Source organism: Ovis canadensis, chromosome 9 (genome assembly GCF_042477335.2).
Source record: "Ovis canadensis isolate MfBH-ARS-UI-01 breed Bighorn chromosome 9, ARS-UI_OviCan_v2, whole genome shotgun sequence".
Taxonomy (NCBI): Eukaryota; Metazoa; Chordata; class Mammalia; order Artiodactyla; family Bovidae; genus Ovis; species Ovis canadensis.
The window spans coordinates 47,645,372-47,712,126 of NC_091253.1; the positions used below are offsets into that span (position 1 = coordinate 47,645,372).

At 42.2% G+C, this 66,755-nt stretch overlaps 1 protein-coding gene across 1 annotated transcript; it reads left to right on the plus strand.

The window, feature by feature from the left end:
* Positions 1–11,265: 11,265 nt before the first annotated feature.
* On the plus strand, positions 11,266–40,835 carry UBXN2B (UBX domain protein 2B). Its single transcript, XM_069600079.1, has 8 exons — positions 11,266–11,396; positions 18,085–18,188; positions 26,201–26,351; positions 27,135–27,218; positions 28,517–28,626; positions 30,927–31,064; positions 35,419–35,580; positions 36,702–40,835. Exons 1-8 carry the CDS (start codon positions 11,313–11,315, stop codon positions 36,862–36,864), a joined length of 996 nt encoding a protein of 331 aa, XP_069456180.1. The 5' UTR covers positions 11,266–11,312; the 3' UTR covers positions 36,865–40,835.
* The last annotated feature ends 25,920 nt before the right edge of the window (positions 40,836–66,755 follow it).

The window sequence follows — 66,755 nt, forward strand, 5'->3', positions numbered from 1 at the left end:
AGAATGCTGGGAGCGAGGCAGGGAGTGCATTCTCCCTGTGAATGCAGGGACAATGGAAGGAACCACCCCGGGGACACTGATGTCAGACTAACACTGATGTCAGACTTCCAGCCTCCAGAATGATGAGAATATATTTCTGTTATTGTAAGCCACTCCATTTGCAGAAACTTGTCATGACAACCCTGGGCGTGGATGTACATGGACGCCCACTCAGCACCCCCACTGGGGTGGGATGGCGCCTGGCCAGGCTGCTCCCAGCTCTCTGCACTCAGGGGGTGATGGGATGCAGAGCGGCAGCCTGGATGAGAGAGAGCTGGACTCCCCACGGGCTGGGGCTGCGGAGCAGGAAGCTCCCTTTCCTTGAGGTGAACCAAGACTGCAAACCATGATGAAAGGTCTATGGGACCTGGTTGTGACTCAGCACCACACAACCCTGAGCGGATCCACCGACACCACACCAGGAGTTCAGAAGACACGCTGCCACAACACTGGAAATCAACCACACTCCAGTAACATGCATAAATAATAAATAAGTAAACAGGGGAAAGAGAAAGCACCATGTGAGTGAACACCGTCAGGATCACCGAGGAAAACAAGGTCAGCCCTTCATTCCAGCTACAGGTGGGTAAAACGTCTTAGACTCAAGAGGGAAGAAAACAATCAGGCCTTTTCAGAGAAATCAGTATCTTCAACAGAGAAACGTGTGAATTTCAAGAAAATGTTAAACACAGTGCATTTGAAGAATGGACATATTTGAAAAATACCTTCAAGAGTATCAGTGCATGAGAATCTCAGTCACTTGAAACTGGGTCAGGCTGCGGTCTCCATTTGTGTGAGAATCTTCCCCAGTGAGGAGTAATTCATGAAGAATTGGAGATGCTGGTACATCATGAGTTGCAGTCAGGTATTCTGAGAAAATAAGAAACTCTGCCTTTCCTACCTGATAGACTCTTTCAGGTTACATGATAAACTGCTACATTATAGCAGAAATGAAGATGGAGTTATAGGTGCTTAACTCATAATTTTTTCTCCAGAAGACCTTTGACAAAGACAATTTGATTTAAAGATACTTATATATTTTATGGAACTTCCCTGGCAGTCCGGTGGTTAAGACTTCACTTTCAAATGCGAGGGGCATAGGTTTGATCCCTGGTTGGGGAGCTAAGAACTGGCATGACTCATAGTCAAAAAACCAAAACATAAAACAACAGAAGTAATATTATAACAAATTCAATGAAGACTTTTGAAATGGTCCACATCAAAAAAGATCTAAAAAATAAAGATACTTACAGATTTTAAATGGAAGATATAAACCTGGGGCTTAGAGAACAGTATCAGTTTAGGGTACTCTTATATAACTAGGTTATAAAGTGAAATTTTGGTATTTGGGGTCAATTTGAAAGTGAAGTGAAACTGGTAGTCACTCAGTTTTGTTTCACTTTTTGTGAGGCCATGGACTGTAGCCCACCAGGCTCCTCTGTCCATGGAATTCTCCAGACAAGAATACTGGAGTGGGTAGCCATTCCCTTCTCCAGGGGATCTTCCCAACCCAGGGATCAAACCCAGGTCTCCTGCATTGTAGGCAGACTTTACCAGCTTGTCTCCCTCAAAATTGATACAGAAATATTTTGTAGGGGGAAATTATGTGCTAAAAAATAATTTGGAAAATTCTGGAAGTCAGTTTTCATAGATTGCTTTGTTCTTGCGATAAAAAGTTGTATGTTAAAATGTTTAAAAATAGTCCAATCTGGTAAATATCTAAACCTAAACTGGTCCACACATGTCTGCCTTGCTCCTATTTCCATCTGGATGGTTTAGCAGGTAAATAAACTCCTCTGTCCAAAATTAGAGTAGTGGTAGAAGAAGTAGTAGTAACAGTAATAGTAATCTACATGAAGACTAAAGGTGGGGCCACAGCACCAGCCAGAGGCCTCCCCCACCCCTGCTCCCCACGCTGCTGTCTTGCATCACCTCCTTTAGAAACAACTGCTGCAAATTTCACATCAGCAGTTCTCCTTTTCTTTCACTAAATTCAATTTTACATTCTACATAAAAAGTAACCACAAAACTATGTTTAACCCTGTCTCTGTGTGTGTTGTCTGTAACACTGCATTCCTGAGAATTTCTCCTTTTGTTCAACAAAGATGGAGAGGAAGCTGGAGTCAGAAATCTCAACTTAGAGGGGAAATCTGTGGGCTGGTGCTCCCTCTGATGGACATTTTTCACATTACACATGCTTTTTTATTGTTGTTTTGGGGTGTTTTTGTTGTTTGTTTTGTTTTTAAATGCAGGAGCACTTCATTCACAGGAAAGAAACATCTCGCAAAGCCAAGAACAATCAGGAAAGCCATCTCAAATGACCTCCTCTGAATGATCCAAAAACGCATGAGTCTTATTTAGCTTATTGTTGTCACCAGAATTCTTGTCAGGGAACTTGTTTAAAAAAGGTGGCCTGGGACTTTCCCTCCCAATTTAAGGGACATGGATTCGATATCTGGTTGAGGAAGTAAGATCCCACATGTTGCTTGGTTGGGCCAAAAAATAAACAGAGTTTAAAAGATGCAGTGGCTTGATAACAGCTCAGAGTGGCAGCTACAACTGCAAAGGACTGATCAGCAATAACTGATTTTTTATTTTTTAATGTTTGTCCTGATTGATTAAGGATGAGGAGTTTGCCTTTGGGAATTGGGAACAAATAAGTTTCACCCACATCCTTGGGACAGGGTAGCATGGAAGAACAGAGGCCACAGAAAATACCTGCTAAATAAAGAGAGTTCACTTTGAACAACCTAAGATGCTAAGTCCTTCCCTGAACCCTTCAAATCTTCAGCATAGAGGAAACTGTCAGTCTCTTGTGGAAAACAGTAAAGAAGCTGAATTCCGTGACTTGGGTGATCTGGGGGGATTGAGGAGGGAAGAGGGCTTCGAAACACAGACGCAGAGTCTGAAGGGACAGCTGAATGCAGAAGCCCAGTATTACCAGGAGAGGCACCATGGCCCTTCACTGGAGCGATGTGTCAACTCGTAAAGCCGGACACCTCTGAGTCAACACCACAGCACATGGTTGAAAAGAGACCAAAGCAGAGCTATAGGCCAGCACCTCCCAGCCAGGCGAGCATGGAAGTGATGACATGGATGCTGCTTGCTGAGGGGCCAGGCCAGGGTGCCAGACCTTGTGCTGCTTCCCACGACCTCAGAGGTATCAGCATCTCCGCGCCTGTGCAGCCTCCTGAGGGCACACAGGGAAGGTGTGCTGTAGGGAGACTGCCTACGGGCCAACGGAGCAACCAGGACCCGCCCATCAGCACGAGTGGCAACTACCCCCAAACAAGGCCGAGGTCTCAGGCCTGCACTTGGTCTTTCACCAAAGCTAAAATCGATCCCTCCAGTCCTGCTATCCGGTGTCATCAGGTCATACTGGAATCTGGTCCTTTATTGAACACTCCCTGGCTGGCCTCCACAGAGCTGCTAAATTCTGTGCATTTACTCAGCCGCCCCATTTTCAGGCACAGGTGAACAGAGCTTCACTGCTGCAGTCCCAGTGGCTTTTACTCTTCCTTTATTCTTCTCCTTGCTCTACCTGGTGATGCTTTCTCGTCTGAATACTTCACTAACAAACAGTTACACACAATACAGCTGAGAACCGGGAAGGAAGCATGAAGGGGGAAATGCCTGTGGAGAGCGGAGTTCGTGTGTAAGAGCGATGCCATGGCCTCATAATTCTCTTCTATTATTTTGGTTGCACTGCGCAACATGCAGGATCTCAGTTCCCTGACCAGGGGCCCACGCGCCCTGCAGTGAAAGCTCAGAGTCTTAACCACTGGACCTGCAGGGGGTCCTTGTGTCATGCGTGCATGTTTAGTGGCTCAGTCATGTCTTTGCAAGTCCATGGACTATAGCCCACCAGGCTCCTCAGTCCATGGAATTCTCCAGGCAAGAATACTGCAGTGGGTTGCCTTTCCTCCTCCAGGCGATCTTCTTGATCCAAGGATCCAACCCAAATCTCTTGGGTCTCCTGCATTGGTGGGCAGATTCTTGACCACTGCGCCACCTGAGAAGCCTCGTATAATTCTGAAGCCACTATCTGAGAACAATTCTAACTTTTCTAACAGCGATGACAGAGGGAAAACCTCGGTAGCTGCAGATATTAAAAGAGCAGCTTTCTGGGTATCCTGTAGTGATTATTACAACAGTACCTTAGTTACAGCTCCTAGTTCACTGTACAGTATCTCTGTCACAATTTCAGAACAAGATGCAAGGGACTGTTTACTCCAGGACCAGTGATTTGGAACCAGTGCAGGAAAGACTTGAATGCTCCCTGCTCTTAACCTGTGAATCACACTGAAATAGTCATTACTGCTGTCCCATCTCCAGCTCCCCTCCTCAGACCACATGGTGGGACTGCAGTCGCTCAAGTCCTGGACAGTCAGGCGGGACCACTGGATTCATTTTGGCCAAGGACATATGAGTGGGAACATCACATACCAGATCTAGGCAACAGCTTTAAGATCTGAGCATGATTTGCTGAATTTTCTGCCCCCCTGTGTGACAGCAGAGATTGTTCCAGAGGGTGGAAGTGGTGACGTCAGTCCAGGTCTCTAAGCGAGGCTACCATGAGACAGAGACCATCACCACTGACTCATCCTCACCCCATCGTCTATAAGCACCACGGAGATCTGTGGACTATTTGTTACCAGAATATCACCTTTCCTGACTGGCGTGTTCAGTTCAGTTCAGTCTCAGTAGTGTCCGACTCTTTGCGACCCCATGAATCGCAGCACGCCAGGCCTCCCTGTCCATCACCAACTCCCGGAGTTCACTCAAACTCACGTCCATTGAGCCAGTGATGCCATCCAGCCATCTCATCCTCTGTCGTCCCCTTCTCCTCCTGCCCCCAATCCCTCCCAGCATCAGAGTCTTTTCCAATGAGTCAACTCTTCGCATGAGGTGGCCAAAGTACTGGAGTTTCAGCTTTAGCATCATTCCTTCAAAAGAAATCCCAGGGTTGATCTCCTTCAGAATGGACTGGTTGGATCTCCTTGCAGTCCAAGGGACTCACAAGAGTCTTCTCCAACACCACAGTTCAAAAGCATCAATTCTTTGGCGCTCAGCTTTCTTCACAGTCCAACTCTCACATCCATACATGACCACAGGAAAAACCATAGCCTTGACTAGATGGACCTTAGTCAGCAAAGTAATGTCTCTGCTTTTGAATATACTATCTAGGTTGGTCATAACTTTTCTTCCAAGGAGTAAGCGTCTTTTAATTTCATGGCTGCAGTCACCATCTGCAGTGATTTTGGAGCCCCAAAAAATAAACTCTGACACTGTTTCCACTGTTTCCCCATCCATTTGCCATGAAATGATGGGACCAGATGCCTTGATCTTTGTTTTCTGAATGTTGAGCCTTAAGCCAACTTTTTCACTCTCCACTTTCACTTTCATCAAGAGGCTTTTTAGCTCCTCTTCACTTTCTGCCATAAGGGTGATGTCATCTGCATACCTGAGGTTATTGATATTTCTCCCAGCAATCTTGATTCCAGCTTGTGTTTCTTCCAGTCCAGCGTTTCTCATGATGTACTCTGCAAAGAAGTTAAATAAGCAGGGTGACAATATACAGCCTTGACGTACTCCTTTTCCTATTTGGAACCAGTCTGTTGTTCCATGTCCAGTTCTAATGGTTGCTTCCTGACCTGCATACAGATTTCTCAAGAGGCAGGTCAGGTGGTCTGGTATTCTCATCTCTTTCAGAATTTTCCACAGTTTATTGTGATCCACACAGTCAAAGGCTTTGGCATAGTCAATAAAGCAGAAATAGATGTTTTTTCTGGAACTCTCTTGCTTTTTCCATGATCCAGTGGATGTTGGCAATTTGATCTCTGATAGATAGAGAGAATACAGCTGACCCTTGAACAACATGGGCTTGACCTGCACAGGACTGAACTTAGTCGTGAATTTTTTTCAACAAATACATACTACAGTTGACTACATGACCTATGGATTGATGCTCAGATCCAGAATCACCGATACAGACAGCTGACTGTAATGTTATAGCACATTTTTGACTATGCAGACTATACCCCCACGTTGTTCAAGCATCAGTTACACACATCAACCAGGAAAAGCAGAGAGGAGGCAATGATGCAATCAGGAGTTATTATCAGTGGTCAGAATTCGGGGCTGGGAATTAAGAGGAAACCTAGCAAGTATTAGTCACTCAGTTGTGTCCAACTCTTTGCGGCCCCAGGGACTATAGCCCACCAGGCTCCTCTAACCATGGGATTTTCCAGGCAGGAATACAGGAGTGGGTTGCCATTCCCTTCTCCAGGGGATCTTCTCAACCTAGAAATCGAACACAGGTCTCCCACATTGAGGGTAGATTCTTTACTGTCTGAGCCCCCAGGAAGCCCAATCCTAGCAAAGCGGTTGCCAAAGAAAGGGAACCCCAAGTCGTCTGCAAAACTCCTCTACAATCCCTCACCTGCGCCTTAGCTGTGGGGACCTATGGAAAAGTCCAAGAAACTGAGCAGAAGGACGGAAAGTAGTCTGAACGAGCTGTTCACATACTGAAAGAAATGTCTCTCTCTTTTTTTAATCCCCTGTGCTATTCACAGTTACAGACACAGCACAATTTAAGTCTTAACTCCCTTGTAAACATTTTCTCCACTATATTCTTAAATTTAAACAATGAACAAAACAATAAATCAATGTCTGATGTGTGGCATTTGTCAACTTCTGAGATGTAAATACTCCCACCTTGGTGAGTTTCAAGCTACCAACATGCTGCCACCACAGCAGACCATTATATGGTATTTCATCATGTAGATGTATGGATAATAACAAAGTGTATTTAAATAATTTGGAAATAATCTCGAGTATTGATTACGTTGCTTTTTAATATGATTTCATTGTAAGTTATGTAATTGACTTGTTTTCTTTGCTCAATTGAAGCATAGTTGATTTACAAGGTTGTGTTAGTTTCAGGTGTACAGCAAAGTGATTCAGTTATACATATGTACATTTATATATCTTTTTTCTAGTCTTTTCCATAGGTTATTACAAGATATTGAATATGGTTCCCTATGCTATACTATAAAATTCCTGTTGTTTATCTACTGTATATATGGCAGTGTGTATCTGAGGCTTCTGTGGTGGTGCTAGTGGTAAAGAATCCGTCTGCCCATGCAGAAGACACAAGAGAAGCAGGTTCAATCCCTGGATCGGAAGATTCCCTGGAGAAGGGAATGGCAACCCACTCCAGTTTTGTTGTCTGAGAAATCCCATGGACAGGTGAGCTTGGCAGGCTACAGTATCTGTTAGTTCCCATACTCCTGATTTATCCCTCCCCCTTTGTCCTTAATTTTTAATAATGGCTGTGTTTTAACAACTGGTTTTAAAATTCCTGAAAAGTTAACCACAGGCTCTCCTGAACCAGGATAAGCCACCTCCTGCACATCCCTGACTTTAAGCACCTCGAAAACACAGCTTCACTGTCCTGGCTGTCATTCTCAAACTGCTAAAATGTGGGTTTTCCTCTCTATGAAATTCATAGTGACCTTGGTACTGCAGCCTCTTCTCTTAATCCAGTGGACACGTTCCAATTTTTTTTTTTTTTTTTGCCTTACTGCGAGACTCGTGGTATCTTAATTATCCAATCCAGGATGGAACTTGGGCCAAGGCCAAGTGAAAGCGCCAAATCCTAACCACTAGCCCACCAGGGAACTGCTCCAATCCTAATCTTGATTATCTGTAGGAAATGGCACTGTTAGTCTCCTCGAAATTGCCTTCTCACTGGTCTGTCCAGCCTCTTGTCTTCATCCTTCCTCTCTGACTACTTCCAGCGTCTCCTCTGAATATTCTCCTTTTACCCGCTGAGGCTTTCAGGGTTGTTTTTTTCCAGTATTCTTGTTCCTCGAACTTTATCACATCTCACGCTTTTCCAAAAGCCTCAGCTACCCTGTTATCACTCACGGGCAGTCAACACCAATTCTCTATCTTCAGACCAGAATCCTCTCCTCGCCTCCTAGTATCTAGACCCACATTTGCAGTTGCTCCGTGAAGTATTTTCCTCGTGCCCCACAAAAATTTCACGTTCAAAATGTCCATAATACTCTCTTCCCTTGTGATTTTATGACTATGTTTAGTGTGATGTTTGGAGTCCTCCTTCTTTGTGTGTGTATCTATTACAAATTTTAGGTCCCATGAGGTTTACATACAGGCACCTATTATATAAATTAGAAGGGATGATTTTAAGCTGATGATCTCCAAAGTGACCTTTCCTATTTTATTTTATATCTATGCAATTTGATAGATGTTCACTAAACCTACTGGGGTAAACATTCCATGATGTACATAAGTCAAATCATTATGCTATACCCCTTAAAGTTACACAGCACTAGGTGTCAGTCATATCTCAATAAAACTAGAAGAAAACAAAGCAAAACAAAGCCATAACGTGTCCATAACAAACTTGTTTCTTTCTTTTGAAGTCTGCCTCTCCTTTTCAACTAAAAAATTTGGCTGTGTAGCTTGTGTGATCTTAGTTCCCTGATCAGGGAGCTAAGCTACATAGCCAAAAAAATAATGTTCTTTAATCTTGCTCATCCCTCACTCTTGTAATAACATGCTAATTTTGTGATTCTTATTCATCTTGCACACTGAGGCATCTGTTATCTTTTTAAATCACAAATCACTTAATGGCTCCCAATTGCCTAAGACCAGTGGTTCTTAACCATGGCTGTGCAACAGAATCATCTGGGGTGTGGGGTTCAACCAATTGTATAAATGTATGATTTACATATAATAAATTACACTCATTTTAAGTATATAGTTCAATATGTTTTTGACAAATACACACACATGTATGTAACTATCACTACCAATAAAGATATAAAACATTTTCATCACCTCAAACAGTTCCCACATATCCTTTGTGGGTCAAATTCCCCAAGTTTATCATTTCCCAAAGAGTTGGCCCCAAGCAATTTACTGCCAGCTTTCCATCAGTAAAGATAAGTTTTCCCTGCTCTAGAATCTCATACACATTGAAATAGACAATATTTACTTTTTTGCATCTGACTTCTTTTACTCAAGATCATGGCTTTGAGATTCAGTCATGGTGTGTGAATCAGTAATTTCTTCCTTTTTACTGTTGAGTAGTAGTCTGTGCTATGAAATTTCTCAAAATGTTATTCGTTCATTTGTTGATGGACATTTGGATAGTTTCCAGTTTGGAGCTATTATGAGTAAAGCTTCTATGAATATTTAGATACAAATATTTTCATCAACATATGTTTTCATTCCTCTTGGGTCAATACTTGGGAGGGTCAATGCTGGGTCTTAAGATAAGTGAATACTTAACTTTAGAAGAAACTATTTTCCAAAGTAGCTGCACCATTCTCCATTTCACAGCATTGTAGGAGAGTTCCAGGCAGAAAGCCAGGACAAACATAGCTCATCTCGCTTGTTTCCCTTCTCTGGCACAGCACAGATCTGTACTGCCTGTAGTTCGGTGTCTGAAAATAATAGTTTCATTTATTTTGTCTAGTGTTTTCATTGTTGGGAGGGGGAGGCAAATCCAGTATCAGGAACACTGTCATGGCCAGAGACAAAGTCCACATGGGGAGCATCTTAAAAAATATGCCTGACTGGGCTCCCATACTAATTAAATCTGAGTTCCTGCATTGCAAATGGGAGGGGAGTTCTCTGTGCATGAGCCTTGAGAATCATTGGCCCAGTGCATAATATTTGATCTTTTCACTAAGGCAAGACCCCTCAGCACCTGTCCTGCATCTCCAGACTAGATGGCAATCACATGCTCCAACCCCAACCATCTTTTATCATTTCTCCTAAGGTTCAGCCATGTGGTATTTTACCAGCATAAACATGGTATTTCAAACCCATGTCTTTCCCTGTGACCCTTTTAGGTTCAAAGTTTATCAGGAGCACTTATCCTTCAAGACTGGGGCAAAATGCCATTGGCTTTATGGGATATAAGGAAGATCCAGGGATTTCTAGGGCAGAATGTTGTACTAATTGAAAAAGATGGTTGTACTTATTGGACAAGATGTTGGACGAGATGGTTGGATGGCATCACCAACTCAACGGACATGAGTTTGAGCAAACTCCTGGAGACAGTCAAGGACAGGGAAGCCTGGCATACTGCAGTCCGTGGGGTTGCAGAGTGCGACACGACAGAGCGGCTGAACAACAAATATTGTACTAAAGAGAACATTGGGATAACCAACAAATGCAAGGCTTATCCGCTACCACCATTCACAACAGGGTGAATTTAGTGGTTACTTGTCATCAGTTTTCCTCGGGTATAACACGGAATAACAATACTCACCTAGAGCAGTAGACAAGAGAACACAAAGAACGCACCCAGCAGCAGGTGCGAACAGAATATTTCGCTTCACACCCATATTCCACTCCTAACATTTCCTGCAAAGTTTCACTGCAAATGGCATTTACTCTGTTTATATCTCTTTTCCTCCGCTAGACTGTGAGGTTTATAATGACCAGGACTACTTCCTTTTCACTTTTGTGTCTGGGGTCATAGAAAAAACCTGGGATAAGACAGGAGTCTGAACAAATATCAGATGAATAAAGAGAATTTAGGAGTCTCTAGCTGTAATCGCCGGAGAAGGCAATGGCACCCCCCTCCAGTACTCTTGCCTGGAAAATCCCATGGGCGGAGGAGCCTGGTGGGCTGCAGTCCATGGGGTCGCGAAGATTCGGACAAGACTGAGCGACTTGAGTTTCACTTTTCACTTTCATGCATTGGAGAAGGAAATGGCAACCCATTCGTGTTCTTGCCCGGAGAATCCCAGGGACGGGGGAGCCTGGTTGGCTGCGGTCTATGGGGTCGCACAGAGTCGGACACGACTGACTCGACTTAGCAGCAGCAGCAGCTCAATCGCAAAGAGAGTTTACGGGGTTCTTTCTCAACAACACTTCACGCTTTGGGGACGACGAGCCACCCAATCCTTGGCAGGGAAACGAGAGAATATGACCGAGATTGGAAAAGTAAGGTGACACTTTCCATCAGATGAACTCTCCAGAAGTCATTGCCACCACTGGGTAAAGAAACCCGCAAGTCCGTGCTGCCCTTCTCAGAAGGGAAAACTCTGAGCCAACTTCCTTTAAGGAAAGGAGCAGTACCGGACAGGTGGGCGGGCGCCGGAAGAGGGGCGCGCGAGGGGGCGGGGGAGGCGGGGGCTCACAGGGACCGCCCCGCCCCGCCGTTGCCAGGCAACCGGCCCCGGAAGTCGCGGGAGGCGCGTCGGCGGCGGCGCCGGGAGCGGTGAAAGATGGCGGAGGGCGGCGGCGGAGAGGCGGGCGAGGAGGCGCCGAGGGCGGCGGGGCCGCGGCCCCCAAGCGCGCGGGACTTGCAGGTGCGGCGGGCGGTGCGGCTGGGGAATGTGTGGGGCCGTTCCGGTCGCGGTCGAGCTTCCTCAGACCCGCCCGGGGACCGAACTCGGACTCCGTGGGTCTCCCCCGGGCAGCACGCCGGGCAGGGGCGTCGGGAGAAACGAGTGTCGGCGCCCCGCGCTCTCAGGTGTCCCGGCGGCGTTCCCCTCCACCCCTCTTGCCGTTTAAGAAGCAGCTGTTGATTCCGAATGGCTTCTTTGAAGGGTCAGTTGAATTCTTCACTGGTTGACGCTCCGGTCAGACTTCTGCTGAAAGAAACTCCGAGGTGGCCGTGGGGAAGTCGAGTCACAGGGAAGCCGGTTTGGTCTTGTTTCTCTAGGATGCTGTTTCTGGCTTATTTAAATGTAAAAATGGTTCCTTTTTAATCAGAGATTTTCCCTTTCAAAGTGAACTAAAAAGGTATTTCATCCTACGGCTCGCACCCTGGTCGGCTCGCACCCTGGTCGTAACTGCTATAGGGTACAAAACATTGCATCTAAGAAACGGGGATGTAAAACTTTGTAATGTTACAGGACATTGACATTAATGGCCTCGATACCAGCGCCCCGAGTCTTGCTCTGCCAGGTGCTTCAGGCTACTCATTTCAGGGTGTTTTTTTTAACTGTCCCTTTGTAAGATGATTGATAAAATTCAAACAGTAAAGATCTCTGTGTGCTCAGTCGCGGTTTGCGACCCCATGGACTGTAGCCCGCCAGGCTCCTCTGTCCATGGGATTCTCCAGGCAAGAATACTGGAGTGGATTGCCATTTCCTTCTCCAGGGGATCTTCCCAACCCAGGGATCGAACCACCATCTCCTTCATTGGCAAGTGGATTTTTTTTACCACTGAGCCACCTGGGAAACCCCAGATGCCTATGGGGACTATAATTAAACATGAATGTCACTCCATCTACAAGGCTTGGTAGAAAAGGTCTATTATAATTCTTTATTGTCACACCTTCATTCTGCTTCTTTAAACGAATGTATGTTGACCACCTGCCCTGTAATATACTACTAAGCTCTGGGAATGCAGAGATAAATAGTACATCAAATCCACAGTTGGTGCTGGAACACTGTGGAAGGGCCTAGAAGCGTGAAAGGCATTTCTACCCATTGTTTGCCTAAATAAGATACACATGTATTTAACCTAACACTTTTAAGATGGAGGATGATTGAGTGCCAGGATAAGCAGTGCATACAGTGATGAATTTGGAGAATGGAGTAATCAGTGTCAGCTTAGGAAACGAACTCAGTGTATTGATAAAACATTTGCAGTATTTATGACTCAATTTAGTAGTAGTAAACAGAATCCAGGAGTAGTTTCATCTCCCTGATCTTGTCTATTGAAGGCCAGCATCACTAAGACGCAGCATGTGCCCTTGGGGGAAAAATGGTGTTCCTGGTCAGAACAACTTCAGCTTGCTTCTTGACCTTGCTGCTTAGTAGTTACCTGAGTGTAGGAGAAATGTCCTAACTTCTCGGATCCTGTGTCTTTATTCATAAACTCAGGATTGTTGATCACAGGTGTCAAGGATGAAATAAAGGAATGTCTATAAAGTGCCTCTTCAGTCCAGTATTACCCTGGCTCAGACTTGCTTACTAAATTCTTGGTTCTTTTTCCCTTAAAGGAGAAAAATACTGTAACTTTCACTGGTTAGTCCATCTAATGCTATTAAGTTAAAACTATGTGACCTAATATCCTTTGTCTAATTTAAATCTATTTCTTCTTATGTGAAAAATGAGAATAGCTTGGTTAATGATCACCTCATACTTGTCAAATTTAGACTGAGTCCACTGGATTGATATGATTAATTGTTGGAAATGTTGTAGATATCGCTAGTTTTGAGAATGCCTTCCTTTCCACCATCAATTAGAAAATAAACTCTTTTTTTCCAGTCTCCTATCTACTTTTCGGTAGGTAGATAACTGATTTTTTTTTATGAATGTGATTTGGCATTTCAAATACATTAAGTATTGATAATGTTTATTTTAGAATTTAATAAGAATGTGAAGAATATGCAAAGAAACCCCAGAACAAAAGAACCAAAGTAATGTCATATGAAGAAATAGTGTGTATCAAAGGTTTAAAAGAATTAGATAATGTTCTTCTCCCCAGCTGGTTTCTTGGATAGTGAATATTTTTGGATTATCTTTTTATTGTTTAATCTAGCTGTGCTTATTTTAAGCATTACCCAGTTAGTTCAGTTTTCAGTAGATACTTCTTAATTTCCTGACAACTTGCTCTAAGAGTCTTTCACAGTATTATTGAGGAGAGAAAGGTGGTGTGTTACTAATTGGAACAAGCAGAAGTACCGCTTAGTGCCTATTTCTCAGCTGCCATGCAGTGTAGGGTTTGTCAGCCTCTAAATTAGGAGAGATTTCCTCATTTACCACACCAGGAAAGATGGATGGTCGGCCCCCAAAAGCCTCCCAGCACAGTGAGCCTCTGACTCTAAAAGCAGAAATTTCCTGTGGGTCCCACATTAAGAGTAGATTTTATCTCCCTTCCTCCTCCAGAATTGGGAACATTTAAGGGGGAAGTTTGAGACAGGAGTGTTAGTGACAGTGTGTAGGTACTCAGTCGTGTTCAACTCTTTGTAACCCCATAGACTGCAGCCCGCCAGGCTTCTCTGTCCATGGGATTCTCCAGGCAAGAATACTGGAGTGGGTTGCCATTTCCTACTGCAGGGGATCTTCCCTACCCAGGGATCTAACTCGCGTCTCTTCTATCTCCTGCACTGGCAGGTGGGTTCCTTTCCTCTGCACCACCTGGGAAGCTCTTAAGTGACACTTGTTGTTGAGTCACTCATTTGTGTCCAACTCTGTGACTCCATGGACCACAGCACGCCAGGCTTCCCTGTCCTTCACCAACTCCCTGAGCTTGCTCAAGCTCATGTGCATCGAGTTGGTCGTGCCATCCAACCATCTCATCCTCTGTTGTCCCCTTCTCTTCCTGCCTTCCATCTTTCCCAGCATCAGGGTCTTTTCCAATGAGTTGGCTCTTTGCATCAGGTGGTCAAAGTGTTGGAATTTCAGCTTCAGCATCAGTCCTTCCAATGAGTATTCAGGGTTGATTTCCTTTAGGATTAACTGGCTTGATCTCCTTGTAGTCCAAGGGACTCTCAAGAATCTTCTCCAACACCACAGTTCAAAAGCATCAGTTCTTTGGCGCTCAGCCTTCTTTATGGTCCAGCTCTCACATTCATACGTGACTACTGGAAAAACCATAGCTTTGACTATTCAGATCTTTGTTGGCAAAGTAATGACAAAGTGACAGTACTCAGCCCCAAGACCTCAGTGTTCGTTAGTAGTTCTGAACGTCCTCAGAGCCCTTTGTCTCTTGTCATGCCCTTCCCTCTATCCACACACATGGAGTTAACAGATTAGGTACACTCTGTTCCAGATTTCCTCCAGAATGATACATATCAAAAGAGAAAGATTTCTGTTTTTATTTCTTTGTTTCCATATAGGTTGGAGTTGGGGAAAAATTGGGGCTAACTTAAGTACTTACCAGGGTTTGGAATAGGCTTTGGATGGGGCAGAGAAGAGAGTTCCGTCAGTGAGAAAAGAGTAAGACTGTCTGGGACTTTCATCCTCTTGGTGTCAGTGTCCCTTATCCTTGGTTCTCAGTTTTGACGTGCATCAGAGTCACCTGAACGGTTTGCTCAAGCAGATTCCTGAGCCCCACCCTGAGTTTCTGATTCTTTTGGTCCAGGGCAGGGTTTGAGCACCTGCAGTTTTAAAAGGCCCCCAGGTGATGCTGATGTCGCTCTTCTAGATTTAAGTCTGTATTATACCTTCTGGGCTTCCCAGGTGACTCAGGGGTAAAGAATCTGCCCGCCTGTATAGGAGATGCTGGTTCAGTCCCTGGGTTGGTAAGATCCCCTGGAGGTGGGCATGGCAGCCCACTGCAGTATTCTTGCCTGGAAAATCCCATGGACAGAGGAGCCTTGCAGGCTAAGGTCCACCAGGTCACAAAGAACAGGACTGAGCGAGTAAACAATAACATTATACCTTCTGGCAGTTGTCTCTCTAAGACTGGGAGTTCCAGTACTTTGAATCTTTTGCTGTGTTGTTGATATTCTTATCCACAGTTTCAGGTTCTTCTCACACATTCATCACATTTCCAGCTCTAGAGAAAGAATTACCCGTGCTTACATACTTTATTCTCTCTGTGTGATTGAAATATTGCATAATTTAGTTGTTTAGCTCATGGAAATCTGTCCTGATAATTAACAGTGCATAATTATTTCACAATGCATATATTTTTATCTCTTTATTTGACTGAGATTTTTCTGTCATTTTCTATTGGTTTTAACCAGTACATCAGTTTATTTTCTCTTCAGATATGGTGTCATTTGCTATGTCAAATAATATTAATTAGCTAATGAATTTATGCCATATGATGCTATAAGGACATCATGGATCCTTGCATTAATTCCCTTTAAATATCATTCATTTTCTTCTAAGTTAATGATGTGCCAAAAATAACTAGGACCTTTCAGCTCGTTGGACTCCCTGGTCTGATGTAATTTTCTCCATATTCCTATTTTATTAATATATGTTCCACACTTCATGGAGTCAGAAGGCATTGTTTGCATTATTCATTTATTTTATAGAAGATTATTTGATCGACAGGGTTTGTTCAGATCTTCTTCAAGCAAAAAACAAGGTACAAAACTATAGGAAATTTTGAGTTTGCCAAAAAGTTCATTCAGTTTTTTCCGTAACAGCTTATGAAAAAAAAAAAAAAACCAAACAAACTTTTGTCCAACCCAATATCTCAGTTTTTAAATCTATAGCATAATTTATCTACCCATCTCTCTTTGTGATTCCCGTTGTGTTGTAGCATACATAATTTAACAAGAATTTTTTGGGTGCCTGTCCAGTTCTGCATTAGAAACAGTTTGGGAAGTCTAAATTTTAGTAGGGGAGATGAAATAGTAAGAAAAGTATATAAATGATGAGAATGTAATATTTAATATGTGTCAATAATAGAATGCCATATGCTATAAGGATTTAGAAAAGATAAATCACTTTAGTTAAGAAAACTAGAAAAGGCTTTGTCAAGGATGGCTATAATGGGCCTTTGACATACAGATACCATTTCCATTGATGGAGGAATAGCATAAAAATAATTCATAGAGCAATATTATCTCATGAGGAAATCCATAAAGGAATATCGTTTTGAAGAAAATTTTTGAAGGTAAAAGTTTCTGAAAACCTTGGGTCCAGGTAATTAGAGTATCTGTCTCTGTCCATCTCTCTCATTTATTTTTTTGTGCATGGTGGGGGTGGTTTGTTTGTTTCTCCCTTTTGGAGAAGATAAGGTAGGAAAAGATCATAGAAGATATATAGATAATACTGCAGCAAGAAAAATCTTGGGGAAAATGAAACAGTGATAAAAATCATTGTGGAGCAGTTTTTAATACTACCTTCTGGTAATGGAGCATTTGCCTTGTGCTTCACATACATTATGTAATTGCTTTATTGTAGATGTTAGAAGATGAGGGAACTAAAACTCAGAGAAGTTAAATAATTTGCTTAAGCTCACACCATAAGAACCTAAGTTAGGATTAATAAGATTCTTTTAGGCTACACTATACTTTTATGATTAATGTTTCCTGCAAAATTAACATGATAGAAATATGAAAGTTGGCATATGTGTATGGAGTGGTGGTCAAAAGTTAGGTGGGAAAAATAAAGCCTTTCAGTTTTGTTTTCTTGTTTCTTGCGTATTTTAAAGGTTGACTAATAGAATCTTCAGAAAATTAACTTTGCCCCAGTTCCCTATTTTTCTTTTCCTACTGAGGACAGATTCCCTGGAGATTGTTTCATATTTCTCATGTTTCTAGGAGTACTTAATCTGAGTTTTGCAGGAGAGTTATTTCTTGGTTTTTTAAATTTTCCAAAGATTAGGGTCATGCCAGTTTTAATTGAATAGCCATAAGGGCCATTAAGGAAAGTCTTTGAGTTGTCCAAGGATGTCAAAAGTGGAAACAGTATAACTTACACAATAATGAAATATTTTGATAATTTCTTAAGATTGCAGTTTCAAAAAGTATGCTTTGTTGATTTCATTTTGAAGAAGATATCCAGCCATATATCTATAAAGCATAATTTGGTAATACTGCTTTCTAACAGTTATATAAACTATATATATATATATATATTGCATTGTATTTTATTTTTTAGAAGCTTATTTTCCTAAACTTTAGAAGTTTATATGTCTGGTAAACTTTTAAATAGAATAATTTTAAAATTGTTTTATGTACTCAGAATTTGAAAACTTGAACTAAATGAGATGTTTTCATGGGATCTAAAGAGAGCAAGCTGACATTAGTGTAAAACATCTTCAAGTATTTGTAAAAGAATTATAGTTCCAACTTTGAAACTAATCTGTTACCAAAATTGTTTTTGAAACTGTTGAATAGTTCATTGAAAGTAATTAAGCTATTATTGTAACTTTAATTTATGCTACTATGTGTGACATTTTAGTGAGAGCTGCAGTGGTTTTATTTTGGAAGGGAGTCATCTTCTGAAATAGCAGCCTTCATTTTTCATTAAAAATCTTGACTACTCAATTACAAGTTAATTTTCTACTCCTGACTTTCTGTACAGAGAGTTTATTTCTAATGTTTTTATACTTTATAACAAATCTGTTATTCTGTAGTTGGCCTTGGCAGAATTATATGAAGATGAAGTGAAATGCAAAGCCTCCAAATCTGATAGACCTAAAGCTACAGCCTTTAAAAGCCCACAGACAGCACCTCAAAGGTAAGTTTTGTTTTGTTTTTCAAACTTGTATCCCTTTTTAGTTCACTAATCCCACATTATTTTAAATGGCTTTGTGAATTTTTTAACTATAATTTCTTAAATATTTTTAGATACTGTTTCTGAAACTATAATAGAAAGCAAGAAGAAAATTTTGGGAAAATTATCTTAAATACTGAATGTTTGGATAGACCTCACATAGCATAATATACTGAGTAGTATTTTTCTTGGGCACTGTGGTTCTATTTTGAGTCATAGGACTCACTGAGGATCTGATAAAAGCTACACCCTCTTTCCCCTAGAACATTTATGTACAGCTTTGTCCATCATTTTTAAAGGTTTGTGTGTTTCTTAAAGTCCATCCGTAGAACTCCTCTATGTGTTTTGTTCTCCATTTAAGAATCTGTGACTTCAGGACTCTGTCTTTCCTTCCATTGGAAGATGATACATCTAATAGTGATAGATAGTATTTGCTGTTGTTAAAACCCCTGAACTATAAAAAGAACCAACAGTGAAGATTTAAGAGATGGAAACCAGGTATATTTTATTGTCATGAGTTTTCTTATTTCCATGTATATATTCGTTAATGTCTTTTTAGTACACAAATCTCATTACTAGGGAGAAACTTGAATTTCCCCATTACATCTCATTCTCAGAAAGTCTTATTTTTCCAGAAGTTGAAAAATTCACTGGAAATTACTTTTTTTGTTTGTCACTATTCTGCCTGCCTTCTTCCTGTAGGGGAGATAAAATAACCTGTCTTTCCTTCCAGACCTGAATGGAAAGAATAACACTTATAATTTATAATTTTCACCCCAACTTTTTTATTTTACAATTTTTCAAATACATAGATAATCAAAGGATTAGGGTAATGAACATAGACTGTGTCTGCTCCGATATTCACCGGTTGTTTATATGCTATAGCAGTTCATTGGTGCACACACTCTTTGTTACTCAGCCACTTGAAAGTAAATTGCAGCCGTGATAGCACTTCATCCCTAGAGGCTGCAGTCCACACCCAATAAGACGCAAACACTCCTTGATAACGTCTCACACCTTAGAAAATGAGTACTAACTGCATGTCATTTAATACATAGTCCATAATCAGATACTCTTAGAGGCTCTGAGGATTTAGGAGTCATACATTTCACTGATGATGCCTGTTTTCAATCTGAATCCAGAGCATTCTTCCCACCTTTCTATTGTCTGCTTTTAGCTCATCTGTTTAAAGCTTATTATGTTGACATTGAAGAGCTGGGCCCAAGGTCACTGTTTCCTCACAGTTAGATTCTCGTTAAACATGCTTGTCAAGACTCTCTTGTTAAACATGCTCGTCTGGAGTACTGCTTAGTGATATTGTCTGCTGTGTGTTATCTTACACCGGGAGCCATATGGTTTCGGGTTCCCCCACTCTTGGTGCCCTGTTCACTCGGTTAGGGTGCTGACCGCCACCATCACTCCACCAGAAGGTACAGTCTTTCCTTTATTGTCTGCAGATTGGTCATCTTGGCACAGCTTGAATATCCTTCCCTTTCACTCAAGTTTACCTGATATATATATACACACAGATATATGTATAATATATGTATTATATGTGTATGTGTGTATATATATGTATGATATATATTATGCACATTTATATAATGTGTATGTATTATATATACACAGACATTTATATATGTGTATTATATAGGCATTTATATAATGTATATTATGTATACATGTTTATATAATACATGTGTATTATATATACACAGACATATATATATATTTTAGCTGCTTCCTTAATTTGTACAGTCTCTGAAACTTTGAAAGTGCTTAAAATATTAATGTACCAAAGTTTTACTCATAGCTTATTTGACTATTCTTCCCCAGTTTGAACCAGTTTTTGAATGACTTGATTTGCTGGTATAAAAAATCAAAATATTTGACTTCTTAAGATTAGTACATTAATATTTTCCTTAAGGATTCAAATATAATCCTTAAAATATTTCAGTGAATTGTTTTTTATTTTATGCTGACACAGTGTTGCCATTAATGTTTACAATTTGATAAGGCAATTTTTAAGGACTTAGTGCCTCAGATATGATTTCTAGAATTATTTGTCCAAAAGGAGGAGCTGCATTAAATATATTGAGGCTTATGCTATGTTTGATCCGCTTAAAATACAACTGCAAACCAAATTATTGGCCATCTTTTCTTTTTGCTAAGTGTGATATTTTTGAATAGAAAGTGTGCGGTTCTGTTGGCTTCACATTTGGCAATGACATCTGCCTGATTTCATTGCATGTCTGCTGCTTGGTCTGGTACAGAAATGGTCCACCTCCTTGGACAACTTTAAATATCAAAACATGCATCTGTTCATTGTTGTTTTAAGCCAGTATATTTTCAGTGTGACCATCATGTGAACTTTCAGTAGTCTAAACATAACTTGATCTGTTTTAAAGAAAATGAGGGACAGGATCTACAGAAAAGTTCACAGAAGACAACCTGACACCTGCTTTTACATATTCATCCACAAAAGGTTCTCTGTCACAAATAGGACTTCAAAAATGTAACTCTTCTTCTTCAAAAATATAAGAACTTAAAAAAATGTTCCCTACAAGTCATTAGATCCTAGTATGGTTTTGCAAATTTAGTGAGACAGGTGTCCACAGTATCTGGCACAGTGTGGATACCTGGCTGGGCCTTTAAAAATGACTAGAAGATAAGGGACAGAATAGGCCTAGAAGGAAAAAGTAATAAACATGACAGGAGGGAGCTGAAGAGGAGCAGCAGAACTTGGGTAGCCTCGTAGCAGGTGAGGATGGACAGGCGGGGTGCTTCCAGGGCCTGCTTCATTGATGTGGGGCCTCTGTGCACACCCAGAGAACTTCACTGGGAAGGGCCTCGAGCTTGCTTTAATGCTTTGCTCTTCAGTTCAGTTCAGTCACTCAGTCGTGTCCAACTTTTTGCAACCCCATGTACTGCAGTATGCCAGGCTTCCCTGTCCATCACCAACTCCCAGAGTTTGCTCAAACTCATGTCCATTGAATTGGTGATGCCATCCAACCATCTCATCCTCTGTCCTCCCCTCCTTCTCCTGCCTTCAATCTTTCCCAGCATCAGGGTCTTTTTCAGTGAGTCAGTTATTTGCATCAGGTGGCCAAAGTTTTGGAGTTTCAACTTCAGCATCAGTCCTTCCAATGAATATTCAGGACTGATTTCCTTTAGGATTGACTGATTTGATCTCACTGTCCAAGAGACTCAAGAGTCTTCACCAACACCACAGTTCAAAAGCGTCGATTCTTTGGCGCTCAGCTTTCTTTATGGTCCAACTCTCACATCCATACAAGACTACTGGAAAAATCACAGCTTTGACATATGGACCTTTGTTGGTAAAATCGTCTGCTTTTTAAATATGCTCTCTAGGTTGGTCATAGCTTTTCTGCCAAGGAGCCAAGCGTCTTTTAATTTCATGGCTGCAGTCACCATCTGCAGTGATTTTTGGAACACAAGAAATTAAAGTCTTTCATTGTTTTCACTGTTTCCCCAACTATTTGCCATGAAGTGATGGGAGCAGATGCCATGGTCTTAGTTTTTTGAATGTTAAGTTTTAAGCCAGATTTTTCACGCTCCTCTTTCACTTAATCAAGAGACTCTAGTTCTTCTTTGCTTTCTGCCATAAGAGTGGTGTCATCTCATATCTGAGATTATTGATGTTTCTCCTGGCAATCTTGATTCCAGCTTGTGCTTTATCCAGCCCAGCATCTTGCTGGATGTACACTGTATATAAGTTAAATAAGCAAGGTGACAATATACAACCCTGACTTACTCCTTTCCCAATTTGAAACCAGTCCATTGTTCTACGTCTGGTTTTAACTGTTGCTTCTTGACTTGCATACAGATTTCTCAGGAGGCAGGTAGGGTATTGTGGTGTTCCCATCTCTTTAAGGATTTTCCACAGTTTGTTGTGATCCACACAGTTAAAGGCTTTAGTGTAGTCCGTGAAGCAGAAGTAGATGTTTTTCTGAAATTCTCTTGCTTTTTCTATGATCCATTGGATTTGGCAGTTTGATCTCTGGTTCCTCTGCCTTTTCTAAATCCAACTTGAAGATCTGGAAGTTCTTGGTTCACATACTGTTGAAAATTTTGAGCATTACTTTGCTAGCATGTGAGATGAGTGCAGTTGTGTGGTAATTTGAACATTCTTTGGCATTGCCTTTCTTTGGGATTGGAATGAAAACTGACCTTTTCCAGTTTTCATTTGCTGGAAAACTTTGCTCTTACTCTCTTGAAATTCTTAACACATTTTGAACAGAAGACTCCCACTTTCATTTTGGTGCTGGGCCCACAAATTACATGTCCAGTCCTGGATGCTGCCACAGCACAGCCAGCCTGGAAGGCCAAGGAAAGCTGTGCTTATGTGGAAAGGGGAAAGCCAGTGTATGGTTTTACTGTAAATTTTACAATAAAAATTATAGTGATAAAAACTTTGTTTCTAGTCGTAGATGCACCTCAGTTGTTTTTCTCCTCTCTGTTCTAATAAGATGTTGGCAGTGGACAAGTCTTTTAATTCCTTAAACTTCAGTATTTCTTATTTGTACAGTGGAGTTAATGCCATTTTTATGAGGATTAAATGAACACTTGATAAATGTTCAGTTCAGTCGCTCAGTCGTGTCCAGCTCTTCGCGACCCCGCGAATCGCAGCACGCCAGGCCTCCCTGTCCATCACCATCTCCCGGAGTTCACTCGGACTCACGTCCATCGAGTCCGTGATGCCATCCAGCCATCTCATCCTCGGTCGTCCCCTTCTCCTCCTGCCCCCAATCCCTCCCAGCATCAGAGTCTTTTCCAATGAGTCAACTCTTCGCATGAGGTGGCCAAAGTACTGGAGTTTTAGCTTTGGCATCATTCCTTCCAAAGAAATCCCAGGGTTGATCTCCTTCAGAATGGACTGGTTGTATCTCCTTGCACTCCAAGGGACTCTCAAGAGTCTTCTCCAACATCACAGTTCAAAAGCATAAATTCTTCGGCGCTCAGCCTTCTTCACAGTCCGACTCTCACATCCATGCATGACCACAGGAAAAACCATAGCCTTGACTGGATGGACCTTAGTCGGCAAAGTAATGTCTCTGCTTTTGAATATACTGTCTAGGTTGGTCATAACTTTTCTTCCAAGGAGTAAGCATCTTTTAATTTCATGGCTGCAGTCACCATCTGCAGTGATTTTGGAGCCCAGAAAAATAAAGCCTGACACTGTTCCCACTGTTTCCCCATCTATTTGCCATGAAGTGATGGGACCGGATGCCATGATCTTCGTTTTCTGAATGTTGAAGCTTTAAGCCAACTTTTTCACTCTCCTCTTTCACTTTCATCAAGAGGCTTTTTATGATAAATGTTAGTTATTATTATAATACCTTTAGAAAAATAGGACTGGCAGTACCATATTAAATAAAGAGTAATGGGGAAAACAAGATAAGACATCAAGAGAAAAAACAACTGCAGTGATCCCAAAGAGTATGCTGGTAAAATTTAGGATTAGGATTAGGGTGATGTCGGTGGAATGGAGGAGAAAGGGTGACATTGGTGTGGATACTTTCAAAAGAATTTATTGTAGAAACATGATGATGTGGAATAGAAATGTGGTGACATGGAAAAGAGAGTAAGAGAATGGGAGAGAACTCTGAAAAGTTCTTAATCTAGTACCTAAGGAAAATGTGATTGTTCATGGGAAGAGATGAACTGGATTCAAGTAGGTGCTTTTCAGTTCAGCACTGGACCATAAGTAAGAGGCTCTGAAAACCTATATTTGAGAGTCATCCCTACAAAGGAAGTTGTTATCTCTGGGCAGAGACAAATGATGATCAGATGAGTTAAATAGAGCAAGAGAGAAGTAAGTATATAGGCATACTTATGAAAGAGACGAAAGATGGATTGTGGATCTAAATATAAAAGGGAAACAATAAAATTTCTGGAAGAAAATAGACCTCAAGGCAGGCAGAGATTTCTTATACTGGTAATAAAAATTCGGAGGCCATAAAGAAGTTAGTAAATCTTTTCCTGTGCCCAGTTTTTCCTGTAAGGTCTTTCTTACCAAGACTGAGAGGAAGGAGCTTTGTAACTCGGCTCTTGAGATTAGGGACCCAGGACAGCAGGGAGAGCCTGCAGCAGAAGCTCTCCACTCTGTCCCCTTCCCTCCTTCCCCCTTCCCTCCTTTCCCGTTCCCTTCTCATACTGCTATTTAAGGCATCAGCTGTCAGACTCTTTCTTGCCCTGTTGTTCAGACCGTGTGCGACTCTTTGCAACTCCATCAACTGCAGCATACCAGGCCTCCCTTACCTTCACCATCTACCGGAGTTTGCTCGAACTCATGTCCATTGAGTCGGTGATGCCGTCCAACCATCTCATCCTTTGTCACCCACTTCTCCTGCATTCAGTCTTTCCCAGCATTTTCCAGTGAGTCAGCTGTTCACATCAGGTGGCCAAAGTATTTGAGCTTCAGCATCAGTCCTTCCAATGAGTATTCAGGGTTGATTTCCTTTTGGGTTGACTGGTTTGATCTCCTTGCTGTCCAGGGAACTCTCAAGAGTCTTCTCTAGCACCGTAGTTTGAAAGTATCAATTCTTTGGCACTCAGTTCTTTATAGCTCTCACATTCCTACATGATTGTTAGCTTCTTGCACGGACCCTAGTCTTAAAGCCAACCGTGTCAGTGCCTGGCCTTGGTTTGTTGCATGGGGCCCTCTGAGGATCAGCTTGGCAGGAGGGCTTCAGTTGGTTCCTGTTCTGGCTAAACTTGGACCTCAGGTGCCTCCCGAAGGGCACCAGGAGCTTGGAGTCCACCCAGCCACCCCTAGCTGTGAACCAGCCTTGTTAGTGTGGTTCTGTTGGTGTCCACTGTTCTCCTCTTGGATCTTTCCTCCATGGACAGTGAGTTGAGAGCAGGGCTTCCCTTCCCTTTCCTGTTTCGTTTTGCATGAACTCATTTGGAGAAAGCCTTGAAGGTGACTCTATCCCTGGTCTTCAGCGCTGATAGAATTTTCCCCCTCTGTTTCATTTTCTGAGTCAGTTCAGTGTAGATTGGGAACTGGAGTGGAGGGTACGGGTAGTTAAGGAAATGAGCTTTGATTTTCATCTTATTCTGAAACTCTCCATGTTTATATTTCATTGGTTATATTTTCTGACATTCTTGATTGGAAAAAATCTTGAAAGATAAAATAGTGTACTAATTTATGTGAAGGAAGCTTTTATGAGGAAATAGAAAAGAGAGGAGAAATGGTTCACTGCATAGTTAACACATTGAGAAAATTGTGGTCTGAATTATTTACCTTTAACATAGTGAAAAAGTGTGAAAGTGTTAGTCACTCAGTCATGTCCGACTCTTTGCGACCCCGTGGACTGTAGCTCACCAGGCTCCTCTGTCCATGGGATTCTCCAGGCAAGAATACTGGAGTGGGTTGCCATGCCCTTCTTCAGGGATCTAACCCAGGCTTCCTGCATTGCAAGCAGATTCTTTATCATCTGAGCCACCAAGGAAGCCCTTTAACACTGGGAGATTACAACCTTTAACATGGGGGGATGTTAATTTTTCAGTCAGAGGAATAAACTCTATGTAGGCCTGTGGATTTAGATGTTCATATCGTCTAAATCTAGAGGGCTCTTCACTAACCAAGTCCTATGAAATGTGGGTTCCTCTGGGAAGGAGACTTAGCTTCTGGCTGTCAGCAGTGCTCTCCCAGGATCACGCCAATAGATCAGCAGTCACAGAGAGGGAGGGAGGAAGAGACAAGCTAGTTCTCAGGTGGCATGCTGAGCCTGCTACCAGCATTTCCTCAAACTCCATGAGAAAGTAGATGAATGAACTCTTTACTTCTTAATTCTTTGATCCCAATTTTAAAATTAAGTACTTCCACAAAAGCCGTAGAAATGGCTCTCTTTAAATAAAAGTCATTTCCTAAGACTGTTTAGTCTTTTGCTTTAAAGTAGTTTATGCTTACATTCTGTTTTTATTCATGAACTTTACAATGTTTACAGGTTCTATTCACGTGAGCATGAATGCAGTGGATTACATATAGTTCAGCCTTCAACTGGGAAAATTGTGAATGAACTTTTCAGAGAGGCGAGGGAACACGGGGCTGTCCCTCTGAATGAAGCCACAAGAGCCTCGGGTGATGACAAATCTAAGGTAAGGGCTGAAGTTTTAAAACTAAACATGGTATTAGTATACTTGATCTGCTGTAGATTTTTATATTATTTGCAGACACTACTTCTCTAACTGTATGTTTCTGTTTCACATATTCCCATTATTTTTCAAAGTCTATAACTTTCTATTAATCAAAAATTAAAGCAGTTTCTTAGCATTTCTATGAATGTGATGAATGTGATGATTAAAAACCCATATATGATATGAATGTTTTTACTTCATAAGCTACCTCACCTGAAAAATAGAAGAGCTTGTGATTAGTGTAACAATAAAAAGTGCAGTTCAGTTGCTTCATTACAGTTGAATCAAAGCTGCTTATAAAATAAGTATGGAGCTTTTCTTCAGGGTAATTTATACTGGCTTTATTAAATTCTTCCTTTCTCTATGACGCTCTTAATGCTTTGTCAAATATGATTCAAGAATTATAATTTTATTATAAGACTTGTTATAAAAGATTAATGGTGAGTTTTAAAAGCCTGTTTCTACTTAAAAATATTATTTCAGTGTATGAATGTATTTCCTATTTTAGATTGGCATAAGTTATTTCAGCTTCTGAGTCACTCATGATTTTATGGGAAGAAAATAATATACTAGAGTATACATCTCTGTAACATAAGACCTTTATTTTAATGTAAAAATTTCTTGGAAAGTATAAACCAGTGTGGCTAATTATAATTGATCTAGTTTTAAAATATATATCATACATTATCATACATTTTGCTTTAATAAGACTGAATTTTTAACCCACTTGCTGTGTGTTTTTAGTCTTTTACAGGTGGCGGATACAGATTGGGTAATTCCTTTTGTAAGCAGTCTGAATACATCTATGGAGAAAATCAGTTGCAAGATGTAGGTACAGTAATAAAAATCAGAAATTGTTCATTTTTGCCGCTAGTTACTACTGTTATAAAATTAAAAATTGAAAATCTTTTTCTGTTATTTTTTGAAGTATTCATTAAAAAGACTAATGTGTAAGTTTTCAGATTCAAATTTTATGTTTTGTATCTCAGCTGTGCCTTGCACTTAGAGATATATAACCGTTTGTGAAAGAATGTATCATTCACTGTCATGAGTTACATAAATGTTATAATAATTATTATAAACGGCATACCATCATGGTATAGAATTAGCTGAGTTATATACATAGAAACATTGGGCTTCCCAGGTGACCCAAGTCGTATTCAGTCACCTGCCAATACAGGAGACACAAGAGACGTGGGTTCGATCCCTGGATTGGAAAGATCCCCTGGAGAAGGAAATGGCAGTCCACTTTCCTCTTGTTGCCTGGAGAACCCCATGGACAGGGGAACCTGGCAGGCTGCAGTCCACATGGTTGGAAAGAGATGGACACAACACATACGGACAAACGTAGAAATACCTAAAGTCAGTCTTTGTTTTTGCTTTTTGAAATTTTGGAGTTAACCGTCTCATTTTCAACATGATGAGTAGTTTACTTTGGAGGGTCGCTGGAGATTCCATCGTGCTCCCTGGCATGAAGCAGAGAAGAATATGAGTACAGATGAAGGGGAAGAGTGGATGTGGAGTGGCAGTGGCTTCTCTCATGACTTTGGTCTTCTCAATGAACTAGAAATAATTGTACTTCAAGGCCAGGCTCCAACAGGGGCACCTTTGATACTTCAGCCATTGTCAATTTGTCAAGCCAAATACAAATCTCAGGAAGCACACATGGTTCCATTTATGTCTTTATTTGACCTGAATAAAGGCTAGTACAAAAAGCTTTGTATATATTTTTAAATATTTGATTGTTTTTTTCTTTTTAATTTATTTTTGGCTGCATCAGGTCTTCAGTGCTGCATGGGCTTTCTATAGTTGAAGTGAATGGGGGCTACTCTCTAGTTGCGGTGTACAGGCTTCTCATTGCAGTGGGTTCTCTTGTGGAGCACAGGCTTTAGAGCTTGGGCTCTAATTGTGGCACATGGACTTCGTTGCCCTGCAGCACATGGGATCTTAGCTCCCCAACCAGGGGTCGAACCGGTTTCCTTAGCATTGGCAGGCAGATTCTTAACCGCTGGACCACCAGGGAAGTATATACTTCATACTGTAAGTAAGTAGTAAATAACGTGTTTGAAAAGTAAAATTGTGTAATGCAGGTACATTCTTGTATTTCTTTTTTCTATGCTCGAAAGGTTCAAATTTTGCTTAAACTGTGGAGCAATGGTTTCAGCTTGGATGATGGAGAATTGAGACCTTACAGTGACCCAACAAATGCCCAGTTTCTGGAGTCTGTTAAGAGAGGGTAAGATATGTTACTTAGATTTTGTCTATTACTGAGGGTGGAAGTTTTGTTTGTTTGTTTTTTTAAACAGACCACCAGTCAGAAGTGCTCCACTGGTTTTTAAGAGTGAAATACTGGAATATATTCTGTAAATAGTTGCTCGGGGAAAGGGTATTTTAAGTATATAAAGGACACATTGGTATCTATAAGTCACTGGTTCTTAACTTGGTGGGGGGAGCAGTAGATATTGGTTCCTTTTAAAATCTCATGAAGCTGTGGTCCCAGTTCTGAGAAGCAGCATCGTAGTGTCATGAATTTGTGAATTGATCAGTAGGTGTCTGCCCATCTGCTAAGCCGCTGTCCTGCTTACTGTTGACAGGGTAACTCACTGCATGTATGCCTGAAAGCCGCTTATATTAGAAATCTTTTTAAATGGCATTTCTGCTGGCAGAAGAATTCAGAAGGTTAGTTTCAAGTTAAAATTTTTGAAACCAGATTTACAGTGCCCTGACCCATCTAAAGAACGTTGTAACTCACCAGCCCTTGTGGCTGAAGGACAAGGACTTGAGTGATTTTGCTACAAGAGCTGTTTATTTTCACTAGCTGAAAAGTGATCATCCCTTTTACAGCGAAAGAAACATCAGGCTGGTTATGAGCTGGGAAACATGAGTAGCAGTGAAGGGCTCAGAACAGGAGGCTACTCTCCATCCAGGAGTTGAAGGTGGGGCTTTTCCAGGTGGTGAAATCCTAGCAGAGTGGTAGGAGGGGAGTGGAGGTGGAACTCTGAAGGAAAGGCATTTTAGGACATTAATTTGCTTGGATTTTGAAGTTGAATTCTCCCATATAATGTCAGAATACCAAAGAAGGTTTCGTAAGACATGCTGTAATTGGGAAGGAAGTCATTGAGAAACGTGGGAGGCTGTCCCGGCAGGCAGTGTGTGCTGGTGGTAAGTGCAAGGTCAAGAGGTGAGGTCAGGGCCATGGGCTTGGGAGTTTGCAGAGTCACTGAGCATACTGGGAGCAGCTGGGGCTGGGGGGAGTGGTCGTCTGCCTGGTGAAGATCAACAGGACTGTTGAAATAACGCTTACTTCAGGATGGGAGAAGGAAGGACCATGTCGATGATGAGTGTGCTATCCATAAAATCCAAACTAATTTATTATTAAATGAAAATAAATACTCCATGAACTTTGTAGGCTAACGTTCGGTCTTGGAATACCAAAGGGATGTTTTCATTTGAGCCACACTGTATCCTCAAGTTCAAATTATGATCAAGAACAATCTTAGAAAAGGCACCTTGAAAAAAATGATTGATGGTCAGATAGTGGTTGTCAGCTGTATAATCATTGCCCCTTGCTTTATGACATATTTTATAACACCATCTTTACTATCCTCAAGGAAGTGTTTATAGATAAAATAATCAATCTATGCATATTATATCTAAAAGTTACATGTAACATTTATCTTAAATATGGTGAAGAAGTAAAGGAAGGTAATTTATCATGAAATTACACATATTTCAATATATAACATAACCAAAATATAACAAAGTAGGTAGCTTGGTTCCTGGATAGCTCAGTGGTGAAGAATCCACCTGCCAAGGCAGGAGACTTGGGTTAGACCCCTGGGTTGGGAAGATCCCCTGGAGGAGGAAATGGCAACCCACTCTAGTATTTTTGCTTGGAAAATCCCATAGACAGAGGAGCCAGGTGAGCTATAGTCTATGGGGTTTCAAAGAGTTGGACATGACTGGGGAACAGAGCACGCAAACACACAGACTGCACACCTGTGTGCAGTCTAGTACTTATCATGTAGATATGACAACATAAATCAGAGTAATGGAGTAGTGAGGTGTGTGAAGTTAACAACTTCATTACTATACATGGTATTGCAGTCAGAGACTTGATTAAGTTCCAGACAAAACAAAGTACAATCTTTCTTTGGTTTATGTGGCAGGTGAGTTCCTGAAAAGTTCAAAGCATGTTAATACAATACAAAAAAAAACAACAGTTGCCTGCGGGAGGGTGTCACACACGAATCAGACGATAATCAAAACCACCCCTGTCAAACTTCCAGCCTTCCGCCAGGGTGTTTAGAAAGAAATACGGCACTACCTGTTAGGTCCTGGGGCCCTTTTCTAATGCTGACCGAGCTATAAATGCCATCCCACAGCTCAGCGCTCTGTCAGAAGCACTCCCAGCAACAGGATACAGGTTCTCTTTTCCCTACATCCTTGCCAGCACTTGTTATTTGTGCTCTGTTTGGTGAACGCCATTCTGACAGATGTGTGGTCATATCTCATTGTGGGTTTTCTTTTTTTAAGAGAGATTCCCCTGGAGCTTCAGCGACTGGTTCATGGAGGACACTTGAATTTGGACATGGAGGACCATCAGGATCAAGAATACGTAAAGCCTAGGTTGAGGTTCAAGGCTTTTAGTGGAGAAGGACAGAAACTTGGAAGGTAAAATACTAAAGTGAGAAAAATACTTGTCTTTGTTCAACATGAATTTTCTTTGAGGGCACAATAACCTAGAGATTAAAAACTAAGATACGAATTGTGAAGACCTCGCTGATGGAATCAGATGTGCAATTTTGGTGATAGTGTTAATAAGTAATGTTATACTTCAGTTCAATCGCTCAGTCGTGTCCGTCTCTTTGCGACCCCCATGAGTCACACGCCAGGCCTCCCTGTCCACCAACTCCCAGAGTTCACTCAAACTCATATCCATCGAGTCGATGATGCCATCCCACCATCTCATGCTCTGTCGTCCCCTTCTCCTGCTCCCAATCCCTCCCAATATCAGGGTCTTTTCCAATGAGTCAACTCTTTGCATCAGGTGGCCAAAGTATTGGAGCTTCAGCCTCAGCATCAGTCCTTCCAAAGAAATCCCAGGACTGATCTCCTTTAGGATGGACTGGTTGGATCTCCTTGTAGTCCAAGGGACTCTCAAGAGTGTTCTCCAACACCACAGTTCAAAAGCATCAATTCTTCAGAGCTCAGCCTTCTTCACAGTCCAACTCTCACATCCATACGTGACCACTGGAAAAACCATAGCCTTGACTAGACAGACCTTTATTGGCAAAGTAATAGCTCTGCTTTTTAATATGCTGTCTAGGTTGGTCATAACTTTCCTTCCAAGGAGTAAGCATCTTTTAATTTCATGGCTGCAATCACCATCTGCAGTGATTTTGGAGCCCCAAGAAATAAAGTCTTGACACTGTGTCCCCATCTATTTCCCATGAAGTGATGGGACCAGATGCCATGATCTTTGTTTTCTGAACGTTGAGCTTTAAGCCAACTTTTTCACTCTCCTCTTTCACTTTCATCAAGAGGCTTTTTAGCTCCTCTTCACTTTCTGTCATAAGGGTGGTGTCATCTGCATATCTGAGGTTACTGATATTTCTCCCAGCAATCTTGATTCCAGCTTGTGCTTCTACCAGACCAGTGTTTCTCATGATGTGTTCTGCAAAGAAGTTAAATAAGCAGGGTGACAATATACAGCCTTGACGTACTCCTTTTCCTATTTGGAACCAGTCTGTTGGTCCGTGTCCACTTCTAACTGTTGCTTCCTGACCTGCATATAGATTTCTCGAGGGGCAGGTCAGGTGGTCTGGTATTCCCATCTCTTTCAGAATTTTCCAGTTTACTGTGATCCACAACAGTCAAAGGCTTTGGCATAGTCAATAAAGCAGAAATAGATGTTTTTCTGGAACTCTGTTGCCTTTTCCATGATCCAGCGGATGTTGGCAATTTGATCTCTGGTTCCTCTGCCTTTTCTAAAACCAGCTTGAACATCTGGAAGTCCATTATTCACGTATTGCTAAAGCCTGGCTTGGAGAATTTTGAGCATTACTTAGACGGCAGTCATTTGCATCTCCCTGACTCCTGTCAGCACCTTTATAGACATGAACCATTCCATCTCCACAGCCACTCCCTGCATCGTGCCTGTCACCACTCCATTTGCAGGTGCAGTAGTTCTTCCATTGTAGTTAAGCTAGGAGGTGGTTGGAATGTGAGGTTCAAACCAGGCACTCTGTCTGCAGGTGCATGCTTTTTACCACTGTGCCATCCTGCCTGTTTCTGATTATGTGGGTTCAGAGGGGGGAATTATTAATTAGATAAAACAGTAAATATCATAGATCGTAGCTGTGAGCATCTCTCTGCTATAAGTAATTGCTAAGCTCTTACAGCCAAAGCAATGTCCTTAAGTGGGTTATTTTCAATATATTTTAAGCAGCCAAACTCTTTCTTCAGGTTATGGAAACACATATAGAATTCTGATTGCAGAAAGAGGGGATTGTCTTAGATATCTCCAGACAGTGAACCCCAGGACTTTGCTAAGCACAATTTAGAAACCAGTGAGTGTGGCATGATGTATGATGGACTCCTTTATAGTAACCATGACTGGACTCTTCGTGAACATAATAATGTGTGCTGGTAAACATGACCCTCCATTTTCCATGCGTCACTGAGGTAGTATGTTGAATTGGCTGTGTCGCCACCATGCCCTCTAGGGTGCCCTGTGTTTCTGTTCATGTGACTCCTTCCTGTCCAAGTTCTTCTCAGTTGCCTTGTGCACAGTGGTTCTCTCTTCCCCTTTCGTTTCTCAGCATAGGGAAGAATTCAGTGTCAGTTCATTATACCTGTCTTTCATTGTTGTTCCATGTAATTTCACTTTGACACACACACACATCATACAAAGAAATGCATGAAAGCTTTTCTTCTTAGAGTTCCCAACCTGCACTTTATTTTCGTGTTTTGAGAAGTAGCTTAGCTGGCCCGAATTTTTTTTTAAACAGAAAGCATTAAAGCACAGAAAGAGCAGTGTGAGGCAACCTGACGTCATGGAGAGAACCCCAGAACCCCATGTGCCAGTGGGGTGATGAGGAACTTTTCCTCCCCTGGTGGTTGTTAGGACAACAGTTAGAATATTAATAGCCAACTATATAGAAGCACTGACATGCTTGCAGACCGAATTAATTTAATCTTTGCAATAGTGCAGCTGTTGTCTCTGTTTTACAACTGAGGGAACTCGGGCACAGAGAGGTGAAACGACTTGCTGCCGGTCACATGTCTGACTAGTGGTGAAATCAGCCCTGGAGTCAGGCTCCTGGATCCATGCTGTTAGCCATGGCGCCTCCCTCACTCCAGAACTTGAATGTGGTGCTGCTGGTGATGACAGTGTGGAGACCTCGGAATAGGGACGCAGAGGGAGAGGGTTCATTGCCTCCTGTCCTCCTGTTGGCACAGTAACCCACCTTGGTAGTACAGCTCTTTCAACCCTGAATTACAGGCTTGACAGGAAGTTCCTTAATACTACCTGATCAGTGACTGCAGATCATCGTTTTCTCCTTTTCCATGTCTTTATCATATATATTCTGAAATTGGCTCTGAAATATGTGTCAGGAGGTAGCTAAGGAAAGGCAAAGTGTAACAGGAAGTGCCAATTACTTTTCCCACTTGGCTGTATAGGCTGAGAAAGCTTTGGGGTGGGAATAAGAGCCATAATGAGCTTGGTTTGTACTAAAATAAAGCACAAATGCTCATGGAGCCTTGATCCTAACAGATTTTTTTTTTTTTTCAAAAGTAACATAGGGACCCATCTAAGTCTCAACATTTGAAAGAATAAACATCAAGATTGTCAAAAGATCCCTTAAAAGATAACTAAGATAAGGTTAAGATGTGATGTCTTTAAAGAACTTGGCTGTATTTGTTCTAATTGCTTAACCAAAAGAGCACTCTGTTTTTGATGTTCACTTTCAGCTTACGGTTATGGGTCATCCTGCTAGCATTAGGAGGCACTATGGTTGCTAGTAACCACAGTCCACTGGAAAGAGATCATATCACACAAGGTTCATTACATACTTGTCACCATATATTAAGTCAATAAAGTAAGATCTTTAGTTAGAGTTTCGATACCAACTCTCAAAAGTTAATAGACTATACAGTGAAGGAGAATTATATAGTAGACCTGAAAAGCACTATGAACCAACTCAGTGTCATTAAGATTTATACAGTTTTCATGTAACAGTAGGATACAAATTTTATTCAGGTTCCCTGTAGACTGTAAACTAGGAGATACTGGAACATATCCAGGGGTATAAAACAAGAGGCAAAAATTTCATGGTCTAAAGGTATTGAAATCATATAGAGTCTGTTTATCACTGTCATCACCGTAGGTTAAATTTCTTATTACTTCTTTTTTGTAAAACAGGAACTACTTAAATCAGATTTTTAAAGTATCAACTAAGTTTAAATTAATAGCTTAGTATTGATGATATGTACAAATATAGTGATACCTCTTGAAACACTGTTTTGAGCACTATATTACTATAACAGACTTTCATAACATTATTATTTCCATTTTATAAACGATAGAACTGGGATTCAAAGAGATTAGTTTACATACTTGAGTTCACACAAATTGACAAAACTGGGATCTGAAATCTGTCTGTGCTCATGGTCAGTCTTGGACATACACTCCAAGTTGCTCGGGTTTCTGACTAAAGACCATTGTGCCCAACAGTCTCATGAAATTTCAAAGGGATGAAGGAGGAAGAAATCCAGAGTGAGGCTTTCAAAAGAAGTTGGATAAACTAAATCAGAATCGTAGGACCCAGAATAATTTTAATAAAAGAGTTTGGGAGAAAAATAGGATATCCCAAAGGAAGCCATGTTCTCGCTGGCGCAGACGTGATGGCAGGACGACTAGAGAGTCAGCTGGAGGTCTGAGTGGTGCTTCTACTGTCTGCAGTGTGTCGTGCGTCTTACATGTTCATATTTGCGTTCTGGTTCTTTAATTCTTCTTCCTTAGCCTCACACCTGAAATAGTCAGTACACCTTCCTCCCCAGAAGAGGAGGAGAAGTCACTATTCAATGCAGTGGTTCTTATTGACGATTCCATGCCAACCACCAAAATCCAGGTCAGGTTAGCAGACGGGAGCCGTTTGATACAGAGATTCAACAGTACACACAGGTAAGCTCAGGTTGACTTATCTTTGTAAATCTGGGTGCATCTTGAGTCAGGAAAAATATGAAATTGCTTAGGTTTACTTTAGAAGTAAGTTTTTGACAGAAAAACTTGAAATAAGTCAAACAATTAGTACTTAAACATCCTCTGTAAACTGTCCAAATACTAATGCAAATACAGATACCACTTAGAAATAAAGAAAATTGTTAAAAGCTGTCATTTTGTGCTATTGCTAAAACCAAGAAAAGTTGAATCAGATTTGATTTGCTTTAGTAAAACCTTATTTGGACTTTACCCCTTTAAAATTTTATGATAACCCTGATTGAAAGTGAAAGTCGCAGTCGTGTCCTATTCTTTGCGACCCATTGACTATACAGAAGTCCATGGACTTCTCCAGGCCAGAATGCTGGAGTGGATAGCCTTTCCCTTCTCCAGGAGATCCTACCAACCTAGGCATTATCAGGTCTCCTGTATTACAGGTGGATTCTTTACCAACTGAGCTATCAGAGAAGCCCTAACCCTGTAGGATTCATAATCTACATAGAGATTTGTAGTGTAAATAAAGTTTAATTGTACTGTTATCAAGTATTTCAAATAAACAGTTTTAAATGTCATTTTAGCATTCATTTGTTATGCTAATAAGATATTATTTTTATTGTTCACTGTGTCCCACTAAGATAACATTTATGATTTTAGTTGAGTTACTGTGTCTGTATGAAAGTAATTTTCTTAAACACTTTTTGTAGGTACAGATTCACATTGACATAGGCTCACCTGAGGTACCTTTTTCTGGATCATGTGCTACTAAGATATTTTATACTATGAAAAAAATCAGCCCTTGTAGTTCAGTGTAGTAGCATGGTTAATGTTTCTTTGATAGAACAACTCACTTGGAGATTGTGTCTATTTACAGTGAAAGTAACTGTTAGGTACTCTTCAGAGTTAATCCTCATGTTTTACCTGAAAGCCAAGATAAATCCATCCATTGAAATTAAAGAAGGTTATAACACATTTAAATAAGGATTAGAACCATGTGGTTTATTTTAATTATTATCTAATTTTAGCTAAAAAGCTTAAATGACAATAAAACTTCCATATCACGAATTATTTTCATCTTATTTCTTCAGGATCCTGGATGTCCGGGACTTTATCGTGCAGTCTCGTCCTGAATTTGCGACTCTTGACTTTATTCTCGTGACTTCGTTTCCAAACAAAGTGCTAACAGATGAAAGCTTGACACTACAAGAAGCAGATATTCTTAACACTGTGATACTGCAGCAGCTAAAATGATACTGTCCTACCTATGCAGTAGCATGTAGGAATGGTAATGTGCCATATTAGTGAGGAAAATACTTAAGAGCGTAAAAAAATTATTTTTATTATTTATACAGGTAAATTTTGACTTAATTCTTCAATCTTCCAGCTTTAGGACAGACAAATTTGGACTAGGAATAGATCTTAAGGTAACATATGTTTGAAGTTTTAGCCAAAAGGGCTGGCTTCCATTGATAGCTTTTAAATATTCAGGCAAACCAATTTGATACATGCTCAGAGTTAATGTAACAGCACTTGTTTGCACAGAAAATGAACAAAATGCCATTTTTGACAAATGAATTTGGTAAAATTTGCACTAAAGTTTCTTGATGCTGCGTTGATCAGCAGCCATTGAGAAATCTGATCAAACACTTTGAAATATTTTCTGTAATATATACTGGGAAGTGTGTCTATATTCTGATATTTAAATACTTGGGTCATATAGTAGTTATTTCTCCTAGTAAGATAAATAATTCCTTTCTACTTGCTGACTTAGCTATTTTACTCATGTCAGAAAGTACAGTTTCGCCTTGTATTTTATGACCATCATAAACCAGAAACAGACATAAAGGTCAGCAGTTCTTGAGGAGGAGTGTGTTCAACTGCACTTGAAAGGAGAGTAACTACAGTCCCTGGCAGCACCTGTCTTGATCACCTCCTTTTATTCATTCAGCAAGTGTTTCTGGGGGACCCACCATGTATACTAAACACGGTTGTAAGTGTTCAACCTAGAGTGTATTGTACTGCAAGACCAAACGAGGGCAGAAACGGAAGAATGATTTCCATCAAAGAGACGGAAGAGTCACCAGCGTCAATGTCTGCGTTTCTGCTGGAGCCAAATGTTTGCTGAGTGAGGGAGGATGCAGCAGGAGTGAGAGAAAAGCTTATTGTTCCCAACACCATTTCATCTCTGGTCACCTCTCCTGGCTCGTCTTTTATTGCTGCTGTAACAAATCACTACAGACATAGTGACTTACAATAGCCCAGGTTTCTTATACTTCTCTGGGTCTCAACGTGGGCCTCACTGGGCTACAGTCAGGTATCAGGGCACCGTTCCTCTTGGGAGGTTCTCGGGGAGATGTGTGTCCTTGCTTTACCAGCTTCAAGCGGCCACCTGCAAGCCTGGGCCTGTGGCCCCCTCTCTTCGTCTCTAAAACCAGCAACACTGTATCCCTCTGACTCCTCTGTCATCACATCTCTTTGAAAACAGCTGGGAAAGATTCTCTGTTTATTGTGTCTATCGGGTGATCCTGGATGCTCTCCCCACGTGAGGTCTCCATAGTAACTGGATCCTTGAGGTCCCTTTGATCGTGAAAGGTGATGGATCACAGGTTCTCTCCAGTGCACCAGCGCTCATCTCTTGCCTCTTCAGCTGGCATCCATCCCTTCACTGTGGCCAAGCCCCTCATCTTGGCTTCTATCCTTATGGCTTTTGCCTCCAGCTTTGATTCTCCGTTCTTCTAAGGGCCCTGACGATTATATTTACTTTGCCTGGGTACTCTAGGATAATCTCGCCTCAGATGTGTGACTTAACCCCATCTGCAGAATCTCTTCTACCACATAGGCTGACAAATTAATTGGCTTGTGGATTAGAACATGACCATTTTGGGAGGCCATTCTGTCTACTGCAATCCACTTCTGTCCCGAAGATCCACATTCCACCCTGAAAGGTGCTCAAGAGCTTCAACCCACTGCAGCACTAGCTTAAAAGTGCAGTTTTACCTGGATCTCATTAACTCAGATGTCCCGAATCTCATTTAAATCAAGTAAACCAAGTGTGAGTGAACATCTGGTATGAGTGATTCCTGGGACACAGTTTCTCTCCATCTGTGAACCTAGAAAACCAGTTATATAATGGCAACAGGCATAGAATAACCGTTCTAGACATTCCTGTTTAAAAAAAAAAGAAAATGGGGTGGAAACAGGAGCTGCCAGTGCCAAGCACTTCGTAAGCTCAGCCAGCCACACTCGGCTTGAAGGCCTGGAAACAACCTTCTGTGACACAGCAGCCTTTCTAGGTGTGTGACTTTCTCTCAGAGACCTCCTCCCCCCCCCCCCCCGCCCCCTTTTTCATGAAAGGTAGTGGGTATTTGCAGCCAAGTAATTCTATCAGCTTGTAATGTCTGTGTAATTGTAGGAGGCTGAGCCATCTTTTTTTGTTTCATGTTGTCTCTGTCCTCTTTAAGAAAGCAGTGTCTGCTGATGTAACATTCTCGAGACGTGTGGATCTTCTGTGTATGGTACAGAGATTCACTCCGTTAGACCACAGGCTCCTTCCAGAGCTTTCCTAGGTAATCCAGCTGTTTCTGGCTGGCTGTGACCTTCTCTGTCTTTCTCAGGTATAAGCAGAAGGTCATAGGCCGCAGGCTCATCTCTTTCCCTAGAGCAGGCCTCAGCTCAGTTCAGTCGCTCAGTTGTGTCCTACTCTTTGTGACCCCATGAATCGCAGCACGCCAGGCCTCCCTGTCATCACCAACTCCTGGAGTTCACTCAAACTCATGTCCATCAAGTCGGTGATGCCATCCAGCCATCTCATCCTCTGTCGTCCCCTTCTCCTCCTGCCCCCAATCCCTCCCAGCATTAGAGTCTTTTCCAATGAGTCTGCTCTTCACATGAGGTGGCCAGAGTATTGGAGTTTCAGCTTCAGCTACCTAAAAGTAAATCTTTGCATTTTAATGTCTTTGCCATAAGTTAAGGATTTCCAGGTCAAGTCCTGTTTCCTTTTTTTTTTTTTAACAGTCCTTCCCTCAACTTAATCTATTTTTTCTCACATTAGACTATAATCAGAAGAAAGTAGGCTGCCCCTTGCCACACCACTCAGAAATCTTTTCAGCTGAGAGTCTTGAGTTTTCTCTCATGCCCCTTTCTTTCCACGCAGCTGCAGTCACAATGCTAAGCTTCCTGCCACTGATTCACTGGAATCTCTCTTCCTTCATTTTCCTGCGGCACAGGCCTCATTTCCTCCTGAACTTTTTAAAAGGTCCTTATTTCCAGTAACCCTGTCCTCACAGCCACATAGCTGTTCTCTGCCACGTGCTTTGGCTCTCTGCCACGCTCCTTTGAGTTCTTCCACCCTCTTCCCACTGCCCAGGTCCAAGGCCACTCCTGCATTTCTGTGTCTTTGTTAACGGCAGCATCCACTTGGTCTCTGGAAAACTCCACTCTGCCAGTTGACCTGCATGTGCCAGTAGGAGCTTTGGATGTCATGTTTCACTGGGGGCTTCACTTCAAGGAGCTGAATTTGCCTATGTGAGGCAGACAGTGGGAGGGCTCCCAGACCTGCCCACCTGCCAGTGTTGGCCTCACCACTACAGAGAAAACTTGTGCTCAGTGTCATAAAAGCAGCAGCGTATTCCTAAGACTTCTCAGAATAGGAAGCTCTGTTCCTTCCCGCTGGTTGGAAACAACCTGGAGAATGCAGACGTGACGGTTCAGTCAGTCTCTGCAGAGAAGGGTTACCGAGTGTAAGCTATGCTTCCAAGAAGCAGAGTCATAGCCATATGGAAATAATCTGCAACAGGTGAACATTTTAAATAAGGGCATTGCCCTGTTTTGGATTAACAAAAGAGAGAAAACCTGTAAAATTATTTGAAGTTTTATTCTTGTAGTTTCTTTTTAATCAGGTGGAGTGCCTGTAGGTGCACATACATGAATGACTGCCATTCTTGTATATAATAGTTTTCCAAAATAGATTCTCATTGGGAGGGAGAACTAAACAGCCAGAGGGGTGAAAATTATTTTCACCTGTTCTACAAAGCATTTGCTTCCTTCAGAGTTCTCCTGAATTCTTTTTACTGTTGCGGTCACTGTAACTTTTTAAAATTTATAATTCCGTTAGAAGAGATTGTTAACAATAAACAACCATGTGTGACGTCAGTTTTGCATGATGTGTGTAATCAAGAAAGTTTTAAATGTGTGCTTACCAATAAAGAATGTTTTCACTGGAAGTCATCGAGAAGTCTTTTCACAGTTTCCTTGATGTACAGTTTTATTCAGGTGACTTAATGGAGTATTTTAAACGTCACTAACATTTCCCACATGCATCTTTTTGATGAGCAGGAGGATCTGAGTTGTAGGAGTGTTATCTCTGTGTCCCATCACTGATGCAGTTTTCATTCCACCAAAAGAAACTGCAGATTTTTCTTCACTTTCGCCACAGTGGACCTCTGAAAACATTGTCATGATATGTGTTGTTGATAAAGTACCTCAGGATTTCCCCTTAACAGTTTTTGTCCCTGGCCAGTGATGCAAATAAATGTGTCCAGTGTTGTCATAAAGGCTAAGAAACATTTTCTGTAATCCTCTTAAAGTATCTTTTAACTCCAAGTAAACATGAGTAAAAGGAGCCCTGTTGCATACGTGTGTGTGTGTACAGCACGTATAAATTACTCATGTGGCCTGTAACTAACAACTAGCTATAATTTACTTAGTTTAATACTTAACAATTGGGCCTCTTTAGAATTTATAGCTGTGCTTTAAGTCTCTGAAGAAAAGGGGAGGATGGCTTTTTTTAGGAAGTTTGAACTTGATGGTTTATTTTCTTCTAGACAGATATTTCTGTATTGTTAAAAACAAGAGTATAAATGATAAAGGCCCCTGTCACCAAACGTTGACTTGACTTAATTACAGCAGAGGCCCTCCCAGAAATGGAATCTTAAATCAGTCTTTCGATAATCTGATCAACACTAAACGGGTCATCTGTCTGATAAACCCTGCTGGCCCCCTCAAGAAAGTGACCTTACCATAACTTTTTTGCCTAGTGTTAGCTTCCTGTTCCCTCCCTCTTCTGCCTAAAAAACTCCTCAGTTTCAACAGCTTCTAGGAGCTCCTTTCTGTTCGCTAGATTAGCTGGTGCCCATTTGTCAATTACTCAGTAAAACTCTCAAAATTTTTGCAATGTGTTCATTTGAATTTTGTTTTTTCACAAAATGTGTAGCAGAGACCTTCAGTCATTCTGAAAAGCTACAACCTTAAAATTTCCTGAGTCCTGACTAGGTGGTTTCAGATGACTTCTTAGGCCACTCAGAGGAGAGCCACAGGAAAGATGGAAATAAGTGCAGATCTCAGCATTTCTTGCTTTCTTTGGAAATAATTACCAGCTTACTAGCATGGACTTAGAGACGTCACAGGGGCTTCCCTGATGTCTCAGTAGGTAAAGAGTCCGCCTGCAATGCAGAAGACGCAGGAGATGGGGGTTCAGTCCCTGGGTCGGGAAGAACCCCTGGAGGAGGAAGTGGTAACCCACTCCAGTAATCTTGCTTGGAGGATCCCATGGATAGAGGAGCCTGGTGGGCTGCTGTCCGTGGGGTCGCACGAGTCAGACACGACAGCACACACACAGGAGACATCACAGTCAGCAATGTGATAGGTTTTAATTGATTTCTGTCAACTGAAAAAAAAGCACAACGTGAGAGTTACATACTTAGGGCAAAATCACTATAGCTGGGAGGCAGCACCTCAGCTCTGATGAATGTGTATATGTGATTTTGGTGTATATGTGAGGTATATATATATATATGGTGTATATGTAAGGTCAGTGTATATGTGATTTTGGTGAAGGGGATTAAGATCTGTATATGGTTTTAGTGGAAGGGGTTAAGGTCAGTGTGTGTATGGTTTTAGGGGGTTACATACAGTCAAGCATGTATTTTGGCAGAGGCTTGCTGCTAGTCATGGGCATGTGTCACTGTTTATGAGTTTAGTGCTTTTCCAGATAGGAGGAGATGCGAGCCCCAGATAGGAAGAGATGCGAGCCCCAGATAGGAAGAGATGCAAGCCTTTGGGTTTCTAACATGTTATTTTGAAAATAACTATCCGAAGGCCTTTCTGCCAGTTTTTCCTGGACTGCAGTTGCCTCAGTCCTGATCTCCACCCTAATTCCTTTCAGTGGCTATTGAAGGTCAGTGGCTGCAGTGGCCACTGACTTTATCCTTGTAAAGCCAGGTAGCCAGCGACAATTTTTAGTTGGCACTTCTCCTGAGTGAAGGTATGTGTGTTAGGCGACAATAAACGAGGCCCATGAGATTAAAGATGTGGGGCAGCTGGGTTTTTTTCCCTCCAGAGATTCTCTTTTGCCTCTTCCTTCCTTGGGTGTAAATTTGCTCAGCCCTGCTGTTTATTTGTGTAGATGTCAACACAGGTGTACCTACAACAGTGACTTTCCTTACTGGAACGTTGGGGATAAAAGAGTTCTTAAAATGAGTGAATGTCCTTTGACTTTATGCCTTCATGTCTGCTTTTTGGTTTGTATTTTCTTTGTCCGCGCAGGGCACCTTTCAGTGTCCTTTTCAGAACTTTGTTAATTATAAAAGTTCCTACGTGGTAGTTTGTGTTTTTAATGTCTTTCCTGCTTTGTTTTTCATTTTTTCATCTGTGGGAAAGGCTAGTTTCTTATATTGTTAACAGATACCATTTTTAATCATAGGATCAAGAATGGTAGGAAGTATGTTTTGGTTTCCTGTCGGAGTCTGTGTTGATTAGGAAGTAGCAACTATGAATGCTACAAATATTCACAACATCAGTAGGCTTGGAAGTGCCTCCAACCTGGAATTTTTAACTGAGTCTGGGCTTTTGAACCCAGGAGGGAGCAGGGTGAAGTAACATCGTTTAGAAAGAAATGTTCATCCTTCCTATGAATGTCAGATTTAACATTCCCTGAGGTGAAGTGGTCACTTTTATTCATGTAGTGAAATTATATGCAAATGAAAGTTTTATATTGGTATGTTGTAAATACATGATAAAAACCCGAAGGCTGAGAAGTTTTTTTTTCCTTTGAAAACTTATCATAAATGTTAATAATGTTAGTAAATCAGTAAATGTTAACTGTTTGAAGTATTGTGTCCATCGGTGTCCTGTGACTACTCAAATTAATTGACTTTATAGTCTTTTTTAAAAATTTATTTATTTGACTGCATTGGGTCTTAGTTGCAGCATGTGAGCTCTTAGTTGCAGCATATGAGATCAAGTTCCCTGACCAGGGATCGAACCCAGGCCCCATGCACTGGGAGCACAGTCTTGGCCACGGGGCCACCCGGGAAGCCCCTGACTGTGTATTCTTTAATGTGAAGCATGTGTGTGAGTCGTTGGCGATAAGGCTGCATACGTTGGAGGTAACTACTTGGGTCTGACACGTAGTGAGGGCTCACTCAGCAGAATTCTGTACTTGGAAGGCAGAATGCTGCGTATGGCCTGTCAGTGTCATGCTGTTACAGCATCACTCAGTTGTTGCTCGGTCACTAAATCGTGTCCGACTGCAGCCTCATAGAGTGCAGCATGCCAGGCTCCCCTGTCCTCCACTATCTCCTGAAGTTTGCTTAAATTCCTGTCCATTGAGGCGTTAACTTAAATTCATGCTGTCTAACCATCTCATCATCTGCCACCCTCTTCTCCTTTTGCCCTCGATCTTTCCCAGCATCAGGGTGTTTTCCAGTGAGTCAACGCTCCTCATCAGGTGGCCAAAGTACTAGAGCTTCAGCTTCAGCATCAGCCTTTCCAGTGAGTATTCAGGGTTGATTCCCTTTAGGATTGACTGCTTTGATCTCCTTGCAATCCAAGGAACTCAAGAGTCTTCAACAGCACCACAGTTCAAAGGCATCAATTCTTTGGCCTTCAGCCTTCTTTATGGTCCAACTCTCACATCCGTACATGACTACTGGAAAAACCATAGCTTTGACTATATGGACTCAGACTTCAGCTTAAATATGATTTTTCTCCAGAGAGCCCCACACCCCCCACTTCAGCTTCAACCTAAAATCATCCCCTTGTCTCTCTCACTCCCACTACCCTGCTACTATTAGCTTTGTGTGTGATCATGCTCAGTCGAATCCAACTCTTTGGCACTCCATGGACTGTAGCCCACCAGTCTCCTCTGTCCATGGGATTCTCCAGGCAAGCATACTGGAGTGGGTTGCCGTCTCCTCCAGGGGATCTTTCCGACCCAGGGATGGAACCTGAGGCTTTTGTGCCTCCTGCATTGTCGTGGATTCTTTACTGATGTACCTGGGAAGCCAATATCAGTGATTTTTGTCCATTTATTTAATTTTGTACCCCCAACTTCTAAGATTCAGACAATCTTTCCTGTTCGTTCCCTCTGTCAAATTATAAAACCAAAACAACTTAGTGATGAGTGTGATGTCTGTTATCCAAGAGAAAACGATCCATGTTGGGGAGTACAAGGCCCCGCAAGCAGTGATGGGGAATTGGGGGCAAGCTGGTTAGGAGCTGGGGGCTTCCTTACAAGGTTGGCAGATACCATCTTCTAGGGTGAGGTGAGCTCACTGAAGCTGAATTGAGGATTGTGGTTGGCGTATGTCAAGATTCCTTCTCAAGTGTTTCCCATAAAAGCAAGCTATGAGGTTTAGATTTGTGACATTGGCTATCCCTGAGGCGGCCTCCATTTCATGGATCTCCCTAAAAGTTAGCTTTATCACCCTGGATTCTCAGAATGTGAGCAGCAGAGGTTTTTCTTATTTACTGCTGTGTCCTTAAACCTAGAGCAATAACTTAAATTTAGGAGTCTCACTGGAGGTGATTCATAAGTAATAAATCAGTGAATTAAGAATGGGACTCTGAACATGGGAAAAGCATGCATTAATGTTTTAAAAAGGAGAAATTCCTAGTAGTGCCAATATAGTCGGTACTGGTGATAGGAAATATTTGTACATTTTGTTTGGGTTTAAAGGAAAAAGAAAGTGTTCGTTGCTTTGTCATGTCCAACTCTGCGGTATCATGGACTGTAGCCTACCAGGCTCCTCTGTCCGTGGGATTCTCCAGGCAAGAATGCTGGAGTGGGTTGCCGTTTTCTGAAATGGTGGCCTTGACTCATACCTTGACTCCGCTCATACCAGAGTGGGAGCACCTATACCTATGAGCAAGTGGTCCGGGCGGTTCCCTAGGTCAAACTGAGCTGAAGAATTCACTTCTGAGAATCCTGCAGGAGGTGAGGTGCCTGGAGTTGTCTGAATCTAAGTAGCAGACTGATTCTAGAAGTCTTGAGATAAGGAAAAACACTGTTCTACAAACACTTGGTGGGACTCCCTCAACAGGCTCAGTTCTGTTTGCTTACTCACAGCTGCACTGGTCACTCTTCATATCAGAATTAAAATGTTGCTAGCCTTATAATAGCTATTTATTTTACTAACATCACATAATTTATTTAAAATGTTTAGCCATTGACATTTTATTTTTGATGTAATACTCCATCCTCATGTGTTACATTAATACTGATTCCCCCAAAACATGAAAGTTGTTGTAATGAAATTTAATCACAGTAAATTAGGAGTGGGCTAAAATATGTGGCAACACTCAAATTAACTGAAAAGCTGCCAAAAATCGGATGACACCAGAGGCCTTAGCCACACATCACTTGTGCCTTTGAAATCAACCTGGTTTGAGGAGCTGTTGACTTTGGCTATGCTCTCAATTTGGCTGAACTTACAAAGAAAACTCACTAGTCATTTTACATCGTGCTTGTTCTCCAAATTAACCCCATTACCCAATCTTCCACGCAAGCAAAGAAGGCAGAAATGACCCAGAGTTACAGATTTCCAAATTACCTTTATAAACACACAAGGGTGATCTCTGCAAACATGTATGAGTTTCAATGTTCTTAAAACTATTTCTCAGAAAGAAATGATGTTATAAAAGTCTCTTAATTTTAATATTCCTAAATGGAAGCCTTTTGTGTAAGTTGAAATGCTCAACAAGTGCTGATTTAATTTGCCAAAGTTTCTCTTTTTTTAACCTAAATACAAAATCTTAAGTATATTTGACATGAGAAATGGCACTAAAGCTAAGGCAAGTGGGTTCTTTGTGTGCTGTTAGCAATAAGAAATGACTTTTAACGCAACAGTATCCATAGGCTTCTTAATCCTTTGGTTTCAGATGTAATGAAAACATCAAAAAGGCTATATTTGATTTCAAGTCACAGCCATGCCTTGGTGAGTATGTGGCACGTAATTCATTTGGTTTCATCTCCCCAGGTGCAAAGGACCACTGGGCAGTTCACAAAGTAATTTTTCTTCCTCTAAGTTATTTTTTAAACGAAGATCCCCCTTAATCTATTAATGAAAGTAAAATCACAAGCAGTGTTTACATTTCTAGAGATTTTTATACTTTATGACAAGCCTATTGTTTCATTCTTAACAAATAGGACCCCTAACTCCACTTTTAAATGGATGGTTGTCCAATCTAAGCTAAGATTTTACCTAAATAATTGCATTTCGGTGTATGCAAAAGTGCGAGTACTTAGCACTTAATCCTCAGCATATGAAGTAATATTCTAAAGAATATTCAGCTAACATGATAACTTGTATTTAGTTTTACCACCAGAAACATCCTCAGGTGAAATGTTAATTTTGACAATTTGGTAATTTTGATTCCATTTAATTTCTTGTGTGAAGTATTCTAATGAAGTTCAGTGCTTTATTTTCCTCAATGTTTGCCATCTTCCCAACAGTTTTATTACATCAGGAAACAGATCACCAGTCCAGGTTCGATGCATGAGACAGGGTGCTCAGGGCTGGTGCCCTGGGATGACCCAGAGGGATGGGATGGGGAGGGAGGTGGGAGGGGGGTTCAGGATGGGGAACACATGTACACCCATGGCTGATTCATGTCAATGTATGGCAAAACCACTACAATATTGTAATTAGCCTCCAGTTAAAATTAATTTAAAAAAGGAATAATGTAACAGAAAAAGCAGGCAATTTAAGAGTCTGACACAATTTCTAGAAAAATATTATGCTGTGTTTTAAACTGTAGATATAAATATCAAATTCTTTTTTACATTGATCTAGTGCAAGAATCTAGTATTCTTATGCAACTATAAGCCAGACTATCTTGAAAGAGCCAAAAAGATGACTAAATCCAGAACTCTGAAAAGTTCTTGATGCAACCTTTAAAAAATCTAGTATATTAAAACATGGGGCAAAGACACAATGTTTGCTACAGTAGGTATCATTGTCTGACAGCATTCAACAGTATCAAAAATTCTCTTGTTGATTCCAGTTTTAACTTTTTTCATGCGATGACTCCAGTCTTAAAATTAGCAGCCCTGGATGTCAGAGGAGGAAGCCAGCATTTCTTCCTCTGTGTACGTACAGAGAGAAGCCACAAGGGGTCAGACAGTGAGTGAAGAAAAAAATGTTTTCATATGTCATCATTGGCATAAATATCTAAGGCCACAGGCCCTGTTAATCTTTACTTACTGATAGTAAAATCTCCTAGTTACCTTTGCCAAGGTAACATTAGGACATCTGTGTGGGAATCTCATTACTTACTATTATCTTCACCAGGGGGCGTGTGGACCCTGGGAAAGAATCATTGTTATCTTTGCCTTAGCTGGTTGGTTCTTGGTTTATTTACTGAAGTGTAGATGACTTACAACAGATACTAGTTTCAGGTGTATAACATAGTGATTTGACTTTTTAATAAAGAGAGGATGAAAGTTAGTTGTTTAAGAACTAGAAATCACCCAAGCATCAATATCATTTAGCGCTGCTTTTTTATGACTTTCACGTTATAGATGAGGAATGTGTGCTAGTCACTCGGTCATGTCCAACTCTTTGAGACCCTGTGGACTATAGCCCACCAGGCTCCCCTGTCCATAGAATTTTCCAGGCAAGAATACTAAAGTGGGTTGCCATTCCCTTCTCCAGGGGATCTTCCTGATCCAGGGATCAAACCTGGGTCTCCCACATTACGGGCAGATTCTTTACCATCTGAGCCACCAGGGAAGCCCCACAGATCAGGAATACTTGGCTAGAGATAATTAGTGGTGTTAGAGATGTAACAATGTTAAATCGTAAAAATGCTGCTAGTGTCAAAATGTATTGGGCCTTGGGGCTTTTGAGTGCAATATTGCCCATTAAACATGACCTAGATGTCCATTACTGGCATCTTGCCCACCAACTGTTCTCCCTGGAAAGCGTCTAAAATGCCCCACTAAGGGTCTCAACATTCAAACTCAACATTCAAAAAACTAAGATCATGGCATCCAGTCCCATCACTTCATGGCAAATAGATGGGGAAACAATGGAAAGAGTGAGAGGCTTCATTTTATTTGGGCTCTCAAATCACTGCAGATGGTGACTGCAGCCATGAAATTAAAAGATGCTTGCTCCTTGGAAGAAAAGCTATGACCAACCTAGACAGCATACTAAAAAGCAGAGACATTACTTTGCCAACAAAGTCCATCTAGTCAAAGCTGTGGTTTTTCCAGTAGTCATAGATGGATGTGAGAGTTGGACTATAAAGAGAACTGAGCGCTGAAGAATTGATGCTTTTGAACTGTGGTTTTGGAGAAGACTCTTGAGAGTCCCAAGAATTGCAAGGAGATCAAACCAGTCAATCCTAAAAGAAACCAGTCCTGAATATTCATTGAAAGGACTGATGCTAAAGCTGAACCTCCAATATTTTGGCCACCTGATGTGAAGAACTGACTCATTTGAAAAGACGCTGATGCTGGGAAAGATTAAAGGCAGGAGGAGAAGGGGACAACAGAGGATAAGATGGTTGGATGGTATTACTAACTCTATTGACATGAGTCAGAGTAAGCTCTGGGAGTTGGTGATGGACGGGGAAGCCTGGCATGCTGCAGTGCATGGGGTTGCAGAGAGTCGGAGACTGAGTAACTGAACTGAGCTGAAGGGTCTCAACTCTCCCACCAAGACATTCTCTGTTGTAATGCACTGCCATAAACTTTAACTCTTTTTCCTGTTGTTGTTGTTTTTTAACCCATGCCATCGCCCCTCCTGTTTTCTGTAGCTAAATTCTGATTACTCTTTTCTATCTGCAGTCACCAGCTCTTACAATGGTGAATTCTGTTTTGATCTTTCCCACTTATAAAACTGTGCATGCCCCTTCATAAAACATAAGGCCACTAACAGAGACATGAGTGGCAGAATTATAAAGAATGATATGAAGAAATTTATGATAAGAAAAATGTCAAATTAGAAGAGATTTGCCGTAGGATTACAGTTTAGTTAGGAAGGGCAAAACTGCTCACTATTTCTAGCCCAAATTTTGATCTCTCATATTATTCCAGAGCCCCTTGAAGAAACGACTGCCTCCAGTTGAGGCAAAGGGAAGTACAAGATGAGCCCAGTTTATCTGGGGGCAAAAAGTGAAGAAGCTTTAAAAGACTGACGGTATTCTGTCAAAACGGCACAAAAGCCAGGTTGCTGTAGTTCTCTCCAGCCTAATTTGCCCCCATTTGAGCCAAATTGTTAAGATCATAGGTAACTGAAAAACACTGAGTTCATGAAAATCCATAAGTCTTTTGCAGTTATCAAATGAGTCACTAAAATCCCGTTGTCACCATTTGATGTAGCTATTAAACCAACCCCTTCCTTTGAAAACTTTACGCATTTATTCTGCATTTCCAGGAAGACCATTATATCTCAAAACTAGTAGCCCTAGTTGATAGTGAAAGCTGTACCTAAAGAAGAATACCAGCTAATAGAGCTTGATGGTGATAAATAGAAAAGTAAAATCATCATTTCGCAGTCCCCTATGAAATCACTGGCTCAAACAAGGATTATCAATTGGTATTAAAATTATTAGATGATAGGTGTGTGGCGAAGTGAATTTTGTGTGTGCCTTGCCCGAGTAACATCAAAAAAGATTACATTCATCAAAGGAGGAGATCTTAACTGTACAACAGAGAAAAAGGAGTGAGGCTAAAATCATACAATATGAAGAATAAGGTCAGGACTTCCCTGGTGGTCCAGTGGTTGAGAATCTGCCTGCCAATGCAAGGGACACTGGTTCGATCCCTGGTCTGGGAAGATGCCACATGCCCTGAGGCAACTAAGCCCACTCACCACAGCTGCCAAGCCCATGTGGCAAGAGCCCGTGCTCCATAACAAGAGAAGCCACCACAGTGAGAAGCTCAGGCACCACAGTGAAGAGTGACCCCTGCTTGCTGCAACTCGGTAAAGCCCGGCCCAGCAACGAAGACCCAGCACAGTCAAAAAACTAAAATAAGATTTAAAATAATAATGATGGAAATTTTAAAAGAATACAGCAATCTGTACACTAATTCAGTGGCCAGACTTGGCACCTGTCCTGGTGGATAGCCAGGTACTGTGCATCCCCTGGTAGACTGCCTGCAGTCTGCACATCTCCTGGTATGTATTCTCAACTGAAAGATTTACCTTGAATCTGTCAAGCCTTCAAATGTAACTTTTGGTCTACAGGAAGTACATAGAAGAAGTTAAAGCCTACCACAGAGAAGTAATCAGACAAGCCCAGATGAAACATTTTACAAGACAGAAAAAAAAAAAAAAAAGACTCTTCTAGATTATAGGAGAAGAAAGGAATACAGCTAGGCTGGTGTAACTCAGACTGGATCCTGATTTGGATAGACCAGACCTATCATATTTTGAGGGCGACTTGTGAAATATGGACTGGGTATGTTGAAATGATAATTTTGTGATATGAGATCATGTTTTTAGCTATGTAAAAAGATACATATTTAATGTGTGCTGAAGCCGTCCAAGAATGTTCATGCTCATTAATACAAAAAAGCTAAGGATAGTGAAGTTCAGGTTTGGAGATAGGCCTGGGTATGACCCCTGACCTCAGCATTGACCAGCTGGCCAAGGCATTCAGACTCCACGCCTTGGTTACCTTGTATGCTATACCTACCTTTGATGGGTAATAGGAGTTATATGGGATCATGCACCATTTAACATGAATTTGAGCAGACTCCAGAAGATAGTGAAGGACAGAGCAGCCTGGCACGCTGCAGTCCATGGGGTCACAAAGCGGTGGACACAACTTACCAACTGAACAACAACAACAGTTTAAAAATGAGCTACTGTGCCACCTCCTTCCCGATGCTCAACCTATTTTTTTCTATTTACATTTTTAAAAAATCTCTTCATTGTTCCTTACTGTTTTTAGCTTTCACTTGATTTCATCATTTTCACTCGTTATTCTTTCATTTTCTCTGTACTAGGAACACTCAGCGTGAAATTATCCCTTGTTATCTCTCTCTCTGTGCCATTGAGTACTTTGATGACATAGTTATCCACTTCTCTTAACTTTTTTGTCACTAAAATAGTCAAAGCTCCTGCCACTTGGTCACTTTGTGACTGTTAGGTTAGTATCATTTTATTATTGACAATTCATAACCTCCTTTAGCTGTCTATTTCTTAAGATAATCCATCTATCCTTCCTTCCTTTTTTCTTTCTTTCCATCTTCTTTCTCTTTCCTTCCTTCCTCCCTTTCCTCCCACTCACCCCCTCTGTGCCTCTCTCTTACTCTCTCATCAAAGAGATAAAAGGGAGGCCACTTTCTCGTCAATGTCCCCACACCTCTGCTATCTCCATACGTCCTGTATCTCACTCTTCCGTGGAGTCAGAGCTCACGTTGCCCCTGACGTACTCTGCTGGCCCCTGAGTTGCTTCTGTGTCCACCCTCCAGTTCTCCAATTCCAGCTCTGACTTTGTCACCCCCGGTTGTCAGAAACAGCCATGATAAGGTCTCCTTTAACCTCCCTTTTCTAAACCCCAAATCCGCTATCCTTGTGATCGCCACTGCTCATGTTCTTCAGCTGCCGGTGCTTAGTGTCTGGTCTCACCTGTAACAATTTATATTCAGCTGGCTTTTTTAGTTTCCCAGTAACTTACTGAACTCTCTCATTTGATTGCAACCTTGTTGTTGTTTAGTCGGTCAGTCATGTCCAACTCTGCAACCCCATGGACTGTATCCCATTAGGCTCCTCTGCCCGTGGGATTCTCCAGGCCAGAATACTAAGAGTGGGTTGCCATTTCTCCTTCTCTAGGGGATCTTCCCGACCCAGGGATCAAACCCCCATCTCCTGCATTGCAAGTGGATTCTTTACCACTGAGCCACCTGGAAACCCCTTGATCACAACCTACTTGTCCCTTATTTGCACATAATGAATTCTTTTCCATGTTTTCATCATATTTACTTTCTAGTTCCTACAATCTCTGTTACAAGAACCAGAAGCATTCTATTTTCTGGAGGCAATTCACCCAAGAAGACTGACTCTTATTGACAGATAAAATGAAAATAACAACAGGGCAAAGGTCATTCATTCCTTTTAAATCTCCTATCTATTTCCTTAGGGATCTGAATATACAGATCAATATATAGAGTCACTAATACATGGCAATCCAAGCTTTTTAGAATGTAAGTCAGCAGAGGTTCTCCCCGCCCCTAGTATGAGTAAGTATGCTTTATGACAGTTCTGGGGGTCCATGTCACCTGCATGAGCCTGATGGGATAAACATCACTCTGGAACCAGATCTCAGTTTAACCACTAAGTGGCTAGTATTCTTGCCTGGAAAATTCCACGGACAGAGGAGCCTGGCAGGCTTCAGTCCATGGGGCCACAAAGAGTCTGACACTGAGCATGCATACATGGCCCTGTAAAAATGACTCCGTTTAATCCCTAAGTGGCTCAGGAAAAGTGACTCTGAACTTTTGTGTATTGATCTACAAATTTAAATATAAGCTGATAATGTCTCCTAAGGGTGAGAAAATTAAAAGTTGTGTCAAGATAATCTGTCATTGCCCTTCAGTCTCTAAGTTGTGTCCAACTCTCTGGTACCCCATGAACAGCACACCAGGCTTCCTCGTCTCTTCACTATCTTCACAAACAGAGTTTGCTCAAACTCATGTTCATTGAGTCCGCGATGCCTTCCAGCCATCTCATCCTCTGTCATCCCCTTCTCCTCCTGCCCGCAGTCTTTTCCAGCATCAGGATCTTTTCCCATGAGTCAGCTGTTTGCATCGGGTGGGCAAAGTATTGGAGCTTCAGCTTCAGCATCAGTCCTTCCAGTGAATATTCAGGGTTGATTTCCTTTAGGATTGACTAGTTTGATCTACTTGCAGTCTAATGGACTCTCAATAGTCTTCTTTCTTTCATTTAACTGGTTGGATTGATGCACAGGCACCCCGCCGCCCCACACTTGAGGTTTCTGTCCCATACTGCATTGACACAGATGCCAGATTAGACAGTGGTTTCCTCACCCACCCAAGCCTCCCAGAATATCAAAGCTCAGCAAAAACAAAACTCCCCACACAAGGTCTTCTTTCTGCCTCAGCCAGCACCAGTAAAAGGAGACTGCAGGGAAAGGAGAATGAAATCTTTCAGCCACACAAACAACCTCAGTCGAACATTCAACAACTATTTTCAAAGCTCTTTCCCCTGTCCATCCCTAGGGGTTTTTCTGTGGCCACCTCGCTCCATGTCACACTTTCTGACTCAGGCCATCAGGCCAGCTCTGTGCTCCCTGTTTGGAGGTCAGTGCTCCCTGGAACTCCAAATTCTCTCTAGTAAGTGGAGCAAATCACCTCTTTTCTGTCTCTAATCCTAAACTTAACCCCTCAGCTGGACCTGTGGAAGCCCTCACTGGAAATTGGTAGACAGTTAATTCAGTCAGGTTTGCCTTCCTTAGAGGTCATGAAAAACATGCTGCCCATCATTACATAATGGCTTGGATGATCATGAAAGTGTGGTCATAGTATCTCAGTTAATTTTTAATGGCATTTACCTCGAGTTCATAGACCTAAGAATAGAGGACTCCCTCAGCATAAACATAAGAAGAGCAGCACACACAGGGTCAAGGCTACATGCAAATGCAGTTTGGTTTTGGTGTTCCCAAATAGCTGTAGTGCTTTAAAAAAGGAGCGGGGCTTAATAAATACTGTTCAAGGTCTCCTCTTATCAGTAAATGGCCTTGATCTTGGCTATTGGGTTCAGAGTTGAGTGGGTTCTGTCTGTAACCTCTTGTGGCGCCTGTTGATTTTGGAGGTTTTATAATTCTTCGGGGCCAGTTCTTGCCATCTCTGAGCTTTCTAACATACACACAAGTGCACACTTCACCTCTACTGAGATTTCTTTGTCCTTCATAGATACAGTTAGGAGTTTACCTCTTTGTGTCAGCCTATTATTTGTAGGCTTTGAAAAGTGTGCCATATCAAAGTGAACCAAGACAAAGAGAATAAAATAATACTAAATCAATGAACACAATCTCAATAGAAATAACTTTGGGTCCTCCTGTTTTATTTGAGATAGGTGTTTTTTAACACCGATAGAACCTAGTATGTGTCCCATATCAGATGAACTGAATGTGAACCGGGGGCTGGCACATGGAGAAAGTTCTTGCTTTCTCTGCACTTCAGCTAAGCAGCCAACAAAAACAGTATCCCCCATGATTTCAGATGCTGCAGTCAGCTTTCCAGTTAAGTTCTGTAGGTTAATATGTGGCAATGAGCTCACTGGATTACATGTTTGATGTGGTGTATTTCTCAAATGTACATGTCTCCTGTGTGTTTCCATAGGAGTTGTGTGGTCTACAGTCTTATGACTACAACCTGAATCCTAGTCTTTCTTCACCACTTACCATCTTTATTCGCCACTAAGAGACCTTAGACAAACCACCCAATCCTGTAAAATGTTATACAACATAATAAATTATAGTGCATCTACCATCTGTTTATTCAAGGTCACCTTGCTTTGCTCACTACTATCTATGAAGTAGGGATTATTCCTTTTCCTTTTGCTAAAATTTGTTTACATCTTAAGGACTGTGTACTTTTTAAATGATTTGGAACTTGATGAAAAATAAAGTCACCCTCTTGGTTACTATCATAATCTTATAGTCATCCCCCAAAACTCCTCTTATCATTTGATTATAACAACCACAAGCAGACTTAGAAGCCTACTTATTTCTCCCAAAACAGGAAATCAGTGTTGATCAGGTCTTTGAAGATTCTTTCAACTTTCAAATGCTTTTGAGAATTCTTGAGGACTGTGACCAGAATGGAAAGAAATAAAATATAAACATAAGGTATTAATCATTTATGCCCTCAGTTAAGTATTATTTGAACTTTCTTTGGATGAACTGTCTCATATTTAGCTCAGATTAACTCCACCTGTGCTATTCTCCTTATTTGCCTAGCTTTTTCAGAAATACCTGAATTTTTTTTTTTTTGTTTTAGTTTTGAATTAGACAAAATTGCCCAAGCTCACAGATAGACTTAATTTACTGTATGCAGAAAGCAAGAGTTCAATGTGAGCAAAGCTTCTTCAAACCAAGCCTTCTATAATGAGCATCATTTCTAACCAAACAAATCCCAGAGTCCACGCAGGCCAAAGGAGGGAGAATCAACCCAACTCCCCAAAGACCACTTATCACCTTTAGTCTGCCGCAATGTCACTTTCCAGAAAAACCATCAGAAACATTTTTACCTAAATTGTCACTTCATAAAGCCAAGATGGATTCTAAGAGTGACAGAGGCAACATTTGGTCTAAGATACAGAGCACTTTTTCTTTGTTTTGGAATTAAGTGGTAAAGAGCCCACCTGCAATGCAGACACATAGAGGATACAGGTTCGCTCCCTGGTCCAGAAGATCCTGTGGAGGAGGAAATGTCAACCTACTCCAGTATTCTTGCCTGGAAAATCACATGGGCAGAGGAGCCCGGAGGGCTACAGTCCATGGGGTTGGAAAGAGTCGGACACGACTGAAGGACTGAGCACACACACAAATGTAATGTAATATGTAGTGATATATAGAACAATGCCAATGCCCTACTTGGAGCACCCATTTGCCTTGTTATTAAAGCTTCAGAAAATACTCACTCCAGGTTAGAATAAGTTATTTCAATAGAATTTGTGGCTGGTTGGATAGGGAGAAGAAATACTTTTTCTGAAATCAACTAATATTTATATTTATATCCAAAAGTAATAGTGAACCCTAAAAATAATGTCTCAGGGCCTGGTAATTGTGGTTTATCTACTTTAGTAAACAACCAACACTTGTTCTTATTTTCTCTTTTTTTTTTTAATGTTTGTATGATTTTTTCAACTTTTTTTTTTGTTAACTTTATTTTACTTTACAATACTGTATTGGTTTTGCCAGACATTGACATGAATCTACCATGGGTGTACATGAGTTCCCAAACATGAACCCACCTCCCACCTCCCACCCCATATCATCTCTCTGGATCATCCCCGTGCACCAGCCCCAAGCATTCTTATTTTCAGTCTAGTCTCTCCACTAACATCTGAGGACCCTCTAATAGCAGCTAGTCACTGCTATGAAGTACACATCGTGTGGTGTTCAAGGCTTTCCAGGTAAAAGTCAGCTACAAAACAACTACCCAAGCAAAACTGCTCCATCTTTTCAGACTGCAGGTTACGCCACATGCTTTGTCAGCTTTGGAATCAAGCCACTGATCCCAAACATGTGAATGGACAATAGTGTGAGCAACCATGTGAACAGACCTAGTGGGTATGGGCTCCCCAGTATGTGTGTATGAAAGGGTGACTGGAGGGCAGAGAGGGCCAGCACCTGGTGAGCTGGTTGGGTTCTGGGACCCTGGGAAGCCCCAGACCACCCTCAGCTCCCAGCAGGCCCTTCCAGTTACCCTCACGTGTACTGTGCTCACTCACCCTGTTATGTCTGACTCTGCGACCCCATTGACTATAGCCACCCCCAGGCTCCTCTGTCCATGGGATCTTTGAGGCAAGAATACTGGAATGGGTTGCCATTTCCTTCTCCAGGAGATCTTCCTGACCCAGGGATTGAATGGGAGTATCTTGCATTGGCAGGTGGATTCTTTACCACTGTGACACCTGGGAAGCCCACCCCCATATGCCAAAATAGAATGATTTTCCATGTGTACCATGAATGGGAGAAAAATAGTGGATAATAGCTATTCTCAAATTTTTAAGCATCTTGGGTGAAAGGTCATCTAGTGTAACATCTAACTTATCAATAATTAGATTTGTTTTCTAACAACAAGGTTCCATAGCATTCATTTTACCAGTTGATTTTTTTTTGTTATGATGGTGGCAAATACATAAAACGATTTACCATTCTAACCATTTTTATGTGCACAGGTCAGTGATATTAAGTACATTTGCGTTGTTGGTGCAGTCAATCTCCAGCACTCTTCATGTGACAAAACTGAAATTCTGTACTCTTTAAACAACAACTTCCCAACCTCCTGTCCCAAGTCCCTGGCAACCACCAGTCTCCTTTCTGTCTCTACAAATTTGATTACTCTGAGTACCTCATGTGTGTGCCTGCTAGGTTGCTTCAGTTCTCTCCGACTCTTTGCCACCCCATGGACTGTAGCCCACCTGTCTCCTCTGTCCATGGGATTCTCCAGACAAGAATACTGGAGTGGGTTGCCATTTCCTTCTCCAGGGGATCTTCCTGACCTAGGGATCAAACCCATGTCTCTTATGTCTCCTGCATTGGCAGACAGGTTCTTCACCACTAGCTCTGCCTGGGAAGCGCAAGTACCCCCACGTAAGTGGGGTCATGCGTATTTGTCTTCTTGTGGTGGGCTCATTCTCTTAGCAGTGTCCTCAAGGTGCACGTGTGCTGTGGCAGACGTCAGCGTTTCCTTCCTTCTCAAGACTGAACAGGGGAATTTCCTGTTGCTCCAGTGGTTTAAATTTCCCCTTCCAACACAGAGGGAACAGGTTTGATCTCTGGTCAGGGAGCTCAGACCGCACCTGCCTCATGACCAAAAAACCAAAACATAAAACAGAAGCAATATTGTAACAAATTCAGTAAATACTTAAAAAATGGTCCACGTCCAAAAAAAAAAAATCTCGAAACAAACCTGACTAACATCTTACTGGGTTCCCTTACCATACTTTGTTTAACCTATTGATGATTCTAGATGTTTTTAAGATTGATACAAACTTACTTGACCTTCTGGAGCAAGATCAGGGTATCTAGAAGCCACTCGTGGTCCATTTTCATTTACATCCCTCTTAGTTAAATGTGGGCTCCCCAGGTGGCCCACTGGTAAAGAATCTGCCTGCCAATGCAGGAGACGTGGGTTCAATCCCTGGGTCGGGAAGATCCCAGGAGCAGGAAATGGTAACCCACTCCAATATTCTTGCCTTGAAAATCCCATGGACAGAGGAGCCTGACAGGCTACTGTCAGTCCACGGAGTTGAAAAGAATCAGACACAACCGAGCGACTACGCACAGCACAGCACTAACATGATTTACATATCCTTTATCTTGATGGATTGGGGGATGGAGAAGGATCATAGAAATCTAGAATTCTCACCCTGCCATAACCTGAAGAAGACATGTTTTGGGAAAAGGCCCCTGTGCCTTATGTGTGACCCTTAACAGGGGCTGAAGGCTGACCTCTGACCTGCCATCTCCCTGCCCCCTCTAGCCTGGCAGGTGCCTCCTTTTTTTATTTTATTTTTTACTTTACAATACTGTATTGGTTTTGCCATACATTGACATGAATCTGCCACAGGTGTACATGAGTTCCCAACCCTGAACCCCCCTCCCACCACCCTCCCCATATCATCTCTCTGGGTCATCCCAGTGCACTAGCCCCAAGCATCCTGTATCCTGTATCAAACCTAGACTAGCGATTCGTTTCTTACATGATAGTATACATGTTTCAATGCCAGGTGCCTCCTGAGTGCCCTTCGCATTTTCTACACTGGCAGTGGCATTTTTCAGGCCTGGTGGGGAGGCATAGCCTTGCTCAAAGGTCAGAAGCAACTGGCAGAGATATGTTTACTTTGAATTTAGTTTAATTGAAATCCTATAATCTTGGGCTCAAATGGACAGTTCTCAAGTATATCTTTTCTGCAGGGCAAACTCAAGAGGTTCCCCCATCTCCTCATTTCTCCAGGAATAGAGCTAAAAGGGACCATCAGAAGCAGCTCAAAGATGCTGCTGTTCGGGTTCTGCATTCTAGGACTTTTCACGATGAGATGTCGGCTTCTCTAGTCCAGCACTGCCTTTCATCTGAGGCCCTTCCCACAAGAAGGGGGCCTATTCTCTGTCATTCCTGACGTTGAACTATATTACCTTTCCCTCAGTCTCATCTCATCCCTCGTCTCAATACATTTCATGCACTTAAATATATTGCCTACTATGTAAACTAATACAGAAAGTTCTCATTTTTACTCCCCAGAACATTCTGAAACCAAGGGCAGTAAGCAAACCTCTGTAATTATAACTAGAACTTCTGTAAGGCTTCCTGAGTGCCATGCGGTGTTTTAGGCACTCATTTATTCCTCATAACATCTCTATGGGGCTGGTGCTTGATAGTACCCTTTTTAAAGTAATTCCATAGACAGAGGAGCCCGGTGGACTACAGTCCATGGAGAAGCAGTGTCAGACACGACAGAGCAACTACCACTTTCACCTTCACTTTTCATGGTTTGGAACATTCAGGAAGGTCCATATCATTTAGTTGTTTCTGCTCAGTTGCTCAGGTGTGTCTAACTCTTTGTAACTGCAGCACACCAGGCTTCCTGGTCCTTCAAATCACCTGGAGCTTGGTCAAACTTGAGTCCATTGAGTCAGTGATGCCATCCAACCATCTCGTCCTCTGTCGCCCCCTTCTCCTCCTGCCCTCAATCTTTCCCAGCATCAGGGTCTTTTCCAGTGAGTCAGTTCTTCGCATCAGGTGGCCAAAGAATTGGACCTTCACCATCAGTCCTTCCAATGAATATTCAGGACTGATCTCCTTTAGGGTGGACTGGTTGGATCTCCTTGCAATCCCCGGGACTCTCAAGAGTCTTCTCCAACACCACAGCTCGAAAGCATCAATTCTTCAGCACTCAACCTTCTTTATGGTCCAACTCTCACGTCCATATATGACTATTGGAAAAACCATAGCGTTGACTATACAAACATTTGTCAGCAAAGTAATGTCTCTGCTTTTTAATATGCTATCTAGGTTTGTCATAGCTTTTGTTTCAAGGAGCAAGCATCCTTTAATTTCATGGCTGCAGTCACCATCCTCAGTGATTTTGGAGCCCAAGAAAATAAAGTCTATCACTGTTTTCATTGTTTCCCCCATTCCCTTTTCCAGGGGATCTTCCTGACCCAGGGATCAAAACTGTGTCTTCTGCCTTGAAGGCAGATTCTTTACCATCTGAGCCATCGGGTAAGACCTTATGTCATTTAGTAACCTGTGGTTTTGCCAGCTGATATTTATGTACAGGAGTGAGGCACTTACCTCACAAGTAGACACCTGGTCATCAAACCAGCATCACCGTCTTAGCTTAATTCTTTGTGGAAGGTGTTTTATGGAGGAATTACATGTCACAATTGTACTTGTAAATTTGAAAGAAAGTATTAGTGAAACTGTTAATTTCTCATTTGTGTCCAACTCTTTGTGACCCCCATGAACTGTAACCTGCCAGGCTCCTCTGTCTATGGGATTTCCTCTGCAAGAATACTGGAGTGGGTTGCTATTCCCTTCTGCAGGATATCTTCCCAACCCAGGGATTGAACCCAAGTCTGGTGCATTGCAGGCAGATTCTTTACTGTCTGAGATACCAGGGAAGCCTGGTTTTGTAAATTTATTAAGTTTAAGTCGTCTTAAAAGTACATCTGTAAGTGCCAAGGAAGCACTTAATATGTTTATTGTTATTCTTTCTTCTCAGAGTTCCTTGCCTTGCATCATTTTCAGTTTACTATCTAATTTTAAGACATTTCATTATTTAAAAATATTTTTTCCTAGCCGTATTTTATGTGGATGCAAAGCATTAGTTAAAGCATGTGTGTGTGTACATGTGTGAGTGTGTGCATACATGTGTGAGTGTGTGTGTATGTTCTTTTCAACCAGGCCATATTTGGGCAAGAGTTGGGTTTCTACATTTACCCATCAGCCCTGCCACTGCCCTTAAATGACTTTAGAGTTAAAGGATACCTGATTTACCAAAGATATAGCAATGTTTACATCATTTCACCAGAGGTAACCAAAGCAAGTACTTTGCAAACAACTACTGACCTCAGTCCCTTGCCAAAATTTCAAACACAATGAGACAGCATTGGAAGAGAGCCAGTGAGAGTTCTCAGTTTGGAGCACTGAGCCCCAAAGTTCTTTTGCAGGATTTATACATCATACAAGTGTTGTTAAGGGTGCAAGAATTCTGATGAATAAAGAAAACAGCTTCCCAGAAAACAACCCTTGGTGTTTTGTAAGTGAGCAATCAGAGAGAAGAAGTAGCCATCTCATCCCTGAGACTGGGCCAGTATCAAAGAGGGTTTGTTTCCAGGCCTGACAGCACCCTTCTAGAACAGTCTTGCCCATCTGTGCCTGCAGGTCCTCTCGCCTAGAATGGAGTCTGTTCACTCTGCAAGTAGAGGTGACACTCTAAATACCTCCCTGCCCTGGAAAAAAAGGATCAGTTCAGTTCAATTCAGTCGCTCAGTCCTGTCTGACTTTTTGCAACCCCATGAGCTGCAGCACGCCAGGCCTCCCTGTCCAATACCAACACCCAGAGGCCACCGAAACTCATGTCCATTGAGTCGGTGATGCCATCCAACCATCTCATCCTCTGTCGTCCCCTTCTCCTCCTGCCCTCAATCTTTCCCAGCTTCAGGGTCTTTTCAAATGAATCAGCCTTTCGCATCAGGTGGCCAAAGTATCGGAGTTTCAGCTTCGACATCAGTCCTTCCAATGAACACCCAGGACTGATCTCCTTTAGAATGGACTGGTTGGATCTCCTTGCAGTCCAAGGGACTCTCAAGAGTCTTCTCCAACACCACAGTTCAAAAGCATCAATTCTTTGGTGCTCAGCTTTCTTTATAGTTCAACCCTCATATCCATACACGACTGCTGGAAAAACCGTAGCTTTGACTAGATGGACCTTTGTCAGCAAAGTAATGTCTGCTTTTTAATATGCTGTCTAGGTTGGTCATGACTTTACTTTCAAGGAGTAAGTGTTTTTAATTTCATGGCTGCAATCACCATCTGCAGTGATTTTGGAGCCCCCGAAAAGAAAATCTCTCACTGTTTCCACTGTTTCCCCATCTATTTGCCAGGAAGTGATGGGACCAGATGCCATGATCTTCGTTTTCTGAATGTTGAGCTTTAAGGCAGCTTTTTCACTCTCCGCTGTCACTTTCATCAAGAGGCTCTTTAGTTCTTCACTTTCTGCCATAAGGGTGGTGTCATCTGCATATCTGAGGTTATTGATTTTCTCCCAGCAATCTTGATTCCAGCTTGTGCTTCCTCCAGCCCAGCATTTCTCATGAAGTACTCTGCATAGAAGTTAAATAAGCTGGGTAATAATATACAGCCTTGACGGACTCCTTTTCCTATTTGGAACCAGTCTGTTGTTCCATGTCCAGTTCTAACTGTTGCTTCCTAACCTGCATATAGGTTTCTCAAGAGGCAGGTCAGGTGGTCTGGTATTCCCATCTCTTTCAGAATTGTCCACAGTTTATTGTGATCCACCCAGTAAAGGCTTTGGCATAGTCAATAAAGCAGAAATAGATGTTTTTCTGGAACTCTCTTGCTTTTGCGATGATCCAGCAGATGTTGGCAATTTGATCTCTGGTTCCTCTGCCTTTTCTAAAACCAGCTTGAACATCTGGAAGTTCACGGTTCATGAACTGCTGAAGCCTGACTTGGAGAATTTTGAGCGTTACTTTACTAGCATGTGAGATGAGTGCATTCTTTGGCATTTCCTTTCTTTGGGATTGGAATGAAAACTGACCTTTTCCAGTCCTGTGGCCATTGCTGAGTTTTCCAAATTTAAAAGGATCATGTCATTTAAAAAAATCCACCCTTAGGTTTGTGGGTGTTGGAATTAGACCCACTAGGGCTTCTGACATGATTAGACTAAACTCCTTTCGGGCAGGAACTGAGTCTTTTCCTTCCTATAAATCACCATTCCTGACCCCAGCAGCTCTTCAGTCTCTCATGCATGAAAGATGGACACCATGAGGTGAGCAAGGGTCACCAAAGATACACCTCACTGTATACTTTCTCTTTGCCTTGTTTTCAGGCATCAGACTCAAATAACACTGGGTTCATCCAGAAGTTCAGTGGAGGTCATTCTTGCCATGGTCTAAGCGCAGTTTGGAAAGGAATTTCCAGACACGGAATATTTCAGAAAGAAGTGAGTCTATTAAGAACGAAAAGCAAAGGTATTGAGGGCATTGCAAGCACAGTGGGCCAACCTCCCGACAGACCAGGGAGAGCTGATCACCTTTAAGGGATTATCAGCCAATTTTTATAGCCTCAAACCAAAATTCCTGCTGGAAGGGTGGCATGAGTTGATTGGTCAGGGTGGGTATTTTTACCTAATATGGGGTCAGGTTGCTTCCTGATTTAGATCACAGGGGCTTATGGCAACAGTTGCTATGGGACTCAATCATTTCTGAGATGACCTTGGTGTAGGGCTCTGCCTTGGTTGAAGGCCTTGCACCTGTGACCCTGGTCTAGGGCTCCACAGTTCCAGTTACATGAATGCTGTAGGCTCGGGTAGTTGCAGTATGGGTTATCTGCTAGCTCCTAAGGGACCCACTGCCTGAGGGTAATACAAGGTACAGGTGAGGCTGAGGCTTGCTCTGTGGTCCCTGTAGTCCTGTCATCACCTGCCTACCCAGGAGAACCTGAGCGGGGAGAGGCTTCCGCATGCATAGATGTTTATGCTTTGTTTCTGACCCTTGGGTTGTGGTGAATGAGCGGTAAGTTGATCACACAGTAACAAGGATCTGTGTGTATTAGTTGCTCAGTCGTGTCTGACTCTTTGTAACACCCTGGACTTTAGCCCACCAGACTCCTCTGCCTTAGGGTTTCTCCAGGTAGGAATACTGGAGTGGGTTGCCATGCCCTCCTCCAGGGGAATCTTCCCAACCCATGGAGAGGACCCAGGTCTCCTGCACTGCAGGCAGATTCTTTACCATCTGAGCCACCAAGAAAGCCCCAACAAGGATCAGGATCAGACCAAATCCATGTTCCCATCAAAGCCCTAAGCTCCAAAGGGGAGAAAGGGATTCTCAGCCTCTCCTTCTTCATCCTGAACGGATCAGATGGGTTTCAGGATTCTGAGTTCCTTTTCCTAGAAAGCAACAGAGCAGGTGCCAGCCAGTTCTGGAATGTGCCCCTCCTCGATGGTTCCACCCCACCCGCATCACAGCGGCTCATCAGTGCCTTCCGGAGAGCAGTTTTGGCAAATACTTGGTTCATTGTGACCCTCGGGGGTCAGCTGCTCAGCCGAGCCGCCACTGGTCTGACTTTGATTCTGATGCTAGATGCACACAGGAGAGCGGGCTTGAGGTCTGGGAAGTGAACCTTGGATCTGCTGCCTCAGAAGTTGTTCGAGGCTTTGGAGAGCAAGCTGTGGGGGGAATTGTGAGAAGTGAGTTATAGCACATGTGATGGGCTAGAATTTCAAACACAAAATGTCTGTGAAAGTAAATACTGAAGAAGATCTTAAGGGAAGTAAACAAGGGAAGAAACAAGGAAACAGTGAGGCAGCCTTGGTGTCAGAAAGGCTGGGAGCTGGTAGGCTGCAATCCATGGGGTCGCTAAGAGTCGGACATGACTGAGCGACTTCACTTTCACTTTTCACTTTCATGCATTGGAGAAGGAAATGGCAACCCGCTCCAGTGTTCTTGCCTGGAGAATCCCAGGGATGGGGGAGCCTGGTGGGCTCCTGTTTATGGGGTCGCACAGAGTTGGACATGACTGACGCAACTTAGCAGTAGTAGCAGCAGCAGTATTCCAGTAATTGATCATGATGCCGATTTCCTTCTCATTGATGCAGCCTCCAGGTGGCTTCTCCCCATCATGTGCTCGTCTCTCACCATCACCTGAGGTCACCATGGCAGAGGTGAGAGCAGCTGCGGATCTTGGAGGGGGTCTTTCAAGGCCAGGTTGGGAGTGTCCACAGTGCTGGGGCCTTGTCCTGTTAGCCAGAACCAGACAAGTGGCCCCAGCCTAACTGTGCGAGAGGCAGGAGTTGATGGTTAAGAGGACGATGAACAGAAACTGATGAGCCCATGTCATTATCCGCAATTATCCACCTTTCTGATCAGTTCAGAGCAGCTCCCTTCTTGAGCTAAAATGGGGCTTCCCTGGTGGCCCAGGCAGAAAAGAATCTGCCTGCAATGCAGGAGACCCGGGTTTGATCTCTAGGTCTGGAAGATCCCCTGAAGAGGGGAATGGCTACCCACTCCAGTATTCTTGCCTGGAGAATTTAGGAACCAGGCTGGAGCAGAGCTAGATAAGTGCAAGGAACGAACCAGTTCTGTTCAGCTTGGGGAAGAGTGGGATGAAGACAGCGGTTCCCAGATGCCCTGGGGACATCCTGAAACTCCCGTGAGACATGAGACGCAGTGAAGATCTTCCAGCACCAGGTGGGGGCTTCTTGGCTATCTGCATATCTGAAATGGGAGCTGGGAAGGAGATCCTCCTTGGGAGCTACACAGTCATCTCAGCCAGCCTCCCTTTCAAAACCTTGAACATGGGATGAGAGTGCCCTTGATGGAGGCTATGTGTGATGGCATTGGCATTTAGGGCCCCAAAGGCAAAAGTAAAATTCAAGGTGATGAGACTCAAGGCTTCTTAGTCAACCGCCCCATACATACCCATATACACACAAACACACACAGAAGGAAGGGTGGTGGAGGCTGACCGAGGAGCCCAGCCCTCATGTTCACTCCCCCACCCTCCTCCACCCCTGTGACTCTGTCTGTCCCAGCACAGCTCTGTGGGCCCTGCCCCATCCCTTTGACCACGGGCAGCCCTATGGCCTCCCTGACTTTCTTCTTGCTTCCTCTCCTTTCTCTGCTCATATGAGCTGAACTGTGTCCTCCCAAAATTCATACATGGAGGCCCTAATGCCCAGCACCTCAGATTGCGACTGTATTTGGAAAAACAGACTTTAAAGATGTGATTAAGGTTAAATGAGGCCGTAAGTGGTGGAGGGGGACCTAATCCAACATCACTGGTTTCTTGTAGGAAGAGGAGGAGATAGCAGGGATGTGACTGCACAGAGAAAAGACCGTGAGGTCTGCAGGCCAAGGAGAGGGCTGAGGGGAGCCAGACCTGCCTGTGCCTGGGTCTTGGATGTCCAGCC

Coding starts and splice junctions, on each gene's coding strand:
- UBXN2B (XM_069600079.1), top strand. CDS start 11,313: ATGGCGGAGGGCGGCGGCGGAGAGGCGGGCGAGGAGGCGCCGAGGGCG. Junction 18,189..26,200: donor CCACAGACAGCACCTCAAAG/GTAAGTTTTGTT, acceptor CAATGTTTACAG/GTTCTATTCACGTGAGCATG. Junction 28,627..30,926: donor CTGGAGTCTGTTAAGAGAGG/GTAAGATATGTT, acceptor TCTTTTTTTAAG/AGAGATTCCCCTGGAGCTTC.